Source organism: Myotis nattereri, assembly GCF_964212035.1.
Source record: "Myotis nattereri genome assembly, chromosome: 16".
NCBI classification, from domain to species: Eukaryota; Metazoa; Chordata; class Mammalia; order Chiroptera; family Vespertilionidae; genus Myotis; species Myotis nattereri.
Genome location: NC_138091.1, coordinates 14,283,471 through 14,354,145, shown reverse-complemented (window position 1 = coordinate 14,354,145; position 70,675 = coordinate 14,283,471). Strand labels below are relative to the sequence as shown.

General features: G+C 51.9%; 2 protein-coding genes across 2 annotated transcripts; both read right to left on the bottom strand.

Moving 5' to 3' along the window:
- Positions 1 to 27,884: 27,884 nt before the first annotated feature.
- On the bottom strand, positions 27,885 to 28,124 carry TMEM238L (transmembrane protein 238 like; the record flags this gene model as incomplete). The annotated part of the gene is made up of 1 exon (XM_081110242.1): positions 27,885 to 28,124. The coding sequence occupies one exon, from the start codon at positions 28,122 to 28,124 to the stop codon at positions 27,885 to 27,887; it is 240 nt and encodes a 79-aa protein (XP_080966368.1).
- A 14,741-nt stretch (positions 28,125 to 42,865) lies between these two features.
- Positions 42,866 to 43,273, bottom strand: PIRT (phosphoinositide interacting regulator of transient receptor potential channels; the record flags this gene model as incomplete). Its single annotated transcript, XM_081110059.1, has 1 exon — positions 42,866 to 43,273. The coding sequence occupies one exon, from the start codon at positions 43,271 to 43,273 to the stop codon at positions 42,866 to 42,868; it is 408 nt and encodes a 135-aa protein (XP_080966185.1).
- Between the last annotated feature and the right edge of the window lie 27,402 nt (positions 43,274 to 70,675).

The window sequence follows — 70,675 nt, the reverse complement described above, 5'->3', positions numbered from 1 at the left end:
GTACCTAGAGCCTGGCACGTAACTGCTGGATGAGTATTTGCTGAGTGAGTGAGTGACTGCTCTGCATTCATGCCCAGGGGACCTGAAGTGTTGATGACAGTGCTGTCTCCTAGCCTGGGTGTGGAGTTGAGACGAGGCTTGAACACACACTGGCCAGCCCCAGCACCACTGGCTTCTATGCGGGGTGGGCCATAGCCGCTCCAGCTTGGCCGGGCAGGTCTGAGGGGGTGGGGCAGGTGTCTGACTGTAGTCTTGACTTTAACCCAGTCTTCACCAAGTACAGAAAACATTTCGTGACTCGACCAGATGAAACTGGAAGTTCAGGAAATGCCGTCACCCGGTTTCCATGTGGCCAGTTCTGGGGGCCACCGCCTCTGGCGGCATCAACTGCTTGACCTGAGACCATTCTGGATGCTTCCTCCTCTGAGAGGGAGGGCAGGGAATGGGCTGGGGTTTGGGAGGTTTTCCGAGTTCTTATATCTGATGTGAGTGATAAAGAGCTTCTGATAAACGTGAAGGGGTCTTGTAACCCTGGAGGGGACTTTAGGACCCCGGGACTCCCTTTAATGTTAGTAACTCCCTTAATTATTTAGAAAAGAGGGCCAGTCCTAATCTGGATAAACATGTGTTCCTAGGTATTGTGAAGTTGTCAAATACGTGTGTGCGCCTGTGCCTGTGCCTGTGTGTCTGTTTATCTCTGTGTGCATGTGTCCATGTGTGTCTCTGCGTGTGTCTGTGCGTCGCTGCATGTGTTTGTATGTAAGTATGTCTGGGCGTGTCTCTTCATGTGTTTGTATGTACGCATATCTGATATGTTCTTGCATGTGTTTGTATATATATGCATGTCTGGATGTATCTCTGTGTCCCTTCATGTGTTTGTATGTATGCATGTCTGGGTATATCTGGGTATCCTGAATGTGTTTTTATGTAAGCACATATCTGTGTTTCTATATGTATTTGTATGTAATCATATATGCATGTCTCTGTATGTAATCATGTCTTTGTATGTAAGCATGCATGTGTGTCACTGCATGTGTTTGTATGTAAGCATGTCTCTGTGTCTGTGTGTTTGTATGTAAGCATGTCTCTGTGTGTCTGTGTGTCTGTGAGTGGTCTGGATGTGCCTGCATAATCGGGGAGATGGGCATCAGAAGGACAGTTCTGGATTCTCTGACATTCGAGCCAGTGTCTGGTGTGAGTGGTGTTTTAGTGGCAATACAGCTCCCTGGGACTCAAGCTTAATTACTTTATCCCCTTCTGTTTTATTTCTCTAAACAGCGGTTTTCATCCCTGTCTGCACATTAGCCTCCTCTGGAGAGCTTTATAAAATGCCGGTGCCGGGGAGCACCCCGCTGGTTAAACCAGAGTCTCTGGGCGTGGGATCTGGGCACTGGTCTGAAGCCTGCAGGCGACTCAGCTGCAGCCAGGCCTGTGCGCCACCTTCACCTCCTGGAGGTGTGCACAGGAGGGGGCAGTGGGGACCTGCGGCAACTGCACTGAGCTTGGAGCAGGTGTTAAACCATCTTTGACCTTGAGCAAATTACTCTGTCTTTCTGCTCCTCAGTTCTCTGTCTTGGTAAGATGGGGATAAGTACACCTTTCTGCCTGCCTCCTGTCCCTGGTTTGAGGTCTTTCATGTGGAAGGGCTTTGTAAATTTTGAAAGGCTGCATGAGTTATTAGCATTATTACCATTACTTGTGTTAGCCCTGTGTAGAGACCAAAAGCCGCTAGAGGTGGGTGCATAATTACAGCAAGGTCGCAGGGAAAGAAAAGCTGCGACGCATGCTCTGTTGTTGTGTGTCCGCTCTGACTCCTGGCGACTTTGAATGAGTGATGTGGCAGTGTTACCTGATGATTGATTTAGCCTTGCAAAAGCAGCCAAACGCACTAATGCCTGTGCTTGTAGTTCAAGTATCGGACACTAGGTGGCGTCTAATCCACGACATGGCCAGGTAAGGCAGCGATTTTCAACCTGGTGCTGCAAGAATTTTTAAAACCTGCAATACCTGACTATTTAGGCTAGAGCACTGGCCTCTTTTCCCTTAGATTGTTAACTTTTGAAAAAAATGACAACAGCCAACACAATAATAGCCGTCTGGTATGAATGATTCAAAATTATGCCTTTTTTTTGTGTGTGTGTGGTCAGATTGGCAAAGCATATATTTTTTGGTGTGCCGCAGATGAAAAAGGTTGGAAATCGCTGGGCTAAGGTATTGTTTGGGGGCATGTTTGGGCCCCTTGATTAAAATATTATTTACTGACATAATCGTTTATATAACAAGGTAAGATTTAAATGCCCTCTCACGCTGCACAATGGGTGATGGTTTCCATTCTTATGTTCCTCCTCTGCTGCCACTTCTGGCTGCTGTAACATCAACCCTCCTTCTGGGGCCTGGAGTGGGCTCTGCGCTGGGACTTCAGGGCAACATCAAATGCTCTGTGCGGCTGGCGGGGAGCCAGGGAGAGGCCTGCTCAGCTCCTGGGAGGCTTCATTAGCTTTGAGCTGCTCTTCTGTGAGTCTGGCCTTCTCTGTCCCGCCCTTCCCCTGGCTTTAAAGGAGAGAATCTCGTTCTCTGCTCCCAGGGGCCCATTCTTTGCAAGTCACTTCAGCCTCCTTTCCTTTCTGTGACCAGGAGGGAGAGTGAGAAGGAGATGGCATGGCGGTCCCTGGAAAAGCCGACGGACACTTTTTCTTTCTGCAATGAAGGAAGGGTGACTTTGGTGACGAAGTTAAAGGATTCATTCCCGCTGTCTTTGAGACTCACCCTGTTCGCATAAACACCCTGTTCTCAACCTGTGGGTCGCGACCCCTTTGGCGATTGAACGACCCTTTCATGGGGGTCGCCTAAGACCATCCTGCATATCAGATATTTACATGACGATTCATAACAGTAGCAACATTACAGTGATGAAGTAGCAACGAAACTAATTTTACGGTTGGGTCACAACATGAGGAACTGTATTTAAAGGGCCAGAAGGTTGAGAACCACTGGCATAAAATAACTCAGTACTTTCACAGAACCAACCCAGCAATTTTTGTGAGGTTTTCCTCCAAGAACCCAGGGTGTTTGGCTTTCCCCCTCTTCCTCTGTTTGAAAACACATCTGAAACGCACACCATTGTGGATGCTACGGCTCAAGGTGGGTAGGCACACACACAACTTTTACAGCAACACACAAGATCCAACAGAGAGTGCCTCTGGGGAGGGGATTAGGAGTCTGAGCTGGTCCGTGTTCTCACGCAGACTCTTCAACGCAGGGCCGCTCGGGGATCCGTCAGCTGATTCACTGCAGGCTCATTCCACTCCACCTGACCCTAAAGAGCAGGTGTAGAGGGAAGGGGTCGCCGCTCACCTCACTGTCCCACTGACAGCCCAGGCCCCCGCGGGATTTTTCTTAGGCTTGGGGGAGCTGGGGGGATAGAGTGTGTGTTTTCCTGATGAGGCACTTAGATAGGGACCAAGGAAAGAGGTCCCTGAGAACTGTGGGATGCTGACCAGGTGACGTCCTCACTGGCCCAGGGGGAGGACCAGCTTGAGTGGGGACTGGGTGGGGACTGGGGACTGGGCGGGAGAGCTGCTTGGTTTGAGTGGAGGAGGGGCTCCATCGTGTCTCTGCTGTGGACCTCTTATAGGCTTCTGGACTCTCGAACAAAGGTCTTCACTGCTGTCTTTTATCAGGTTCCCCACCCCAGCTCTTCCCACCGCATGTCCTTCCCCGCCCTGGGCATGTCCTGGGATTATCACCCCACTCCCTGCCAACCCCCTTTTATGACCCCATCCTCTCTTCCCTTCTTCCCAGTACCTCCCGTTAAATCTCGGAGAAACCCTTCCTTTCCCGAGGCAAGTCCTTCCTTCTCTCTCCTCCTGTCCTTTCACGATAGACGACGATGGCCCATTAGACTGATCCTCAGTCACCCACAGGCCAGGTCTCCCTCCTCCCAGGGCAGGTGGGTCCTGACCTCCCAACCTTTTCAGTGGGCAAAGACAAGAGGCAGAAGCAAAAACAGTTAAAGTTTCATTTTACAATGGTCCGGCCATTGGTAGCCCACCTCCTCGTGTTTAAATAAGAGCACATCTGAATAAAACAGGAATTTAAATCAAGGTATGCTGGCTTTGCCTTTGGTTCCAGCCACTGTGGGTGGCTTTCTAGAGCAAGATTTTCTGTCTCATTTGACTTCGCACATGCTGTTCCCTCTGCCTGGGTCACAGTTCCCTTCCTTGTCCCTTCACTTCTATGACCCCTTCCTTTTATAGGGTTCCCTGTGGGCATCTCTTCATCCTGTAAAAGCATAATCTCAGACACAGTTATTTGTTTGCATGTGCCAAACATTTATTCAACTCATGAATGAGGTGTGGTAAGTTATTGCAGCAATGGTCCTCCATTTATCCATACCTCACTGTATCTGCTACACCGCACCACCAGGCTAGGCCATGGCATGCGTTAGTCCATCAGATGATAACAAATGAGATATACGCAGAGGTTCCAAAAGCATTTGCATATTGGTGCTTGCTGCCCTTGGAGTCCAGCATCTACTGCAAGCATGTCAACCTCAAAGGCTAACACGGGCCAAATAAATGAGGCATGCGGCCCGTGGGCCGCGAGTTTGACATGCTTGACCTACTGTATAAGAAGTCTGGGCTAGCCTGTTGGATGATGAGACACAAATGGTCCAGTGGTCCCTCTTGCTCTGCTTGCTGGTCAGCTGGTCAACTACTGAGCTTGCAAATGAGGCCATTGTAGATTATTCAGGTACCAAGTGTTCTGCCACTAACTACTGATGTGCAAGCAAACCTGTGGTGCTTAGTCATGCCATCCCAGACCACTAGCATGTCGCAGCCAAAACAGAAACAGAAGCTAAATAAATGGTTCTTGTTTTAAGCCACTGCATGTGGAGTTTTGTTACACAGCTGAAGTGAACTGATACATAAGGGGATCAGCAGAAAGAAACATAGCTGCTTCGCTGGAGACATGAGAAACTGGGGTTCATACAGTAAACGGAAAATGAATGCTGAGATGAAACTGCCAATTCAGTGTGAAACTGGTTAATATCCAACAGGGCAATAAAAAGTAACCCAAGTCGCCTCTGTCAAAGACGCAGAGATGGTTGGGTTTAGGAAACGAAAGTGCAAGTTTACCTTCAGTGAATGTCATGGAGTAGGTTTCAGAAGGGCTGGTTTGCCGAATATAAAACAACTAGAGGCCCAGTGCATGAAATTCGTGCATTGGCAGGGTCCCTAGTGGCTGCTGACTGCCAGCTGTCAGCCGGGTATTCCCTCCCGTCTGCTGACACCGTTGGCCAGAGCCTCCCTCTCTTCCCCCAGCCACCCGCCAGCGCCAGGGCCTCCCTGCCCCCTGGTTAAACTCCCAGAAGAACTCCAGTTGAGGGGATAATTTGCATACTATGCTTTTATTATATAGGATGAGCACTTAAAGGAAAAGATTGCAGAATCACCAATGTTGTCAAGGTTAGCCTTTTCATGGTGAAAAACATCCATTTTCTCAGACTGTATTAGTCATACCTCAAAGGTCACGGCCTACCCTCAGGCACCAGCACAGCAGAAGTCAAGGATAAATGGACTTTGTTAGGGGGTCCAGGGTACAGCAAAGAGTCAGGGCTACGATGTGGGACCAGGCCAGGGAAGGCGAATCTGTCGTTCCTGCTGTGGCGCATAAAGAACTCCATCATGCTGGGATCAGAAAGTGACTGTCAGTTCTTGTGTGTTTTGTTTTGTTTTGTTTTTCATATATTTTTATTGATTTCAGAGAAGAAAGGAGAGGGAGAGAGATAGAAACATCAATGATGAGAGAGATGCCCGTCTGTGAAGTCCCTCCTCCAGGCTGTGGCCTCCACCAGGGGCCTTGGGTGAACATGTATTGAATGAATGGACTATTTCCTTATGGAAATAGGCCAGGGCTCCCCATATGGGGCAGCACCAGCCCCTCCAGCAGCTGGTAAGCAGCTTCCCAGGTGATTCCCACAGAGCGCTGCACTGGAGCTGCCTGGGCCGCTGCTCTGGCGTCTCCTCCCAGTTCTGGCTCAGTGACGTCACACGGGTGATTAGAGATCGGGCTGGGTGGGCGAGAGTATTTACACCATGGGATTCAGCAAACACTGCAGGTGAGGGTTTGGGTTTACGGGAGCCAGTTTTCCCCACACCACCGAGCCCACTCATCTCGGGCTCAGGAACTAGTGTTTGAGTTGTTGGCTTAGGATGGATCCGCAAACCGAGCCTGCGGCCTGCTCTTGTACCACCCATGGGCTGGGGATAGTTCTTACATTTTTAAAGGTTTGCAGAAGAAGGAGGAGGAGGAGGAGGAGGAAAATGAGGAAAAGCTTAAGAGGATATGAGGAGAGAAAGAGGAAGGTGGAGGAGAAGGAGAACTGGCAGAAGCCACAGGTGCCTGCAAAGCCAAAAATGTTTCACATCCGGCCTTTTATGGAAAAAGCTTGCTGACTTCAGATCTAGGGGAGCTTCTTATCCCCGATTGCACATTAAAACCACTGGGGAGAACTTCTAATTTATTGGAAAATTTTGGCCCCAGGATGCCCGAGGTGGGGTCTACAGATATGAAAGCTCCCAGGACTCACCCTTCTCTGTCTGGGTTCTAGGGCTCCTCGCCCTCACACCTTCCCTTCTCACCTCCATCCCAATTTCCAACTGGTCCCAGCATGCTGAATGTTCCACGTCCCAGTGTGAGGGTCTCTGAAAAGCATAGTTTTACCTGGAAACGAGTGAGGGGAGTGGGCAGGGCCTCGAGGTGAGCACAACTTGGGGCTGGGAGGGATGCTGGTAGCTGAGCTATGTTTTGTTTGCCCCTCACTCCCACCCCCAAACCTGGAGCCCACCGAAGACATTGCGCAGGAATATTATCACTAGTTGTGGGCCAGCTGGGTGGAGTAGAAGTTGTTCATCACCCATGTCTGAGGCAGGAGGGGTCTTTAACATTCTGTTTACCACCTTCCTGAGGACGCTGGTTGAGGGACGGGGGCACCGGGTCTTGGGAGAGGCCCCCCTCACCTGCCATATATGTGCCTGCTTGCTTCGAGGTGTGACCACCTCAGAATGTGGCGGGTGGTTGACCAGCAAGCCTGACCCAGCTGCACAGCTGCAAGGCCTTGGGTAGAATTCGTGACCCCGGAGGCTGCCACTATCCAGCAGCTGTGGAACCCCTGGGGGCCTGCAGCAAATTCCTTTGAGTTGAGTGTGTGTTGGTAATTTTCCTTGGATAATAGGTTACTTTTTAGAAATAACTAAAATTCAAATAGATTGATACAGCTCGGGGAAAATCCAACAATTTAATGCAAAATAAAAAAATGCAATGTACAGATGGAAGGCACAGCTTAGTGGTGAAGAGCATGGATTCTTGAGGCTCGACCACTTCCTAGCCCCGCAAACTCGGCCAAGTTACTTGCACTTGTGCCTTGTTTTCTGATCCGTGAAATGGGATCATACAGTTACTTACCACCACAGAGCTGTTGCGAGGATTAAATGCATTAACTACACACAAGGGCCTCGAATCTGCGTCGTTATTATTGGAGTCCAAGCACAGCACGGGGCTGGCTCCGGCCGCGCAGCAGCAGGGGTCTGTCAGGCTTGCACCCTCCCAGCTTGGCTACTTTGAAGGACTCAGTTGGATGCGAGTGTGGCAGCGTTAAGGTGGTTTCCAGACTCTGCCTTCTCCTTGTCATTTGAAGAGGATGCTGGCTTAGCTCAGTTTGCCTCCCCACTGTCATTGCAGGCCCTGCCTTTCAGAGGGATTGATTTGAGCTTTGTAATGCAGACTGGGGAGCAAAGCAGAGAGGGGAGTGTGAGGGCTGTAACCTGCCCCAGGACCTCCACATGGGGAAAGCCGAGGGCTGCTGAAATGGTTGGTCGTGGGGAACTTGAAAATAAAGTACTTGACATTGGGCATGTCTATGCCAATATTAAAGGATGAGGACAAGGATGAAGGCTGTGGAAGGCTCACATTCCCCTCGTGTCCCTTAGCATGGAGAGGGAGGTTTGGGAGTGGAGGGTGAGAGGGGCGTGGACACAGTTGGGATGTGTGAACAGATGGGAGAGAAAGGAAGTTTCAAAGAAGTTTTGCTGTGGCCCACCTGTCTAGCCCAGTGGTCGGCAAACTCATTAGTCAACAGAGCCAAATATCAACAGTACAATGATTGAAATTTCTTTTGAGAGCCAGATTTTTTAAACTGAAACTGTATAGGTAGGTACATTGTTATTAACTTAACTAGGGTACTCCTAAGGCTTAGGAAGAGCCACACTCAAGGGGCCAAAGAGCTGCATGTGGCTCGCGAGCCGCAGTTTGCCGACCACAACCCTTTTGCAGTTTTAGGAAAGAGAAAATGTAAAGAACTTGAAATTTTAATTTAATTTATTAATTTTTTAAAATATATTTTTATTATTGATTTCAGAGAGGAAAGGAGAGGGAGAGAGATAGTAACATCAATGATGAGAGAGAATCATTGATCGGCTGCCGCAGATAAACTCCACTTGGTCATGGTGTATTGTTCTTTTTACATATATTGCTGGGTTCAGTGAGCTAATATTTAATTGAGAATTTTTCCACCTATGCTCCTGAGGGTATTGGTTTGTAGTTTTATTATAGATTTATTATAATTTTTGTCTGGCTTTGATATAAGGGTAGTCCTGGCCTCATGAAAAGAATTGGGGAATGTTTTCTCCTCTGGTATTTTTTGAAAGAGGTAGTCTGGAATTGGTATTATTCTTTAACTGTTTGGTAGAATTTGCCTGTGAAAATATCTAGATTTCTCTTACAAATGGTTTTCAACTACAAATTAAATTTTAAAAAATTTTACAGGACTCTTGTTTTATCTCTGGTGACCTGTGGTCATTTCTGGCTTTTGTGGAATTGGTCCATTTGGTCTAAGTTGTCAAATCTATGTCCATGGAGTTAGTTGTTTGTAGTATCACCTTGGTAAGGGTTGCAGGGTCTGGGAGGGAATACTGCTTTCATTCTTGATACCGCATATTGTTTTCTTTCCCAGGCTTGCTACAGGTTCATCAATCTTATTCTTCTCAAAGATCCAGTGTTTGGTTTCTTTGATTTTCTCTATTGTTTTCCTGCTTTCAATTTTATTGATTTCTGCTCTTATCTTTATAATTTCCTTCCTTCTGCTTAACTTGGGTTTATTTGGCACTCCTTTTGCTGGTCTTTAAAAGACTATGGTATATCCATGCTTATATTGTTGAGCCAAGGACTTTCTTTTCTAACATAAGCATTTGAAGCTTGTCAGTTTCCCTCTAAGCACTGCATTATCACACAAATAGGCTGTATTTTCTATTTTGTTCAGAGTATTTTCTCTCTCCCTTAAGACTTCCTGTTTGGTCCATGTGTTATCTAGAAGTCTGTTGTTTCATTTCCAAGTGTTTAGACACCTTTCTGTTATCTTTCCGTTATTGATTTTAAATTAATATGATCAGAGAACATATATTGTATGATTTCAATTCATTTAAATTTTGTTAAGACTTGTTTTATGATCCAGCCTATGGTCTATCTTTGTAAATGTTCCACCTGTGCTTGAAAAGGATGTATATTTCGCTGTTGTTGGGTGGACTGTTCTGTAAATGTCAATTAGATTTCCTCGGTTTGCAGTTCTTTAGTCCTAGGCTGACAGAACTGAAGGACATGAGCCAACCTTATACTTGAAATTTTGTTGATTTTTCTCTTTACTAGTCCTGTCAATTACTGAGAGAGGAGTTCAAGTCTTCTAGCATATTGTGAATTCGCCTATTTCCATTTCTCTTTTCAGTTTTATCGGTTTTAACTTATTGAAGTTCTGTTTTTAGGTACATACACATTTATCACTGGTCTGCCTTCTGGTGAGCTGACCCTTTTATAATTATGTAATGCTCCTCTTTTACACTGGCTGTTGTTTGCTCTAGTCTGCTTCGTCTGTTACTGAGGCAGACACTCCAACTTCCTTTTGGTTATGTTTGAATAGTATATCTTTATCTGTTCATTTACTTTTAACATACCAAATATCACATATATATATCATATATATATATATATATATATATATTTAAAATATATTTTTATAGACTTCAGAGAGGAAGAGAGAGGGAGAGATAGGAATATCAATGATGAGAGAAAATCATTGATTGGCTGCCTCTCTCATGCTCCCTATTGAGGATCGAGCCTGCAACCCAGGTATGTGCCCGACTGGGAATCAAACCCTGACCTCCTGGTTCATAGGTTGGTGCTCAACCACTGAGCCACACCACCTGGGCCCAATAATATTTGAAGTGAGTTTTTTGTAGACAACATATAATTGGATAATTTTAAAAAATCCATTGACACATCTCTTTTACATTTGTGTATTGGATTTAGGTTTATCATTTTGTTATTTGTTTTCTTTTTGCTCTCTCTCTCTCATTACTTGTTGAAGAACTTGCATCGTACTCTCTAATTTTCTCTGATGATTTATTCCTCCCCCCCCATCACCCCCCAACCTTGGGATTGTTTTTTCACACACACGCAGACCAATCAGTGCTCTGCTGGTCTCTCTGTGCAGCTCTCTTCTCTCTGAGATTTTGTTCTTTGAACTCTAGCTGTTTTGTTGTGCTTGGATTCTTACCTTCACAGCCTCAGCTCTGGGGGTCTGACAGCCTTCCCTGAATTCCTCCTCCCTGCACCCTGGCCTATACGTTGTGTATTACTGCTTTCCGTTGCCAGATGCCCACTGTCTTATAAACTGTCGTTTCATATGTTTTGTGTTGTTTCAGACAGAAGGATAAATCCAGTCTCTGCCACTTCATCTTGGCCAGAGTGAAACTTTATGGTTTCCTCTTAATTAAGAGAGTCTCGAACTTTGGACTATGAAAGCCTCGCTTGGCAGAGCGAATATTAAAATGCAGATGCTCCTGCCAGTGGGTTCCTCACTGGGATCTGAGGAGGGAGCGAAGAACCTGTTTTAGTGCAGTGCACTGACCACGCTTTCAGAAGCACCGGCTTTAAACTTCCTCCCACCTTCGGACTGCGCTGTCGTGTGCTCCACAGGTCTCAAAGTTCAAGTGCTCTGGACTCAGGGGGCTGGGTTCCAGTCTGACAACCACTTGTCACTAACTGTAATCTTGAACTAGTGTCTCCACCTCTGTGGGTCCTGGGCCATGACAGCCTCGCAGGGTTATAGTACGTTCTAAAGAGGACAAACCATGGAAAGTGCTAGCACCTAGCGAACACTCCGTCCACGCTACATATCACTGCATGTGTGCTCTCCTCGATGGTTGTAAGAACCTATTTTACAGATGAAACTGTGGTCTCCAAAGGAGGGCTAGTGACCAAGCCAGCTAGCCAGCAGGCTGCAACGTCAAAACAGGAGCTCATGTCCAGCTTCTAGTGCAATGCCCTCTTGGCCTCACTGAGTCTGAAATACAGGAGGAGAGAGGGACCACATGAGAGTATGAATATGTGGTGTGTGTGTGTGTGTGTGTGTGTGTGTGTGCGTGTGTTTGAGGGTATGTATGTGTGAATGTGAGTGTGTATGCATGTGTGTGCTTGCAATAATGAGGGGAAACTTTGCATTACATTTTGTATGAGGGTCAAATCAGCTCTTATCATCCAGCTTTGTGGGGGTTACTATCAAACCGGGGTGTTTCATATCACGCTAAGTCCTAGACTACACTCCGAATTAGGACCCCATTACGGAGTTCTGTCGTGGCGTCTCTTCTGTGCCTCTCATCACCCTGCCCATGTTCAGGGGCTTGGAAGTGAGTTGCGTGGGGGAGGGAGGTCTCTGGATTTGTGATCTGGTTCCTTGCGACCTCCCTCAGTCCCAGCCTCCCGTCTACTCTAGTACAGCACATTCAGAAACTCTTCAAGGGTAAAGCTATTTATAACAGTGTCGGACCTATTTGTGGATAAGGCGAGTAACAAAACATAACCTCAGGCAACTCAACCGGCTTCCTGGGGTCAGGTTTGAAGTGCTGAACTGCTCATTTCACCCACCCTTTCCATGACCCTTTCTTGCTTTTATGCTTTAATTCCACCTTCAGACCTTGTCTGAGTTCTCTTCGTAAGCGTCTTTGCTTTATGGGAAGCAAAGTATTTCCCCCCTCCCCCTTTTCTGTTTAATTCCATGTCTACCAAACCCATTTTAAAGTTATGCATAAAAAGCATGAAGATTTTCACCATGTCAAGGAGGGCTTTGGAATAAAGGACAGTGGCAGTACAAGTGTTCGGGATTTAATGTAGAACGGCATTGATGAGTACGTTTGTAACTCATCAGGGCTCTTGCTGCTTGAGTCACTTGTGGTACGGGGCACGGGGCCGTGACTTTTAGGTGGAGGTAAGTGATGGGAACAACAGGTGGGTTTCACCCCAGGAGCCACCTCCCTGGGCCGGTGGTGGCTCTGGCCGAGCCTGGTGGAGGCCAGGGCACACCCAGCAGCTCGGTGACGTGAGGCTTGATATCTGACTCCCCCCGGCTCCGGAGGAATGTGCCGGGGGATGTGGGTCATGGGCCAGGTTTGCCGTCACTGTTAGGTGTCAGCTTCCAGGGGTGCCCACCCTCTCCCACCCCTGTGTGCTGGGATGCTGCAAACGGGGTGAGAGAGGGGAGCCTGGGGACGAACTAAGCTGCACCCAAGTCTGCCCCAGAGCCACCCCCATGTGGTTGCCCCTTCGTGTATGATGCCCAGCATGTGCCTTAAACAACGCTGGGAGCGTGTAGTGGGGGCACTCATATTCCCATGTGACAGAAGAGGCACAGAATGGTGCCCGGACGTAATCCCACCCACCAGGCTTCCTGACCGGGCGCTTCGGCTCCGTCGGAGCAGGTCCGTGGGCATTGCCAGCCCTTTGCCTTCACCCAGAGCAGCAGAGTGAGGCAGCAGGTGGCAGTAGGCTGGGAGTCAGAAAAGGTGGGCTCCAGCCCAGGCCTCACCCGTGACAGACCCTGTGGCCCCGGGTGAGCTGTTGAACATGCCAGGGCCTCCCAGCTCCTCCTGTGGAAGCAGAGCCTGGACAGGGGTGCCCTCTGCCTGGGAGTGGGGGTGTTCAGCGGGGCTGGGCTTGCCGGGCCATGGCCGGGGGCGGGGGGCTGGCTGACGGCCACAGCTGGTGGGCTGAGCAGTCCCCGCGAGAGCCACTCCAGCCTGAGAACTTCTCAGCTGTGCTGCGGGGCCCGCGTGGGGCTCTGCCAGCCATCGTGCGGGGGACGGGACGGGGCGGGGCGGGGGGGGGGGCAAACCCACAGGGAATGATGCCCATTTTACTTGGAGATTTGGAGACATTTTAACAGTAGTGAACAAACACCTGGAGCACAAGGTGACATTCATACAGATTTTAAAAATAAAGGGGGAACAATGGGGGCATATGCCACACTTTGGACAATAAAGATAAATAAAAATAAAGAGGTCTTCACGAAATTCCTTGTTTGTGGCAGGTCTGCCCCAGCTTCACCCCCTCCCCCGCCCCCTCTCCTTCGCTCCTCGGCCTTGAGATGCCTTGGTGACAAGTATCCTAAGCAACCGAGGCCCATCCGCCTAGAGCAGTGCAAAGCCTTGGGCACTGGAGGGGCAGAGGGACCCATCACCGATCCGCCTCAGCTCCACTCTCCCGCGGGCCTGTCTGACGGCTTTGCAGGGTGAACGGGGAGTGGGGGGGATGGGGGGGGGAGGCCTTCTTCAGCCCTGCACCCCGAGGTGGCAGAGCAGCGCCTTCCAGGGTGCTCTGGGGGAAGCGGGGCTCACTGCCCACTCGGCCGCAGATCCCCGTTAGCCAGGCCTCCCAGGGGCTCTGGCACATTCAGGGGTGAGGACGGAAGACAGACTCTAGTGTTTGCGAGAGGAGGAGGGGGGTCTGCAGGGACAGGCACGCTGGGAGAGCAGCCGCTGGAGGAGCAGCAGTGGCCCCGGCCCTCAGGCCTCGCCTGCTCCAGTCCGGGCCTATGGGAGGCCTCTGGGTCCCAGGAGCAGAGGGAGGGAGGCGCGTGTGGAAGGGGCGACGTCCTGAGTGGGCTGGGGTGGGGCAGCGTGGCAAGAGCCTGCGAGCTTGTTGGCCATTGTTTGACTGTGTCCCTCCCCTCTGTTCACACAGGGGCTGAGAGCTGGACTCTCCTTCCACGTGGTCCTCCCAGGTCCCTGGGGTTGTGGCCGTTGTAATGGATTGTTTTCAACGTTTTGAAACTCTAATGGAAGTCACACTCCATCTGTGTCTGCTTTTCGCCTACCCAGTTATGGATGTGTTTGATGAATAAATCATGGGGAAATGAATGAATTATTCCTTAGTGATTAGTCTTATATTCCAAGATAAGCGACATTTGGTAGAAAAATAATAAAGGAGCATCTTGATGTTGAATCAGTTGGGAAGCAACATAGGTCAGAGGCTCCTTAGGGTTTTCCCCAGCCCCCTCGCCTTCCCGGCAAAAGGTGCCCGGCCCAGAGCTGCCAGCAGCCACAGTGCCCATGGCCCAGGGGGGCCACGGGAGAGAGCAGAGGTGACAGCCATTTCCTCCTGTCTCTGCGGGGAAGATTCGGGGACTCCACGGGGCAAGAGCAAGCGGCGTCTGTGTGTGACTCACACTAGAGATCCCTGTCGCTCTCCCCTGGGTCCCCATGCCCAAGGCAGAATTTCAAAAACATTGGAAAAACCCAGGATGGAGGGCCGCATGCCTGCTTAAAATAACAGCTGTTCAGCCCAGCGGGTCTCAAGCGATGTGCACCCCAGAACCCCTGGGGGAGCTTTTAAACACACAAATGGGCTCAACTTTCCGAGTCCCTGGTTCCGAACGTCAGGGCTGAGACCACGGATGTTCATGTCAAACGCGGCCCCACGTGTCTGCTGCTGCCGCTGGTGCAGGGGCCACACATTTCCCCATCCTCCCACCTCCGTTTCTCACTTCCGTGGCGTTCCTGTCACCCTCACCGTGTCCCCCCACCATCTCACCCCTCAATGCCCCTGCCCAGGGCTCCCCTGGCTCTCCTGGCTCCTTCCCCCTTTTCCCTACACCAGCTCCGACAGCCTCCTGACTGTCTCCCTAAACAATGGCAACCTTGGTTCTCCTGACAATAAAGTGCAGGTGAGACAGGAGGAAAAGCCAGTGTGCTCCCCCTCCACCACCATTCCCCCCCCCCCCCGCCCGCCGCTGCCACCTCCCAGGTTGGCAGGGTCACAGGTGACGGGGACCATGCGGGCTGGCAGCACTCAAGGTTCCTCACAGCTGGCAGAGCCGCCTGGGGCTGGGCAGTGCAGCCAGACTCCCTGCGCCCTGGGAGACAGTGGGAGAGAGGGGTCACTCAGAGGGCAGCGTCCAAGCACAGGGTCAGCTGAAAAGGTCCTTCTGGTAGTTTCAGACTCCGGAGCGGTGCCTCGGAGTCCCCTGAGCGCCGCTAAATTAATTCCTCTGCTGCCCTCACCCCCCACCCGGAGCCTCTCATTGGGTATGTCTAGGATAGAGCCCCAGACTTTCCTCATAGTTACCAGCTGCAAGCACTAAAGGACCTCCAGCAGGGGCAGTGGACAGTGTCTGGGATCAGGGTGACTGAGGCCAGAGACGAGTATTTGTTGAAGAAAGAAATGAAGGGAGGAAGGGGACTGTGGGGCTGCTGTGAAGATCTTGGCCACGGACAACACTCTGACCCAGGAGCCTGGCCTTCCCAGGCGGGTACAGGTCCCCGCAACAGGAAACGGAGCAGTGTTCCTGTAAAACCTCTCGTCAACCGAATGTCATTAAGTGAAGGCGTGATTACCAGGAACTTATATGGACAAAGGTGTCAGTGTCCCAGACCCAACATGCCTCGCGTGCACAATCGAAACCCCTAATTACGTTCCGTTTTATGCTAAGCATAACCCTCTCAGGCGCCCTCCCGGCTTTTCTGGTACCTCAGGGCGCATCTTGCTAACCAGGCACAGATAATTGAGATAATGCTCAGCTGCTCACAGACACGGTTCAAAGCCACACGGCCGGATGCTGAGATGCCCAGGGCGCTCCCAGGGCGGGGCCGCTCCCGCCGGTGCTCAGGGTGGCTGCCAGCTCACTGCACACCAAACTCCGAGCGGTATTTTTGCTTTCCCGCCCCCCGCCCCCTAAAACTCAGGGTATAACTGCATTTAGTTTCTAACAGTCTGAACCTTTCATCCAAATATCCCTGACAAGGAGTGATTTACTCTTTCATTCTCTCTTCTGCCAGGTATCATTCTGTCTACCAGGAACTAGTACAACCCAACTTTACGCTGGATGCTTCCAAGCGTTGAGACAAGGACCCCCAGCACCACATACAGATTTTTTTTTTTTCTCCAAAAAGCCGCCTAATCCTTCCTATAGCCCTTCTTCCCTGAGAACAGATGGGGTTGTTGTAAGATGAAGGAAGCTGAACATACGGTGTTGTCCCGGTTACCAGGACAAACTTGTCTGTCTGACTCCCTTTTCCCTTCGTGTTGGTTTTTACCCAGAAGGCTCTTTGGTCTCTCATGCAAATGAGTTTCTGGGCCGACCTCAGCAGTGATAGACTCAGCTTGTGGTCAGCCAGGATGGGCCCCCTCTTTCCCACCGCGCCCCCCCCCCCACACACACACTTTAATTTCACAGAGAAATGAGTTGAATTCTAGAGGCTTTACGGCTCTACTGATTGGGAGTGGGCTGCAGGGCCTGGCTGGACTCCCCCCCCCCCCCCCCCGGATCCCCGTATGCCCATCTTCCCCCGGGTTTGTGGGCCCCTCCCAGTCACCTCTGTGGTAAACCGTGGGAATGGGGTAGTGTGAGGTGTGGACTTCGTTAGTGGCAGGACTTGACTTTAAATAGCCGTAGATGACAGGTCCTACAGTCCTGGGTCATTAGAGTCTGAAGGGATGACCTAAGTGTAGCTCTATGTTTTAAGAACAGAGACACGGTGAGGGATGTGCCCATGTCGGAGGCTGTGGGGTCTGAGACGGCCATGCCGAATCCACTGGGCCCTGGCGATGGGGAGGACTTTACTACGATCCTCTAATGCAAGGACCGCCTAGGACAGTGGTTCTCAACCTTCCTAATGCCTCGACCCTTTAATACAGTTCCTCACGTTGTGGTGACCCCCAATTTCAATTGTTACAAATTGAACATAATGAAAGCATAGTGATTAGTCACAAAAACAACATGTAATTATATATGTGTTTTCCGATGGTCTTAGGCGACCCCTGTGAAAGCGTCGTGCGATCCCCAAAGGGGTCGCAACCCACAGGTTGAGAACCGCTGGCCTAGGAGGTCACTTTGCCTGTAAGTGGCAGAGTTGACTGAGGTCGGGCACTGAAAAAACCCCGATGCCTTCCAAGGACCAGAGAGGATGAGGGGCCCCAGAGGTGGCCCTGGAGAGGGGTCGGAGGCTCCCTCGGCCGAGCCCCTGGGAGAACTGTCTGGGAGGGCAAGTCCAGATCTGCTCTGGCTCAGCTGCCTGTGGCCTGCCCAGCGGAGACGTGCCCTCCTCCCTCTGCACCCCGCCTTGCCTGTGTGACGGGCACTCATGCCCTCATGGCTCTGGCATCCACAGTGACGCAGAGGAGCGTGGAGGCCGGTCAGGAGCGCGTTCCCAGGCACCCGGCACAGCCAGGCTGAGGCCTGGGGCACGATGGCTCATGACTCACCTGCCGCATGAGCGTGCCTCACCTCCCTCTGGCACACCCCCGCCTGCCACTACCCTGCTCGCTCTGCCCGAGGCTCAGAAGGCTCTGGGGAGGCCAGTCAGCAGCTCATGGATGGGAAAGTGGACTTGCCTGGCGGCCTGGAGGCCTGGAGGCCTGGAGACCTGGGCCCCTGCCCTGGACCTGCTACTTTTCAGCTGCTTGGACTTGGAAAGGTCACTTCATCTCTGGCCTCAGTTTCCCCATCTCTGAAATAGCAGGTTGCTCATGATCCTTGGTCTTCTGAATGTCCTGGGGCTAGGAGCAGCGGTACCATCTAGGGCAGCGGTTCTCAACCTTCCTAACGCCGCGACCCTTTAATAGCTCCTCATGTAGTGGTGACCCCCAACCATAAAATTATTTTCGTTGCTACTTCATAACTGTAATGTTGCTACTGTTATGAATCGTAATGTAAATATCTGATATGCAGGATGTATTTAAGCGACCCCTGTGAAAGGGTAGTTCGATCCCCAAAGGGGCCGCGACCCACAGGTTGAGAACCGCTGATCTAGGTGCTCATCAGAAATGCAGTCTCAGGCCCTCCCCAGACTTGCTGAGTCAGAAGCAGCATGTAGCAGGACCCCAGGTGATCTGCACACCTTGTGAGTGGCGCCGCTCTCATGGCCTCTAAGGTTGAGTCCAGTACTTGAGGTCTCAGTTTGTGCCACAGGGGTCCCTGGGCATGGTTCCAGCAGCCAGTGAGCTGCAGACCACGCCAGGTCCAAGAGGGGTTGCCCCAATTTCCAATGCCTAAGTGTGCCTTCCCAGTGCTAGCCCTGAATCAGGGTGCCCAGGAGGCTGAAGGTAAATTGCAGGAAGCCCTCTCTGGTTTTCTAGGGGCATTGCCTCCAGTTCACCTCCTACTTCCCTGATCACAGCTTCACTCGGCAGGCACCCATTCTCGGCAGCAGCGGGAGGTGCCCGGGAGGTGCCCACCCTACAGAAGCGTGCCCTGTGATTTGGGAGGTAGTTCAGGAGCTGAACAAGCGCACTAGGTGGAGAACCGCCACACGTGCACTTAGATTGCACGCTGACAGCCAGGCGGAAGGAGGAGAGGGAGATGTGAGTAACGTGAGACACTCCCTGGAGGGGAGTGTGATGTCGGGGTTCGGAATCTGCAGCTGCTGCTCAGCTCAGCTCAGCTCAGCTCCCCAGCCTCGCAGACGCAACAGACTCTCTGGGCTGAGCGCAAGCCGAGTTTTTCAGGATTTGCATATTTTGAACAATGTGGCTGCTGCGAAATGAAAGCCAACTATTGCTTTTGTTCTCAGCAAAGAAACAAACGCATTCCATTTCTAGAATGAACAAACAACTGGGTGGGTCTCGTGAAAAGAAGTTATGTGGCCTCCGACACAGTGTCTTGCTAAGGAACCGCTGAGAGTGACTTTGGTTATAGGCGACTTTTCCCTCTGTGTGGTGACAGAGCTGAGAGAAGAATTGCTTCCTCCCTGCGTGTGGGCAGGCAGGACACACGGAGAAATAGTTAACAGGGGAACTCAGCAAGTAAAGAGCGTCAAGGCAGGTTCTAATCTTTCTTTTCCTTAATGTCGTATCTAGAATGTTCTTTCATGGTATCTCTTCGGGTGTTGAGACAGCCTAATCCCCATTTTTTTAAAATTACTCACTCACTTAACAAATATTTATTGAGGTTCAAATATGGGCCAGGCACTGTGCTTTGAGACTAGTTGGATTCTGAGAAGCCAGGCGGTGGCTGAGTATAGAACTTCCAGAAGATTCCAGGGGGTCAGGCTAACCCAGCCGTGGGCTAACTACGGCCCGCGGGCCAGATCCGGCCTGTTTGAAATGAATAAAACTAAAAAAAAAAAAAAAAAGACTGTACCCTTTTATGTAATGATGTTTACTTTGAATTTATATTAGTTCACACAACACTCCATGCATGCTTTTGTTCCGGCCCTCCAGTCCAGTTTAAGAACCCATTGTGGCCCTCGAGTCAAAAAGTTTGCCCACCCCTGGAACCTGTCTCCATCATGCTGGGCTCTCTGCATGCCTTCCAGGAGGTGCTGCGCCGAGTGCAGCATCCAAGGCCTGCACGGAGGCAGTGAAGCTACTGGGGAGAGGGTGACAGGGCTGGGAGTTTGAGCCTCGTCAGAAGACCACGCAGATGGGAACCTGTCATTGCATGTTTTACCAAAGGCCATGTCAACTTCTTTATTCAGATCATACCATACAAGGGCTGAGGCAGCGTATATGAGACACATACACTTTTAGGGTGAAATATAAATAAAAGGTACAAAAGTAGGCCGGGACACATAAATTATGGAGCACAGTGGTGAGCAGAGCACAGTGGCAAGCAGAGCACAGCCGATCAGCCTCCAGAGGGTGGCCCCCAAGTCGCTGTGGTTGGGCTGCATCTGACTAGATGAAATTGAATGAAGGTAAAAATAAAGTCCTGCTCTTGGGATCGAGAAATAAATAATACCCGGGCAGCCTAGCGGAGGCCTAGCTTGCTTATTAGAAAACGCCCCGAGGGTTTCAGTTGCTGAGCTCCACGTGGGCCGACCGTGTGGCCGGGCTGTGCATGCGGGTGGGGCTGTGTAACAGCACCCAGCGTCCAGCACTGTGGAGCATGGCCTCTTGCCCAACATTGGCTATGCATCTGCTTCTGCAAGCAACATGCTGACATCTGCTGCCCTGTGCCAAGGGGATGGGGCCAAGAGATGGATGAGGGGAGCCCGCTGGGCTCAGCAGTCAGAGCTGAGGAGGAGGGGGTGCCGGGGTGCGGTGTGAGCGATGCTCGGGGGATCCCATGTGGACATCGGTGCTTGGTTCCAATCGCTAGTCTGTAAAAGGACATTGGCCGGAGGAGCAGCGGGGACGGGACTTCTCTGCTGGTGTCTAAGCCCTCAGCAGGGTTGCTGCCATGGGAGCTCCAGTGGGAGAACTTGGAGGCTGCCCAGGCCCTTCTGGGGCAGGTGGGCACGGCAGGGGCGTCAGTAGACTGGCACAGGGCGCCGGAGTCTGGACGGAGCCTGGCATCACGGCCGTTTATGGGCATCCCGGTGGCTGCTGGAAAGCTTCTCTGTGCAGCCTCTGGCTCCCCCCGCACCCTGGCACACGACGGGCCTCATGCTCTGGGGCGTCTCCATCAGAGGGGACCTGTGAAGAGTAATGAAGACAAAATGATCAGCCTGAGACCCGAGTGCGTCCTTTCAGGCCTGTGTGCGTGACACGAGCCTGGTGCTCGGCGTCAGCTGGCCTGGGGCCCACTCTGCAGCTGCATGAAAATGGAGAAGGTGTTTGGCCCAATAAATATTGAGGAGCTCATCAAATCTCAGCTCCCTCTCCCACCCTTTCCTTTCAGGCAAAGCTGATCTCGCTCTCTGGGATCTGAATCCCGCCCCCCACCTCCACCTTGGACATGGCCAGGCACCCCCCCGTTTTTCTTTGTGACTTTAATGTCCTCTTTTCCTCTCCAGTGGCCCCTCTCCTCCATTGAACATCCTGCTCAATTTTCTGTATCCCTTCCTTGGAAAAACTCATGCTTCAAACAGGCTATGCCACCACAGCCTTGCTCCGGCCACTTCGTCACCCAATACTTTGAAGACTAATCTGCACTCAGTCCTTAGACACCTGAGCAGCTGCTCTCATATTTGTTCCCACCATCTACTGATAAAGTCTCATTGCCAAGTCCAACCCCCTTTCCTCAGGACACGACCTTCCTGACAGCTCTGGGGTGTTGGGTGATCAGCCCCCCGATCTTGGTCTCATGTCCTCCTTCATCCTCTTTGCCACACCCCTCCCCCCGTATTGCCCATTATTACTCCTAGGAATTCTCTCTGGGCTCCCCACCCGCCTTCCTTCTCCCAGTCCCCAAAAGCAAACCTGACTCAGGGTTCTGACCTCGGCTCCTGTGGGAAGTAGCCATGGCTAGTTCAGGGCAGCAAACTACATCTGTAAAAGGCCGCGTCGTCAGTGTAGCAGGCAAACAGTCTCCTCGACTCTGTCGTTTCAGCATGAAGCAGCCACGCAGGAGCCGAGGATCCCAACTGTGTCCCAACAAAACCCACCTACTCACAGACACAGAGGCCAGCTTGCCCAGCCCGAGTGCGGACAGAGTGGGAACAAGGGCCAGATGCACCGGTTTCACCATCTGGCTCTGTCGCCCACTCGTTCCATTATGTTGGGCACACGATTTAGTCTCTGTGCTCCTCGATAGCTTATCTGGAAAAGGGGAGCGATAATAACTTTCCTCTCAGTGTTGTTGATAGGGTGAGCTGGGATAGTGTGCCTCTTCGGGGGACTCTCAGGGTTCCTGCCCGGCCCCCCAACCCCCCACTCCCCACAACACGTTTTCTTCCTGTTTCTCTCTACTTCTCACCCTCTACCATCTCCTCCACATCCATGCCGGCAGCCCCGACGTCCATCTCCAGGCCTGTTCGCCCTCCTGAGTTTAAAATCTGTGCATTCGGTTCCAATTAGGTAGTTCTGTTCATAAATACCACTTCCATCTCCAATTCCGCATGTGCGAAGGAAAATGCGTCATTTTAACCAAACCCGTGCCTTCTCCTGACCCCCCTCGTCTGTGGGCGGCAATGCTGTCTGCAGCTTTGAGGACACCTGTGGGTCCTGTCTGCCCTCTGCTCACGCTGTCCCTGTGCCTGCTCTCCTTCCCATGCCATCATTTCAGGCCACTCTCTCACCTGCCACCTGAGCTTCCCATGGTCTCCCTCTCTCCTCCCTCTCCTCTCCAGCCCATCCCCCACTAGACACCTAGCTACTCTCCCCGCTCCCCCTCCCCCGGCAAAGCCTAGCCCCGTCCCTCTCCAGCCCCTCAAGTTAGCGAAGGCCCTTTCTTGCTTTCCCAGCGTCAGGATCCGCATCTCGTCCTCCAGGGAGCCCCCCAACCCCAGCCACTCCTGCTCACTCTCCCAGGACACCCTAAGTCTTCCCCTTCTGCATCGGCCCAGATGCCACCTCTGCCTGTCACCTCAGGACCAGGCCAGGCTTCTGACACCACAGGCGGCCCCTCCCCACCTGGCGGGAGGCTCTCTTCCCGGGCTTGGCTCTCAGAGCCTGTGCAAGACTGTGCTTATCGCGTGGCACGCACTTTCCATTTTCTGTGTACTTTGTGAGGCGCTGCATACCTGCTTTATCTCTCCCTCGAGAGTGCAAATGCCTCCAGGGAGAAATGTGGGCCCTCGCAGCCCCAGCACGAGGCCTCTCACCCCACTCTCCTCTGGGCAGACTTGGCAGCTGCCCCGGCCCCTCCCCTCGGAGGGCAGAGAGGCGTGTGTGTGTGTGTGTGTGTGTGTGTGTGTGTGTGTGTGTGTGTGAAGAGTCGCGTGGGGCCAGGAGCAAGCCTCCCTCACAGCTCGGGGCTCTGAGCCCACCGCTCAGCTTTGGTTGCTGGGATGGTGCGTTTGTGTGGGTTTGTGTTTGGCATGTGTGTGGCAGGGGAGAGGGGCTGTGTGTGTGTGTGTGAATAGGGTGGATATGGTGTGAGGTTTTTATGTGGGGGTGCGTTGGTGTGTATGTGTGGGCAGTGGGGAGGATCGTGTGCAGTGTGGGGGGTGTTGACGTGTGTGTAGGGGTAGGTGAGACTATGGGTGTGTGGGGAGAGTGGATTTGTGCACAGAGTGGATGTGTGTGGGCAATGGGAGAGGTAGGTGTGCATGAGGGTGTGTGTTTGTGGGAGTGTGCATGTGTTTCTGAGGTGTATATGGGGAATATGGGTGTGTCACATGAGGGTGTGTGTTTGTGGGAGTGTGCACGTGTTTCTGAGGTGTATATGGGGAATATGGGTGTGTCACATGAGGGTGTGTGTGTGGAGGAAGTGCTGACATATGAGTATGGTGTGAGTGTGTGTATTTGTGGGGAGTTTAACCTTACCCCCTCTTATAAAAGGACTAGGGGCCCGGTGCACGAAATTCGTGCACTGGGTGTGTGTGTGGGGGGGGGGGGCGGGGGAGTGTCCCTCAGCCCAGCCTGCCCCCTCTCACATACTGGGAGCCCTCAGGCGTTGACCCCCATCACCCTCCAATCGCAGGATCGGCCCCTTGTCCAGGCCTGACGCCTCCGCCAGAGGTGTCAGGCTTGGACAGGGGACCCCCATCTCCCCCCGATCACTGGCTCTGGCCCCCGCCCAGGCCTGAGGCCTCTGGCCCAGGAATCATGCCTGGGCAGGGGACCCCCATCTCCCTCTAATTGCTTGCTCCACCCCCCGCCCAAGCCTGACGCCTCTGACCCAGGCTTCAGGCCTGGGCAAGGGGACCATCATATCCCCCCAATCCCCGGCTCCGCCCCCCACCCAGGCCTGATGCCTCGGCCAGAGGAGTTGACCCTCATCACCCTCCGATCACCAATCACCGGATCGGCCCCTTGACCAGGCCTGAGGCCTCTGGCTGAAGCGTCCGGCCCAGGCAGCGGGGACCCGCAGCTGCAGCGGCCCCGCGATCGTGGGCTCCGCTTTAGGCCCAGGCAAGGGACCCCCTAGCTCCTGGGACTGCCAGCTTCGACCGTGCCCAGCTCCCATCGCTGGCTCCACCCCTACTTCCTGCTATCACTGGCCAGGGCGGCAAAGGCACCTGATTCTCCGATCATGGCTGGGGGGCAGCTCTTAGCTCCCCCCTGGGTTTCTGATCACTGTCAGTGGCAGGGGGCTTCTTCCTGCTTTCCCTTTCGCCTCCCTGCATTGTGCCTACATATGCAAATTAACCGCCATCTTGTTGGCAGTTAACTGCCAATCTTAGTTGGCGGTTAATTTGCATATAGCCCTGATTAGCCAATGAAAAGGGTAGCGTCGTACGCCAATTACCATTTTTCTCTTTTATTAGTGTAGAAGAGTCCTGCCCTGGCTGGGTGGCTCCGTTGGTTGAAGCATTGCCCCATGCACCCAAAGGTTTGGGGTTCAATCCCCGGTCAAGGTCCATGCAGGAGGAGGCCGATGGATGTTTCTCTCTCACATTGATGTTTCTCTCCCTCTCCCTTTCTCTCCCTAAAATCAATGAAAGCATGTCTTTGGGTGAGGATTAAAAAATATAATAATTAAAAACAATAACAAATAGGCCAAGAGTACTCCCCTGGGAATCTACAGGAAGTGCCCAGCAGGTGGAACACGGCGCACACATAGCTTGAGGGATGCCCTGACCACTGATGACGTCTCGCTTGGTTACAGTTGGGCTGTAACAATGAGCCGCTCACCCCTGAAGCTCCCGGGGCCTTGGAGCGACAGCAGCCAGGTCTCCAGCCCCTGCAAGCTGCAGGCGAGGGCTGTGGGGCCCCCTGCCCTGCCCTGTCCTCCCTTACATTTGAGTAAAGGACCCTGCCCCCCCCTCCCCCATGTTCTTCTCCACCGAGGACAGCAGAACTGGCAGAGCCAGTCACAAACTGTCTAAACCAGGACTGTGGGCACAGGTGACACCCTGGCCAAAGGTCACAGTGTGAGGGGATTGAGAGGTGCCGTGATCAGGAATATCTTTTAGCCTCAGCACTTGGGTTCCCAGGAAGCCTCCCGGGAAATTTCAGTAGATAAGAGCCAGCATGGGGGTGGGTGCTGCCCTTCCCCCGCTCACTCTCCAGCCCCCTGGACGCCTCTGCAGAGCACAGTTTGAAACCTCTTCTCAGACCATCTCCTGCTCTAAAGGGAAGTAAGAGGACCTGCCCAGGGTCATCCAGTGGGTGGTGGGCAAGTCCCATAAGTGAGCAGGCTCCTGAATGGCAGGGCCCGGCCCACACTAACCTGTCACACGAAGCCAGCCCCAGACGTCGCAAGGGATGGAGGGCCTGAGGGAGGCGAGACCAAAGGGCCACTGGCTTTGAGGGTCCCGTGGAACACAGAGTTTGGGGACTGAAAAGGTGAAAGTGATGTTTGCATGATTGTGTTCCATGGAGAGTGCAGTGCATCTCACAACTTTGGAGGGCCCTCTGCTCCTAGACAAAGCCCGGTGGTCCGGGGTGGCTCTCACTCTTGTATCTACTGCAAATCTTAAAGCCATCCACTCTCCTAAGAATGACCATGTGCCTCAGAGAGGTTTCCCTGTGTAAGAACACCCTGACCACCGGCATCGTGACGGAGGTTTACTTAACCAGCACGGGTACGGTGCTGTGGGCAGCATCCCTGTGAGCTGCATGCTGCTACTAACGTCACCTCTGACCCAGGGGTGATTATCAGCACCATCTCCATTTCGCTGATTCGGAAACCAGGGCACAGAGAGGTGGAGTAACTTGCTCCAGGTCACACAGCTAGTAAGGACTAAAACTGGATGCACACCAGACAGCGGGGTCTTGGCCCATGCTCTTCACTGTGGGCTGTTGAGCGTGTCTTTTTAATGAGAAGGACGTGCTGGGCAAGGAGCCCCACACTGTGGTCCCTGGATGTGGGGGCAAGTGACTTAGCTGCCCAAATGGCCTTGAACTGCTCATCATCATTGTCATCGTCACCCTGCTCACATCTCTAATATTTATCTTCTAATGGTTCTTAAGATAAAGGCCACGCAGGCGCTGACTTCTGGTGCACTCGCCCTCTGCCCTGCGCTCCCCACTTCCTCCTCACCAGGACCTTTGCTCCAGCCAGCGCCTCTCCCTGAACGCTCCCCCTCCTGTGCCTGTTTCTGTGCACGTTCCCATGTGAGGTGCTGCCCCTCTTCCCGGCCCTTGCCTGACCCTGCTGATGTATCCGTTAGTGAGAACACGAGGTTACTGTCTGCCTCTCACCCGACCGGAGCTCCCCGAGGGTAGAGACCTCGCGTGTCTGACTCTGCAGCAGCCCGGTGCCTGGCACGGTGCCTGACGCGCCGGTGAAGGAGCGAACTCGTTAGGGAGCCCTCCTGTTTCATCATGCTCACCCGGAAGGGACCCCGCCACCGCCAGTTTGAGGTGCGCCAAAAGTCCCCCCAGTTGGGACTCTGGGTGAGCTTATTCACCCCGCATTACATGTTCACTAACAACCTTTGACATGGTTGCAAGGAGCCTTGTCCTGCCTCCCCTATTCCCCATCTTTGCAAAAACAAGGCAGGGACTGTCCTCATTTTGCAGATGAGAATACGAGGCTCAGAGCATCATGCAGCCTGCTCAGCGTCACCTGGGAACCAGTGCTGCTCTGAGCGGGACGCAGGCATCCAGGCAGGGTGACTTCTCTTTTCCTTTCATCTGGCAGGGCGGGACCACCCCACCCTCTGAAACCTCTTCAAACCGCTGCTCTTGTCCCTCAGTTCTGAGGGTCAGATGGAATTCCCAGAAAAGACACCAGAAAAATAAAAAGATTATTTCCTCCTTCCAACCAGCAATGACCTTTGCTCTTACACCTGGAACGCAGAAGGGAGTGCCCAGCTGCTCCTGAGTGCAGGTCCCTGTCCCCCTGGGGGTGGGGGTGGGGGGTGGATAACAATCTCCAACCAACGGGGGCTTTGACTGCGGTCCCCTGGGAACAGCTGCCCGTCTCTCATTCAGGGTTTGGGGGCCAGATCAGCTGCACCTGTGGGGTTCCATGTCCATGTGAGAAATCTTACAAGTATCTGCCTCTGGTGACATGTGGTCACCGGAGCCGCTGGCCTGGCTGGAAAGTGCAGCTCCAACAATGAAATGGCCAGCCCTGGTCTCTTGATTTGGGGGTCTTCCCAGCCGGCTTGGGGTGCTGACTGCATGGGAGGGTACGTGAGGAGGCGGGGGCACTGAGAGTGGACGTGCAGGCAGGCCCTGGCCCTCCTGCATGTCCACTTGGGCAGGTGCAGGGCAGAAGCAGGTGAGAAGGGCCATTCTGGGGGGTCCTGCTCTGTCTCCTCCCCCTGCACCCAGGCAAGGGCACAGGCAGCCTGTGGGGAACTCTCCCTGCTTTCCCTGTGCCAAAGGCTTTTCTCCGCAGAGGGTTTGGGGCCAGACCAGCAGACGCTCAAGATGGGCCCCTTTCTTCCACATTCTAAGCTGAGGGACAACCTCCTGTTCAGGTGGCAGAACCCTCCATGGAGTGGAGAGGGCCACGGGGACCCTCCTCTGGCTTCCTCAAGGACGAGAGTGCTCAGGTGATAAATACCTGCCCCGTGTCCTCCTGGTCCAGGGCCCAGGTGGGCAGAACCCTGTCATTGTCATCCTCCAGCTGCTTGCCCATTCGGCCTCCAAAGACCCAAACCTGTCCCAGCTCATCGGAGCCCCGCCACTCCAGGCAGGTCTCCTGTGCACTCACCTGCTCCCTGGAGGGGGGTGGGAGGGGGATTCTGGGTGGGAGCAGCATGTCCCCGCTCCTCCGATTGCCAGCAGCCCCAGGTTCACAGGAAGCCTGTGTTCCCTCTCCTCTGACTACAGGCGCACTACAAGTCCAGCTTCTCAAGAGGCAGCCTGATGTTGAGGGAGTACCAGATGATCCAGAAAAGGAGGCTGAAAGCCATGATCAGGGACCCAGAGTAGACCAAGAAGTCCCAGTAATCGAGCAAAGCAAAGATGCCCAGGAGCAGGAGCACCAGGCCCAGGGCGTCGAGCAGGAGGGCCAAGATGAGGAGGATTGCACAGCGGCCGGGGCTGCATCTTCCCCAGGGCCCCCCCAGGAGCATGGCCCCGGAGCCCAGCGGCACTCCCAGGCCTGATTTGCATGGGAGGGTGGCGGTCCTGCCTGCTGCTGCCTCTCTCTCCACTGGGTGTGGGCAAATGAGCGAGCCTCTGTCTGGAGCCACCAGGAAGTACACGTAGATCTACCTTTATGAGCGCGGCAGCCAGTGGGGCAGGATGTTTCTTAACTGTTTCACGGCTCAGCAATGATCCTGACATCACGGTTTATGGACCGAGGCCAAGCCAGTTATGGGCACGGGAGGAGTCAGGGTGCCCGGGGCCGGCTTTGCCATGTCTGGGGACCAGGAGCACGGGGCCTGGGGCCAGCAGAGGCCTGCCTGGGTCATATCCTCTGGCTCTCGTGTCCCAGCCAAGTCCTGCTAGGTTTCAGGACACGGTTTCTCCAGCTCGTGTGGTCGGGTGGGGTGCCCGTCGCCTCCCCACTCTGCCTGGTTCGTTCAGGTGGGCCCGGAGGGTGTGTGTGAAAGGCGTGGGAGATAGGTTACTGATATAAAGAGACTTTGGAATGTGCTGTGAGAGGGTCAGTATTAGCCAGAGAAGTGGGATGTGTCTTGTAGATTCTCTGCTCTGCAGACCCAAGGACCCATGCCTCCTCCAATGAGGCTCATCGGAGAGCACAGAAGCCAGGATGGCAGAGGGGGCAGAGGGCGAGAGGAGACTGCTGGCTCTGTTTGTGCTGCACGGGGTGTGGACCGAAAGGCAACTCCAGGCAAAAGCCAGGCGTGTTTGCCTGGCTCTCTGTGTTTTCTGGAAGGACCAAGTGCACATTTGCTGTCTGTCCCAGGAACCCTGCACGCGCCCCCGAGGGGGTAGGTATAAAACGGGGGTCGCATCACCGTGGGCACTCATTGGGTGTTCAGAGTGAACGTCAACTGAGGAAGAGGCAGCCACAGCCTTCAGCCACCTCCGCAGGCCCACAGACGGCTGCCCCGCCCCCGCCCCGGCTCACTGCCTTGAACTGGGCACCAAACCTTTCCGGGGCTCAGTTTCCCCACAACCGGAAGAAAGAATTTCCACTCTTTCTTTGCCTTCCCCCGTGGATGAGAATAATAAGCAGGTGGTTGAAATTCCTACATATAAGATAAGAAGCTGGGATGAAGGGGAAGCTTGCAGTAAAAGCAGTGGGGAGCGGGAAGGCTTGCCCAGGCCACAGGCCGGCCACTAGTAAGAACCGTTCAGTGGGCTTTGGCATTCCGTGGCTTGCAGGGGCACGGCCTTCGTAATCAAGGACCAGTCTCCTGGTGCCCATCCCTGTGCCCTGATTTCCCCTCTGCATGAGGACACCAGTGATGGTGCACATAATGGCAGCCACTCCAGCACAACCTCAGCTCACTAGTGACATCTGCAATGATCCTGTTTCCGAATAAGGTCACCTCCTGAGGTACTAGGGGTCAGGATTTCAATAAATGAATTTGGGGACACAATGAGACACATACCAATAGCTAAAAGGGTTGTTTGCTTGTTGTTGGAGATCCTTCCCCTTCAGCTGTAGTGCAGATAGAAGATTTAGACTCAAATCAATCTTTCAGAAACAACGTAATGACAAACTCAGCGCCCCATGAAAGGTGGCCCGGCGTGCCCCTGGGCACCAGGAGTGCTTCGGGCCCAGGAGCACTGAGGTCCCCTTGGCTCTCTCTGTGCCACAGGAGACAAGCCCAGGAGCCAGGGCCTTCCTCCCCTGGGCTGGGCCGGTGCTCACCGCTCATCCCGGCCGAGGGCTTCCCATCTGCACGTGGGTCACCCTGAGGGACGCCCACACACATTTAGAAAGTGGGATTTATTAGTAAATTAGACTAACTGAGCACCTGCTACATGCCAGGCAGCAGGGAATCGCATCAAGTACAGAACCTGACATCATAGAGCTAACCCTCGAAGAGGGAGACAAATAATTAATGCATGACTGATATATTTTCTGATCACATTATACTAGAGGCCAGATGCATGAAATTCATGCAAGGGGCTCGGACCCCGCAGCTGCAGCCCTCGTAGCCCTGTCTCATCTGGAAGGTGAGCTGGAAGGACGTCTGGTCTAATTAGCATATTATGCTTTTATTATTATAGATGATTTCAGGTTATGTATTTCCCTAAATGCAATGGAAAATACTACATGTGGGAAGATAAATGGTGGTGGAAAAAATGAAGTTAAAGTTTTTTAAAAATGAAGATACTACAGAAACGAGGAAATGTGAGACAGGAGGCATCGGTTATGCCTTTTGAACATGTACACGGTGTCTGGGGCACAGCTGGACGCCCAGCCCCGGCCTGTGACGTCCAGGTTTGGTCCCTTAGCGCCCCTCTGGCCCTCTGCCTCGGAGACTCCTCGGGGCTGCCGGGGCTGCGTCCACAGAGGCTCAGAGAGGTGTGCCCTGCTGCTGCTGCCTCAGAGCTCTGCCTCCTGGCAGCGGAGACCTTGTCACTCCCTTGGCAAAAGCACCCTGAGCTGTCATCTCCCTGTGACGTCTCAAGGATGCCAGCCTCTCCATGACCCAGATCCTGAGGGCAGGTGCTCAGCTGACCCAGAGTCACAGCTCCAAGCCCGGCTGCATGGATGACAAGGCCCAGTCACCTCCCGAGGGCCAGGTTCTGATGCTGGGTGAGTCTAGCCACACCAGCCTGTGCCACTCACTCGCTGTGTGACCTCGGGCAAGTCACTTGCCCTCCCGGTGCCTCAATTTCCTCATTGTTAAACAGTCCCTTACTCCACAGTGTTCCTGTGAAGGTTAACTGAGTTCACAGGTGTAAAGTGCTTAGAAGCTGCACTTTGTCACATGGACAGTGTTTACTACTGTGGTCGTCACCGGCACCTTCATGTCCTTCCTGCCACGGTGCCGCTGGGGGGGAAACCAGGCTGGGAGCGATCAGCCGCTGCTTCTCCTGCACCATCATTTTCTCCCCTTTATCAAGCTTGGTTTCACCTGGTTACAGCTCCCTGTCTCTTTGCCTCCCCTGACTGCCCTAGGTCCAATTAGGACATGCCAAGCCCGCTCTCCCCTTCCCCGCCCATGGGTATGGACCACCCCTTCATACATACACATCCCTTTTTCACAGGGATTTGCTTTTCCAGTCCCCATCAGGCAGGTGTGGAGGGCTCCTGGCAGCTGGGACTGTCTCCTGGGGGCCACAGTCAGCCATACCGGAGCATGGCCGTGCACGGTGAGAGGGCAGAGCAGGTGGTAGATGGAGGGCACACGGCGGCCAGTTCCGTAAGGCAGAAAGGGGGCATTTATGGTCCTGGAGGACGGACCCCAAGGAGTGGCTGCTGACCAGCTCTGGAGGCCGAATGGTCTTCGGGTTTTCTGACAACAACCATCTTAATGGGTGAGAAGCAGATTCCTGTTTAAGTTGATAGTGACCTTTACACTGGTGCCCAGCATATCTACGGAGGGACTTGGTTGAATTCTCCGTCTCCCTCGTTAGGCTGGGTGTCCGTCTCAGACAGCGAGTGGCTCTGCCTTCTCCTGGTGACCCAACACCCAGTGTTCGCTCACTGGACTCATTGATAACTCCTGGCACCCCCAGCCTCATGGAGAGCCCAGGCTGTCTCGCCAGAGTCCCCCACCTCCACCCAGATACCTGCAAAGCCCCTCTGCATCTTTCCTTTCTTCTTGGCCCAGTTCTGAGGAAGCAGCGCCCTCCCAACTCTGTCTCCAAGGCAAACCTTGAAGTCCTGTCCCTCAGGGAAGTGGTTCCTGCACGCCTAGATTGTGCTGCCACACCCATTTGGCTTTGTCATCTGTGTCTGCTGGCTCTCGGCTCTAAACTCACTGCGGGGCACACAGTGGAGGTTCCAGGTCTACCACTCCTGGGCATCGCCACCAGGATTCCTGCTGGGCTTGGTGCTCGAATCTGTCTCTTGCCATTTTTCTTGCCACCACCCACTTGTCTCAGCAGCAATCAGCTGCAAGCCTGTTTGCCAGGTCCCGGGGTTGAGTTGCTCAAGGCTCCGTGTCAGTGTCTGTGATCCTGTTCCTGTCCCAGCCCCAGGGCCTCTGCTGGGTGCCTCAGTGCACTGGCTCCAGGGCCAGAGCTGCAGGACTAACCCTGGGGGCTCCGCTCTCTAGAGATGCCCAGAAAGTCAGCTATAAATGAGCAAGATAAATACAGCCCCTGCCTTCAGGGAGCTCACAGTGGTGAGAGGGGGGAGGGGAACGGGGCAGTTAACCCCGTGAATGCATGTAAACATATGACAGACATGAGTGGTCTGTGGTGAAGGGCGTCCTTCTGATGAGATCATCAAAAGGAAGACGTGGGCCAGGCTTCCCTGAGGAGCTGATGGTTGAGTTGAGATCCAAAGGGGAGGCTGGGTGAGGAATGGTGAAGAGGAGGAGGCAGCTTTTCAGGCAGAGGCAGGAACATATGCCAAAGCTGCGTGGTGGCGGGTGGCACTGTTGCTGTGGCTGGGACAAGAGGAAGAAGAGTTTATTATAAAGAGTAGCCTGGCTGCTGTGTAAGAGCAGACTGGAGGGGCGAGAATTGGCATGTGACAGGCAATACGCCTGGTTGCAGTAGACCAGGGAAGAGGCGGAGCTGGTGACAGTGGACAGAAGTGGATCTACCTGAGAGATAACCAGAGGGTGAAACTGACAGGACCTGGTGACAAGTTCAATATGAAGATGAGGGGAAGTGAGGGTTCATTGCTGAATGCCAGGTTTGTGTTTTGCAAAGCTGGGTGCTAACAGTGCCTGCTGAGACAGAACATACTAGAAGAGAGCCTGGCCTTGCCTGTGTGGCTCAGTGGTTGAATGTTGACCCAGGAACCAAGAGGTCATGGTTCTATTCCTGGTCAGGGCACATGCCCAAGTTGTGGGCTAAATCTCCAGAGGGGTGTGCAGGAGGCAGCCGATCAATGTTGATCTCTCTCTCTCTGATCAATGTTTCTATCTCTCTATCCATCTCCCTTCCTCTCTCTCTAAAAATCAATAAAAACATGTTTTTAAAAAAGAAAAAAAAATAGAAGAGAACCTAGTGTGGCCATAAAACCACGAGTTCAGTTTTGCCCGTAATGCTGTGGATCCATCGGTTGGAAGCTCTAGCGCTGAGCTAGGGACATGAACTTGTGAGTCAGCAACAAACTGGTGGTAAGGATGGGATTGCTCAAGTGTCCTTGAGACGGAGCACAAGAAGAGAAGAGGACCTGGGGCGGGTCCCCGAGGATCTCCCGTAACCGCTGGGTCGAGTAGCATGAGCCAGCAAGAGACAGAAAAAGAACATCTACAGAGAGGAGGAACCCGCAAGCTGGTGGTATCTTGAACCCTAAGGAAGAGAGAGGCCGTTTCAGAGAGAATTGAGCTGTCAGTTGTGTTCAATGGTATTGAAAGGTCAAGTCTGCTAACTTATCTTCCCAGGGCTAGCGCAAAAGTGGGGGGGCAGGGTTCTCAGCAAGTGGCCCTTGGCTTCCCCTCCCTTCTGCAATCTACCTGCCCATTGCTCCTCCCAGCCCATGGCTGTTGGGGCTGCAAGCAGTTGGGCCCAAAGGTTTGAGCAAAGTAGACTGGAGTCTTCTGAGACTGGCCAGGGAAACCGGCTGGGAAGTGTTACCGTAGGATGAGGAGAGCTGGGGAGTCAATGATGGACACTCCAGATCAGGAATAAAAAGCCCAGAGACCCTGAGAAGAGCCTGGTTCACAGAGACCTGGGTGCTGGCCCTGCGGGAGGGCTGACCCTTGAAGGGGGAAAGCCAACAAGGCTGTGTAGGCCGGGCAGCCTGTGTCCCCACACGGCCCCCTTCAGTCAGGCTGGTGTGGAAGTCACTCCCGTGTGGGGAGAAGGGAGAACAGGGGAGAGGAAAGGGGGCATTTCCCACACACCAGCCTCTTCCCTCCTCTGCCCTTGCTCTGCCCTCTCTCTGCTGGAATGTCCGCCCCAGAGGGCCCTCCTGCAACTACATGCTCAAGTGCCACTGTCCCTCCCCTTTTTCCATGCCCTCACCTTGTTTCGTGACTCTCTGACACCATCGTTTCCATGGGATGATGTCCTTGTTTATGGCCTGCCTGCCCCTCCCATAGGAAAACTCCAGAGAGCAGGACGGCATGTCCGTTTTGTTATTCCCGCCTCCCCAGCGCCCGGTGCAGCTTTTGGGAGGTGCTCAGTAGCTGTTTGTTGAATAAATGGATGGAACAATGTTGTCTTTCAAAGCCCAACTGAGAACGGGGCTGTGCGACCACCCCAGGCCTGTCCAGTCCACCTGGGAACCGGCTGTGCGACCACCCCAGGCCTGTCCAGTCACCTGGGAACCGGCTGTGCGACCACCCCAGGCCTGTCCAGTCCACCTGGGAACCGGCTGTGCGACCATCCCAGACCTGTCCAGTCCACCTGGGAACCGGCTGTGCGACCATCCCAGGCCTGTCCAGTCCACCTGGGAACCGGCTGTGCGACCATCCCAGGCCTGTCCAGTCACCTGGGAACCGGCTGTGCGACCATCCCAGGCCTGTCCAGTCTGGCCTCAGCTTCTGGACCTCCCTTCCACTCCCACTCAGGCTCGCCTCACTGTGCAGCAGCCTGTGTGGCCACGCGGCGGCCACACCCACCCCAGCCTGTCTCTTCTCACCAGCACCCGCTTTCCCAGGAGCCAGCACCCGCTCTCCTCACTGCCTTTCATCTTTTTGTTGGAGTGACCCTGCCAGCGGCTGCTCGGGCACACACATTTGGAGCCGCTCATTAGTCTGCTTGCTGGGCACAGCCCTGAAAGCAGCCACGCCCTCTCCCCGAGGATGGGCAGCCCCCACAGGCGTATGACGTGGGGCTGTTCGCTCTCCCAGTGCATGGGCGCCAGTGGGTGTGTGGCAGGTGTTCCCAGAGGTATTCACTGGGGATTCTGGCCTGAATTTTATGAGGTTCTGACCTGGATTCTAAGTGAAAATGTGAACTAGTCTGGGGAGAGGCTCCCTCATAATGACAGCACTGCTACAGGGAGAGCCTGCACTCTGTTGCAAAAACACTTCATTTCTTTGTTCAGAATCAGGTCTGTAGGTCCTACCTGAAGAGTCTGTTCATGGCTTTACTCGCTGAAGCATGGATCTATTTTAACAGAGGATTGGGGATTCCTGTTAAAGGTGGGAGGCTGAACTCACTCTTCACTGTGGAGGGAAATAGAAATCTTGCCGAGCAGGGAGCTGCTTCCAGCAGGAATTGCCACCCTTGGGAGATATTAAAGTGGTAGGACTACAGGCCTTGGTGATCGATTAAGGGTGACAGAGAAGCAAAGCGAGAGGGAGGGTCACACACATCAGAATAAAGTCATTGGCCAGTGTCAGGCTCCTATTCGCCAGGCTGCACAGTATATAGTACCCCTCCCGCGTTCTCCTTTCCCCCCTAATCATCTTACACTCAGTTGTACAGATTTGCATTCTTCTTTGTATGAACTCATTTAGGAGGATATCCAGTCTTGCATAGACTGCCTTGCATAGTCTGTTGCATTAATAATAACTATTATCAGGGCTTCATAGAGAGACGCCTTGTGTGAATTATCCCAGTTAGTGCTCAGAGGAGGCGGGCACTTTCATGGACCCCATTTGCAGTTGTGAAGATGGGACTATGGGCAAGTGAAGTAAGTCCTTTAGGCCCAGCGGGGAGTGAGCAGGTGCTGTCTCCAGCTCCCACACACTCAACCTGCACAGAACGCCGTGTGGTCGGGAAGTCTGTGTCCCCTTGGTGTTGACAGCCAAGGAGACTGAGGCCTGGGAGAGGCAGCTGATCAGCCAGGGGTCTCCTCCCATTAATGGTGGCTAGTTTCATACGATCAGTCCTTCCTACCACCCTCTCCCACCCTCCCCTGCCTCAGCCCTCAGAGCAGGTGGACAGCCCGAGAGGTCGCAGAGAGCCAGGGGTGCCCTGTGTGAGCACACTCTTTCCCTGCCCATCACTTCCGAGGCCCAGGCCGCGGAAGGTCCCTGCTCCATCAGAGACAGGAGGGCACAGTCTGAGCCCCTCGAGGTGGCACTGCTTGTAGCTCCTTCTCCCTATTCCTCTCTCCTTAGGACTCAGAGGATGCTCTGAGGTGGAGAACACGTAATGGCCCTGAATTGGAACTTATGTATGATAGTCTTTGTCATAGGTATAACGGTTCCAGATGTAACCAAATAGCTTAGAGGAAGAAAATAGCTCTTTCCCCAGACTTTCCTTCAGAGAGAGAGAGAGAGAGAGAGAGAGAGAGAGAGAGAGAGAAGGATCTTGTGGTCCTTCCTCTTCTTATCAGAATATTAATCCCATCACAGGGGCTCCACCCTCAGGAAAGGCCATGGGAGCCCACAGTCACCTATATAAATAGGGATTGTATTGGCTGCAAGGGACAGACCTGAACCACTGGTGACTTACTGTAAGGGCTTATTTCTGCCTCCTGTGGGAGATGGGGCCAGGCAGTCCAGTGGCTCCCCAGATGCCCCCGGAACGCAGGAGTCTCCCCCCCCCCGCCACCCCCCCCCCCACTCTGCTCTCCTGGGCAATGGCTGCTATTCTCAAGATCTGTTCATGATCCCAACATGGTCCACCCATGGTGTCTGCACTCAGAGAAAGCGGGTGAGGGAAAGAGCTCTGGCAGATGAGGAGTTTCCTTGTGCCCCCGCCCCCCCCGCCCGACCAATGAGTTTCATATGCATCTCATGGGTCAATTCTTGTCATAGGGGGGCTGAGGAATATCGTAATTTAGCTGAGCATATTACTGCCCCCAATACAATGGAGGTGTTATTCCCAGGGAAGATGCTGGGAGGACATTGGACAGGGAAGCAGTAGTCTCTGATACTTTCCCCAGAACATCAGATTTTGGCGGGGACAGCATGCTGAAGGCTGGTGAACGGCGGCAGTGTCCTTCTCTGAGACAGGTGATGGGAAGAGGAGGGGGATGAGTTCCATTGGGGCAGGTTGCGTTTAAGCTGCTGGAAGTCTGAAGCTGAAGGTTTTTGTGGCAAGCAGAATAATGCCCCCCCACCCCGCCCCAAAGATGTCTCTGTCCTCATCCCTGAAACGTGTGAATAAGTTGCCTCACATGGCAAAAAGGAATTTGCAGGTGTGATTAAGTTAAGGGGTGAATTGTGTCCCCCGCCAAATTCACACTGAAGTGCTAAGCCCAAGGACTTCAGAATGTGACTGTATTTGGAGACAGGGCCTAGAAAGAGGTAATTCAGTTAAAATGAGGTCACTGGTGGGCACTAATTTACATATTGGTGTCCTTATAAGAAGAGGGAATTAGGACACAGGCGTGTACAGAGCGAAGGCCATGTGAAGGCGCAGGGAGAAGGTGGCCGTCTGCACGCCCTGCCGACACCTTGATCTTGGACTTCTAGCCTCCAGAACCGTGAGAAAACCAGTATCGGTTGTTGAAGCCCCCACCCAGTCTGTGACACACCTGGTGGCAGCCCTGGCGATCTAACACCAGGCTCTGAAAGCGGGGAGGTGGGCGAGGGCTATTGAGGTGGCCCAGCAGGACCACCAGGTCCTTCTAAGGGAAGCAGGAGAGTCAGAGAAGGAGACATAGTGAGGAAGCAAAGGTCGGACTGATGTGGTTGCTGGCTCGGAAGGTGGAGGAGGGGGCCGCCCGCCCAGCAGTGTGGCAGCCTAGAAGCTGGAAAAGCAAGGGGCCGATTTTCCCAGGAGCCCCGCCCGCATCTTGATTTGAGTGCCTCCTGTGAGATCCGTTTTGGACTTCTGACTTTCAGAATGATGAGGTCATAAAATGGACACTAAATTTTAAATAAACTTTTAATTTATTTTTTAATCTGAACGACTACGTTGATGATGATTTTCCTTACAGCAGCCACAGGAAGCTGACACATCTTCTAACAGGCATTTAGACACTGAGGATCGATGGGGAGTCACCAGCACGCAGAACAACTGGAGCCCTGGTCCTGGAAGGAACCGTTTGGAGCAGGAGAGCAGGGAGGAGAGAGGGGTCTAGAGAAGGACCCACAGGGAGACACGTCCAGGAAAGGACAGACCACACTGCTGCTTCTTGATGGCAGCGTCTCCGGACAGACGTGTGCCAGGGGCTGGGTGGGCCGGTGTGGTCCCCGGTGTTATGTGCAGTCTGCGTAGATGAAAACCTCAGACAGGAGCTGGCCACAGGCTCAGGGTCCCGATGGGGCAGGAGGTAGGACCTGGATATACGATGGCCTGGTTTAGCAGGGTCTAGGAGGCCAGGTCCAAGGCTCATCAGTGACTCCTCTCTTGTCTTGAACGGGGCAGGGACGGTCTTTTGGAAAATGGGGAATAGGACCAATGTCCCACAGCACCTCTCCCTGCGGGAAGACTTGGAGTCCAGCAGCTCCAAGCCCTTGAGAAATGACACTCGATCTTGACTGCTGTCCGGTTCCGGGTACTCCCGCGAGAGGTGACCTTGAACTGTTGAGGGGTTATGAACTTGGCCTACAATGTGATGGAAAGGCACCGTAGCCAGGGCCAGGCAGTTCCAAAACCTCCTGCTGGTCAGCAGGAGAGTCTGGCCTGTGGGACAAAGGCCGGACCAAGGCCCCCGCCTCTGACGGTGTCACTCGTGCTGGTGGTTGGAGACCCCCATTCCTGCCTCTGACCATTCACATGGCAGAAAACCAGGAGTTCAGGGGATGAGAACATCGGACCTCAGAGGCAGCTTTGGGCCTCAATCTCTGATCGGTTGCTTATGGGCTGTGAGACCTGGGACAAGCTCCTTACTTTTCTGAGCTGTGGTTGTTTCTCTGTAAAATGCGCTAAAAAGGACTGGATGTGGGGGGGAGCGAAACCTATGTGAATGCCCCCAGCTGGGTGCTGGCCCCTCAGAATGCTGGGTCTGCCTGGCTGCTGCCTCCTTGTGTCCCCCTGGCTCCTGGCCACTTTCCCGGGTGGTGTCCCTGATTGCTTCATCCTCCCAGCCTGTCCCCCAACCCCAGGTCCATTCTTACTTGTCCTGCCCTGTCATGACCCAAGTGCTTCTGCCCTCTCTTGGAGGCCTTTGGAGGGCTGACTGGGTGGGGTAAGGGGTGTGGCCTGTGGAGCCAGGCTGCCTGGATTCGGTCCTGGCTGGGTGTTGTCCTAGCTCGGTGTCTCTGCACCTCACTCACTCACCTGTCAAGGGGAATGATGGTGGTGGTACCCCAGGCCCTGGCATTTGGAAAGGATTAAGTGAGTTCATGCATAGAGTGCTTAGAGCAGCCCCTCGTACGTGTTAAACACCCACGGAATGTTTATTCTTTCCAGCCGGGCCCCTCCTCTGTTTTTCCAACTCCACTGCAGAAGGTCTCTGCCAGGTGCCTCTTACCCCTCTCCTCCTGCCCCTTCTCACAACACCCCACCCCGCCTTCCCCACTACCCAAGCCCCCTGGCACTCAGAGGCGTTGCCCAGAGGCCTCACCATGCTCAGGCAGCTCCCTGGCCCACAATTAATACAGACACGCTTGGGGCTCTGGGTTAGCTTTCCAGGGGCCTCCGATCTTTGCGGGCGGAGATAGTGACGATGGGTGGGTGTGGAGGGCAGCCGGGTGGGGCGTCAAGACTGATGGTGCTGCAGGAGTGGAAGCAGGAATAAACACACTGCTCGCCGTGCAGACCTAGCCCCACCCTCTTGTTTTCCCTCAGAGGACAGGGCAAGCTGGGACAAGCAGAAAGTCAAGGACACGCGGAATCTGGTTGTAGCCCAGTGAAGAGAGTCAGGATGCAGACCAAGAGGGGCAGAGAGGCTGGGCTGGGAGAAAGGGGGGCTTAGGAGGAAGGAGGAGGCCATGAGGAGCCCGGGAGCTGAACTGCCACCCTTGTGCTTATTCCCAGGGACAGTGACAGGCTGGCCCGGGTGCTGCCTGCCCCACCCTGGACCACTGACTCATTCGGAAGCTGCCTCTCTGCCTCTATTGTGGCCTCCCTACTGGACGGATGGGATGGAGAGTAGGGTCATCAGCTCCTGTGAGGCCCTGAGGAACCATGCATGAAACCCACCCTGCCCCCTTTCTCCTGGGCAGCTCCCGGGTGGGGGGAGCGGACATGTGGTGGTGAGAGGGGCAGCTTAGAGGAATGAATGAGTGGACCCAGTCCCAGGAATTCTGGTGGAGCAGAATGAAACAGCAGGCTCTGTTAAATAGAAGAAGTAGAATTCACTGGTAAGGAGCATGCTGAATACAATTCAACATGACATCAATTCCTTTAGGCCTCAGATTCAATTGCACTCTCCGGGGAGAAGAGCGATGGGGGTTAATGCAATCCAGCTGGCTGAGCGTGGGGATGCTGGCCCTTCTCCGACCCGCGGGCATGAACGTGGTCATGTGGTGGAGCTTTGGGCAGAGACGTGGTGTCTGACCTGGGCTGCGTTCACAGGCCAGGCACACCCATACCTCAGGCTTCCACGGGCGAGGCTTTGGCAAAACCCTTTAGTGTGATGCTGGCGTGCTCCTAGGCCCACATCCGTATAGGGGACCTCAAGGGGGTTGCAGAACGCTTGGGGAGCTGTCCTCAGAGCTTTCCTATCTGAAAAACTAGCTTGAGGAGCAAGGAATGTGGGCAAGTATCGCTGCAGACTGCAGGGGAGTCCAGAGCTTGGACACTTTCTAGAGTCCTGGCTGTCCCCAGACTTCCTTCCACTAAGACATGGTGGTAGTGACATCCACCTGGGGCCTCCTCCCACAGCTCTGCCCAGACGACCAGCTTTCTGGCAGATGAGTCAAGACACAGGGAGTGTGGATTTCCATTGAGCTATCTGGGAGACCACCACCGCATTTGCTCCCCTGCCATAGAACATTCAAGGAATGTAGGAATGACATGACAGGGCCGCTACTGAACCTGACTTCACGTCAGAGAAAGGAAATGATCTGCAAGCCGGTCACTGGGGGCACCGGAACTACAGTTAGTGGCATAGCACTTGCAACACCCCAGGGTTGATCCTGACCCCCTGTTTGCAGGGGCAGGTGGGCTAAAGGAATTGGCCACTCTGAATGAACGACATGACCATTCTGGGTGAAGCTCAAAGGCCACCAGCTTCCTGAACTCTGGCTCACAGGTACCTGCCTTCATGGAATTTCCCATGATGCAGAGGGAACCAGGTAGAGATGCCTGGAGGGCTGTTGAGAGAAAGGTTGCCATGGTGACCAGGAGGCCAGAAGACTAAGGAGTGAAGGGAGTCAGCTCAAGCCCAGGCTGAGTGCAGGGCAGGACACGTTTCCCTCCCAGCTCCTTATCAGTGCTCTCTACTGGCCTGGGCCTGACCTAGGGCGGCGTGGTGGCAACCTGTCTCAGGTACCCCTCCTCGTCTGTCACCTGAGGGTCTCTGGCCTTGGGAGCACCGTCCACGTGGGTGCTGTCTGTTTGGCAGGCCCTCAGGAGACCCCCTTCCAGTCTCCCACACACCCTTGAGGCCCTCGGTGTGTCCCAGGAGAAGCTGTCCTGAGGCACTTGGGGGAGAAGCAGCCACAGGGAAGGGCGAAGTGCAACATTTGGGAGGTTAGAAGAGTTTCTAAGCAGTTTCCTAAGTGTTATCATGCTCCCTCCCTGATCCACCTTACAAAGACAGTTCCTGCTGCCCTACATGCTGCTGCTTCCTCCTCATTGCTAGCTCTCGTTTTCCTTTTGTTCCCATATTGAATGATGGGGACTCCAGCAACCTCTATGTCCTCTCTCAAGTCTGGGCTAGATGCCCCCTCCTGCTGCCACACCGATCCACCTTTCTCCATCAAGTACGCAGCCCAGGGTATTGCAGTGCCTGCTCGCCGGGCTGTATCTCACATTTTGGGAAGAAGACTAGAGCAGGAACGTGTCTGTCTGCTCCAAGCCCAGGGCCTGGCCCATAATATATGTTTGCTTGTTTGGTGGGTGGGGGCAGGGAGACAGATTTTGAAACGGAATTCCGTCTCTGGAAACCTACAGACTATTCAAATGTGGAATTCTATCCTCTTAGTTTTGATTCTAAATGGCGGTGAAGGAGAGAGCAATCTTATAGAATCCCTCCGAAGCTCATCGTTGCTGTTCTAGAATCAAGGGTAGGGACAAAGAGGATGTTAGGGCCACATGCACTTGTCCTTGGCTAGTTGGCAAGCTCAGAGGGGAAAGTCGTCAAGGAGAAGGAGTTAGAAGGTCAAGGAGAAACTGTGACACCCCTAGCACACCCCACCGACTCTGTGAATACTGTGTAACTGAGACTTAACTTCCTCGGCTGGCTGACCCAGCTTGTCCAGGGGGATCGTGGCTTCCCCAGCTCCTTCACTGTTCACTCTTTGGAATGTTTGATACTTGTGACTTGTCTGGTCTCTTGAAATACAAGTCAATATCTCACCCATGAGCCGGGCTGGCAAACCCAGGGGTCAGAAGTCAGCCCCCTCTCCCCTCTCTGAAGGACCACTGTTGGTCAGTTTGGTTCTAGAAGGATGCAAATGTGAATCTAGCTCAGGCACTCAGCTCTGTAAACATGAGGCTCTCCTTGGGGCATAGCCCACCTCAAGGAATTTCCCAACATGCATAGCACTTGGCAGAGGGAGTTAGCTGAGTGACTCCTGAATGCACGACAGGGAATGGGAGACATGAAAGGGGATGGCTGCGGGCAGGATCTAGGGGAGCATCGATGATAAGACACTAAATGGATGCATCCAGCAATGCACCCTCACTACGTGGAGGGTGAAGTCCCGAGCTCTCTCTTTCCCTCGGATCCTGGAAGTGGGCTTGCCTGGATCACTTTTATGGCAAACCCCACCACCAAGTTGATGGGCTGTTGGATGTTGGTCATCAGATCTCCTCCTCCTGGTTGAGGTGCAGGACGAGGGGAGGCCAGCAGGGGAGGCCACCATCAGCGATTTAAGAAGAAGGACCGGATGCTCTGGAAGAACATGGACTTCTGCCTCTGCTTCTGTTTCTTCTTGATGATGGGCACCCACACCAGCCCGCACACCATCATCATGAGTCCCAGGGACAGGAACGCAGGCCCTATCATCTTAAGGACCTTACGGCTCATATCACCCAGAGTCAGGGTGTAGGCCAAGCAGGTGATGGCCACGCCGAAGAGGAGGATGGCACCACCCACGGACATGATGACGATGGGCTTGCGGTAGATCTCCCAGTTACTCCTGGGGGCTTCGGTCCAGACAGACTCACTTCTGGAGCTGATGCACAGCGAGCTGGCAGTCTGGCTGGGCAGCAGGTCCTTGGATTCAGGAGACTTCTCGTCGACCTCCAGGGCTTTGGGGAGAGCCTCCATCGTCACAGCTCCTCAGTACCCGGCATGTGGGACCTGCAGCAGTTGGAAGCAAGGGCAAAGCCAAAGGGTTCCTCACACACCTTCCTGCTCTCAGCATCCGCCTCCAGCCCGGCCTCAGTGGAGGGTCAGACAGGGCTTTTGTGCTGAAGCCAAAGGAAAAGCAGATGAGAGCCACATAAAATAGAAACCACTCAAGCTGGTATGCGTTCTTCTTGCCAGAGATAAATATTATATCATCTAATCAAGTTTTTAGTATTTAAAACTGGGAACAGCCGTGCCCATTAAGCCAACAAAATCAACAGTGTACTGATTGGCATCTTACTTTCAGACTCAATAGCTTTCTAGCTCTGTGATCTTGAGTGAGTTACCTAATGTCTCTGTGCCTCAATTTTCTTATCTATAAAATGGGATAATAGTACCACTTGTAGGGCTTTCAAAAGGGTTCAATGAATTAAGACATGTCATGCATCGGAACAATGTCTAGCATATTGCAAGCCCTCCACAAAGGGTATCATTTGTCCATTAGAGTAGTGATCCTTAATACATAATCGTGTGTGTGCGCACGCACAGGTGTAGTGTCTGCCAGTGCTAGGTGCTGCACTAAACACTCTTTCATCAAACTGGAACCTCACAATACCCCTGGGAGGTAAGCATCCTATTTTACAGATGAGAAAGCCAAGGCTCAGAGAGGTGAAGCAAGTGACCACAACGTCGGATTAAACCCAGTCTGCTCTTCTCTGACAACACGGGCTACGTACGGGTTGGAGCCCATCTTTTAGTGCAGCCTGGGATTTTACGTGCTTTGTCAGCACAGGAAGTGATGCCTCTGGTTCAGTGCGACCTTTAACATCTAAATGACCCCTTTTCCCACCGCCCGTGTGAATCACATCAGATTCCCACCTTCCTGTTCTTAGGCCAGTAAGGGTATAGAGCAGCGGTTCTCAACCTGTGGGTTGTGACCCCTTTGGGGGTCGAATGACCCTTTCACAGGGGTCTCCTAAGACCATCGGAAAACACATATATAATTACATATTGTTTTTGTGATTAATCTCTATGCTTTAATTATGTTCAATTCGTAACAATGAAATTGGGGGTCACCACAACATGAGGAACTGTATTAAAGGGTGGCAGCATTAGGAAGGTTGAGAACCACTGGTATAGAGCGAGCCCAACTGCCTATTCCAATTTCTCACCTAGAGCCCATCAGTGTACCTCACAGCCACCAGAGCTCTCGTCCCCCAGTCCCATGGGGAGGCAGGTGGTCACCTGTGCAGAGCAATGCCAGCTGCTGAGAGGCAACACTCACCTGCCAAATACTCCCCCAGAGCCATGCTGGCTCAACCGCCGTTTAGGTGGGATTAAACCCTTTCATTCCATGATCAGAAAGGATGGGTTCAAGTGCAAATGCCTATAGGTTTGCAAGTCAATAAGAGATGAATGCTTTTAGACACTCTCCTGGTATTAGACACTCTCTGTGTGGGGGAGGGAGGGGAAGCCAGCAGAGTCCAGACACCCTTCCCGAGGTCATCGCCACGTGATCGCCCTGACTCTTCTTTGCATGATCTCCAGAGGGTCCGGGGCAGTGCTGTGCCCTAGACTGAGATTCCGTACAGCTTTAGTCAAATGAGGGAGAGAACGAAGAACTTCCTTTCTGTCCCCCCTCCCACTGCACCCTTCCCTCTCTCCTTTTTCTCCCTCCCTTCTTCCCGTCCACTGGTCACCAACAACAAGTCCAGCTTTCCTTACAACACTGCTATACCCACTCCCTTCTTCCCGGAAGAGCCTGGTGCCTCCCTGCGCACGCCTAGGTGCGCTGCACTGGGGGACCAGGCTGGCCACTCTCTCCTCTGTATCCTGGATCCACAGCCTCTCTTGCTGCTTCCTGCAGGGCCCCCACCTGCCTGGGAGAAGCTCCCCAAGCAGCACTCTCCCCAGCCTCTGCTCCTCTCCCTCCTCCGATCAGCTGCCTTTGGGCCTTGGTGTCTTTTCCCCTCCCCCGCCAGGTTCCCCGGGGCCTCTGACCCCATCAGCCCCACTCAAACCAGCAGTTACTAATATCCCTCCTGTGAGTGGGATGGGAGAGATTTCTCATCACAGCAAAAAGTTTATTGGGAGAGAAAGTAGGCTATTCTTCCCAGTCACAATGGGTCCCCCTGACCCCCCCCCCAAACAGAGTGAGAGCCAGACCCAAATAGGGAGGGGGGTACATTTTTGGAGACTGTGGCACCAGCCCTGGTGAAAGACAGCTTGGGGTCAAGGAGATGGTGCCTGCAGCGGTGGGTCCCAAGCCCCAGCCCTCTGCACCTGCAGTTGTGGGTTGTCCTTCAACACTTCCTACAACGTTAAATTCAGGCAAATCCCCTCAACACCCACCCCCGGAACCACCTCAGGGTAGTGCTCCCCCCTCCCCAAAGCACATGCTCCCCCTGTCCAGAGCAGCAGGTGCAGGCGCCTCCCCTGAGGCAGGGAGGCAGGGGGAAGGATGAAATTGTGCCTTCAGCCTGTGGTGGTCATTCATAGACACTCGTCGGGAGGAGGGGCTTGGGTTGCTGCCTCCAAAGGCTGAGAAGGAGGATGACCTGCTTTGGAAGTGCAGACAGGTGTTCGCCTCCCTTCAACCCCGCAGAGTATTTGCAAAGCTAAGCAGCCATTTTAAAGTGACCTCTTCCCCGGTGGGCTGGGGGCAGGAGAGGGGTCACAAGCGTATTAGGAAATCTTAGCCAGGAACCTTGCCTTGGTCATTGCCACCTGATTCCTTAGGTGGGCAGTCTGACACCTTCAGGAGGGTTTCTGCTGGGTCGCCATTTCCACCACTTTGCGGGGAAGGCCTAAGGCAGAAGGGCTCGCTGCTCAGACGCTGCAGAGGTTATAATGGGGAATCTGGCCGTTCTCCACGGTGCGGGAGGAGAGCTGGGCTGAAGGAGGAAGGGCTGCGCCCCTGAGCTACCCTCGGGGGGGTGTGAGGTGGCCACTGCATCATGAACAGGAAGTGGGCAACTGGGGATGGGACCCCTGCCAGGGATAGCAGATTCCCGGACGCTGAGGGAGGCGGAGGGACTCCCTGGCCTTGCTGGACTGCCTGGTGGAGGGATGCTCTTTATGCCTGTGAGGAGGTCATTAATGTATTCCCAGTTTATAACAGCAGGAACTGAGGCCCAGAGAGGTTCAGGGGCGAGGCCGCAGCCCCCCACTTCCCATGCGGTTGTGCTGGGACTCAGGCCATGGTCTTTGGACTCAAAGCTCCTTGCCCAGAGCACACTGGTCTGGATGACTCCAGAGGGTCCTTCAATTCTGACAACGTCTGAATTTTTTTCACTTTGGGGCTTCATTCTGCAGTAAACTATGTGGGTAAACTAGCCTCTTCCTGAAATGAGTGCTGTGGATAAGTAATTGAAGAGTGACTCAGCATACAGCAGGGAAATAAGGTCACTGTTGTTTTCCATAGTGTTACATTTATTTAATTTAAAGGACTATTTTTACTCTGAGATTATGTTCTTCCTTCCTTGTTTGGCATTGCTTCATTTTATGAAATGGCCCTGAGGGAAGATGATCATTGGTTTTGTTAGTATCTGTATTTGCCAAGGTAAAAGGTTGACTAGCCTGTGCAGATGTCTGCCAGTCTATTATCCCTATCTATCTATCTAGCTATCATTACCTATCATCTATGTTTATTTAGCTATCATCTATCATCTAAATTCTAATGACCCATGAAACTCCCCAAATGGGAACCTTTAACTTAGTTTACTTACTGCCCTGGCTGGGTGGCTCAGTTGGTCGGAATGTCTTCTCGTATACCAAAGGTTGTGGGTTCAATTCCCAGTCAGGGTACAAACGTAGGTTGTGGATTTGATCCCAGGTTGGGGCATGTATGGGAGGTAGCCCAGTGATGTTTCTCTCTCTCTCTCTCTCTCTCTCTCTCTCTCTCTCTCTCTCCCTCTCCCTCTCCCTCTCTACCTCCCCTTCCTCTCACTCTTAAAAAAAAAATCAATGAAAAACATGCCCTCGGGTGTCAGGTGAGGATTGAAAATAAACCTAGGGGACTCACTCAGGAAGAGGTGTGTCCGTGGGATAGTGAATGGCAGGCAGGGTGTGACCATGGAATGAACACTGTACTGGGAAGAATCACTCCTTCACAGGCCGGGCAAGCACTTAACTTACTTGCAGTGTCTGCATGCTACAGAAAGATCTGGAAAGATTGTGTTTGAACCCAGTTTGCCTTTCTGAGCTCTAGGACTTTGGGCAGGTTACTTACCACCCTGAGGCTTGCTAGCACCACGCAGGAGATACGGATAACAGAGTATCTGTCTCCCAGGGGTGGAGTGACTATCATCTCTCACACAACCCTGCTGAGTGTGTGACACATCCCAGGCGTCTAAGAGAAGGCCCTGTTGTTAATAAAATTATTGTCTTTCTTGGTCCCTGTTTCCTCATTGGTCTCGAGAAGAGGTTGGGCTGAGAGACTTCTAAAGCTGCTTTAGATAGGCCCACGGGTGGTGAATCACAGGTGAGTTCTGAGAATGCAGGCTCCCTGGAAATCAGCCCCTGGGGGCAGTATGTGTCTTATAACTTTTTATTAAAACCCTAAAAGATTCTATATTTTTCTGATGCAAGGGATTCTCAACAGGGCACTACTGATGTTTGGGCTAATAACTCTGTGGTGGGGACTGTCCTGTCATTGTAGCGTAGTTAGTAACATTCTAGGTTCTACCCACCTTTCAGTAGTGGCTCCCCCCTTCAGTCAAGATAATTAAAAACATCTCCAGGCATTGCCGAGTGCCTCTGGTGAAGAACCAGTGCCCTAGGTAGGTTGGCCTTCTCTCCCTCCCATCTTCCCTCCCTCCCTCGCTCCATCCTCACTTGCAAACTGCCTCAGGGCCAAGGCTGAGTTTATTCACCCTCCACCCAGCAGTGACCCACGGTGCACAGCCTGGCCCTGCTGGAGGATTTGGCCTTGACGCTGCCGCTCTATGAGGGACCTGGCAACACCTGGGAGCCAGTCCCCTGGGAAGAACCACGCTTTTGGGTTTGGATTAAGTTTTGGGGCCTTGGGTTGAATGGATTCCTAACCTCCTGCAGTGGGCTCAGCTGTCCACCCAGAGCCTCAGCATGTGACCCTAACTTGGAAGAAGGGTCTCTGCAGGTGTAATTAAGGTAAGGATCTCCAGGTGAGAGACAGTGGAAGGCTGGAGATGCGGGGCCCCCTGGACTACCCACAAATTTGAATGTTGGCTCAGCCCTTTGGGCATCAATTTCCAAAGGGAGAATAGGTCCTACTCCCCTGGAGGCCATATTTGGAGAGTCAGGAGGCAGATCAGTGGGTGGAACTTATTTGTCGCACACAGCTAGGAATGGGCACCTGCAGCTGGTGGGCTGGTCTGGAACTATGCAGCCATAGGTAGGAAAGAATGACAATTTCTTCACAGAAAACCATGCAGGGATCTCCAAACAGGAGGCTGACCAAGACAAGCCAGGCACATTTTCATTTACATAAAATGAGATTTCATTTAAATAAACTTCAAAACCTATAAGATGATTGATGCTATTGGAGGTTAGGATCGTAGTTACCCTTGGCGGGTGGGGCAGTGTCTGAAAACAGGGGTCCATAGAGACTTTTGGGGTGCAGGTTCTGAGTATTGATTTGTTAGTAGCTGGTGACATGGGTGTGTCCTATTTGAGCTGCAGAGTTTTAATTGACTGCTTTCCTGTCTGTATGTTAAACATCAATACAATGTTTAAACAAAGATAATTAAAGGATATGACTTCATGCAATATGTCCCTTTCTTTAGATCCTGACTAGAACAAACCAATGGTACAAAGACATTTTGGGATATATTTTGGGAATTTTGAATATGGATTGGGTATTGGATGACATTAAGGATTTAAAATTTGTATTCAGTATGATAATAATATTGCAGACACATAAGAAAACATCTTTATAAATATTGAGAGGCATCTTGAAACAACATATAAGGATGACATATTGTGATGCTAGGATCCACATGAAAATATGAAACTTTAAATCATATATGACAAAATAAAATTATTAAATATAGATGATGAATGTATGGAAGTTCACTATATTGCTACCTCTACCATTATGCATGTTTGCAAACGTTTATAATAAATTAGAGGCTGAATATACAAATAGATGATGGCCAAACTATATATAAAAATAGGACTCTGACCCACAATTTGCAGCAACCAGCCCAGGAAACCAACTCCTACTCTATAGACACCAGAGCAGGAAGCCAGCCTCTGTCTATAGTCAGATGTGTAGGAAGCCAAGCTGCTGTCCATAGTCAGGCCGGTAGGAAGCCAGGCTACTGTCTGTAGTCAGACCTGTAGGAAGCCAGGCTGCTGTCTGTAGGTCAGACCTGTAGGAAGCCAGGTTGCTGTCTGTAGTCAGACCTGTAGGAAGCCAGGCTCTGTCTATAGTCAGACCTGTAGGAAGCCAGGCTGCTGTCTGTAGTCAGACCTGTGGGAAGCCAGGCTGCTATCTGTAGGTCAGACCTGTAGGAAGCCAGGCTCTGTCTGTAGTCAGACCTGTAGGAAGCCAGGCTGCTATCTGTAGTCAGGCCTGTAGGAAGCCAGGCTCTGTCTGTAGTCAGACCTGTAGGAAGCCAGGCTGCTATCTGTAGTCAGGCCTGTAGGAAGCCAGGCTCTGTCTGTAGTCAGACCTATAGGAAGCCAGGCTGCTGTCCATAGTCAGACCTGTAGGAAGCCAGGCTGCTGTCCATAGTCAGACCTGTAGGAAGCCAGGCTCTGTCCGTAGTCAGACCTGTAGGAAGCCAGGCTGCTGTCCATAGTCAGACCTGTAGGAAGCCAGGCTGCTGCCTGTAGTCAGACCTGTAGGAAGCCAGGCTGCTGTCCGTAGTCAGACCTGTAGGAAGCCAGGCTCTGTCTGTAGTCAGACCTGTAGGAAGCCAGGCTGCTGTCTGTAGTCAGACCTGTAGGAAGCCAGGCTGCTGTCCATAGTCATTCCTGTAGGAAGCCAGGCTGCTGTCCATAGTCATTCCTGTAGGAAGCCAGGCTGCTGCCTGTAGTCAGACCTGTAGGAAGCCAGGCTGCTGTCCGTAGTCAGAGCTGTAGGAAGCCAGGCTCTGTCTGTAGTCAGACCTGTAGGAAGCCAGGCTGCTGTCCGTAGTCAGACCTGTAGGAAGCCAGGCTGCTGTCCGTAGTCAGACCTGTAGGAAGCCAGGCTGCTGTCCATAGTCAGACCTGTAGGAAGCCAGGCTGCTGCCTGTAGTCAGACCTGTAGGAAGCCAGGCTGCTATCCGTAGTCAGACCTGTAGGAAGCCAGGCTCTGTCTGTAGTCAGACCTGTAGGAAGCCAGGCTGCTGTCTGTAGATCAGACCTGTGGGAAGCCAGGCTGCTGCCTGTCGTCAGACATGTGAGAAGCCAGGCTGCTGCCTGTAGTCAGACCTGTAGGAAGCCAGGCTGCTGTCCGTAGTCAGAGCTGTAGGAAGCCAGGCTCTGTCTGTAGTCAGACCTGTAGGAAGCCAGGCTGCTGTCTGTAGTCAGACCTGTAGGAAGCCAGGCTCTGTCTATAGTCAGACCTGTAGGAAGCCAGGCTGCTGTCTGTAGTCAGACCTGTGGGAAGCCAGGCTGCTATCTGTAGGTCAGACCTGTAGGAAGCCAGGCTCTGTCTGTAGTCAGACCTGTAGGAAGCCAGGCTGCTATCTGTAGTCAGGCCTGTAGGAAGCCAGGCTCTGTCTGTAGTCAGACCTGTAGGAAGCCAGGCTGCTATCTGTAGTCAGGCCTGTAGGAAGCCAGGCTCTGTCTGTAGTCAGACCTATAGGAAGCCAGGCTGCTGTCCATAGTCAGACCTGTAGGAAGCCAGGCTGCTGTCCATAGTCAGACCTGTAGGAAGCCAGGCTCTGTCCGTAGTCAGACCTGTAGGAAGCCAGGCTGCTGTCCATAGTCAGACCTGTAGGAAGCCAGGCTGCTGCCTGTAGTCAGACCTGTAGGAAGCCAGGCTGCTGTCCGTAGTCAGACCTGTAGGAAGCCAGGCTCTGTCTGTAGTCAGACCTGTAGGAAGCCAGGCTGCTGTCTGTAGTCAGACCTGTAGGAAGCCAGGCTGCTGTCCATAGTCATTCCTGTAGGAAGCCAGGCTGCTGTCCATAGTCATTCCTGTAGGAAGCCAGGCTGCTGCCTGTAGTCAGACCTGTAGGAAGCCAGGCTGCTGTCCGTAGTCAGAGCTGTAGGAAGCCAGGCTCTGTCTGTAGTCAGACCTGTAGGAAGCCAGGCTGCTGTCCGTAGTCAGACCTGTAGGAAGCCAGGCTGCTGTCCGTAGTCAGACCTGTAGGAAGCCAGGCTGCTGTCCATAGTCAGACCTGTAGGAAGCCAGGCTGCTGCCTGTAGTCAGACCTGTAGGAAGCCAGGCTGCTATCCGTAGTCAGACCTGTAGGAAGCCAGGCTCTGTCTGTAGTCAGACCTGTAGGAAGCCAGGCTGCTGTCTGTAGATCAGACCTGTGGGAAGCCAGGCTGCTGCCTGTCGTCAGACATGTGAGAAGCCAGGCTGCTGCCTGTAGTCAGACCTGTAGGAAGCCAGGCTGCTGTCCGTAGTCAGAGCTGTAGGAAGCCAGGCTCTGTCTGTAGTCAGACCTGTAGGAAGCCAGGCTGCTGTCTGTAGTCAGACCTGTAGGAAGCCAGGCTGCTGTCCGTAGTCAGACCTGTAGGAAGCCAGGCTGCTGTCCATAGTCAGACCTGTAGGAAGCCAGGCTGCTGCCTGTAGTCAGACCTGTAGGAAGCCAGGCTGCTGTCCGTAGTCAGACCTGTAGGAAGCCAGGCTCTGTCTGTAGTCAGACCTGTAGGAAGCCAGGCTGCTGTCTGTAGATCAGACCTGTGGGAAGCCAGGCTGCTGCCTGTCGTCAGACATGTGAGAAGCCAGGCTGCTGCCTGTGGTCAGACCTGTGGGAAGCCAGGCTGCTGTCTCTGGCAACCAGCCCAGCAAGCTAAACGGTAACCCAGGACAACTAACTTTTGACAAATGCACCAAAGCAATTCAATGGGGAATGAAAAGTCATTTTAGCAAATGGTGCTAGAACGACGGGATGTTCACATGGGAAGAAATGGGACATGTCCACCTCACATGACCAGCAAATATTAATCAAGACGAATCACAGACATAGCTTGAACATAAATGTAAAACTACAAAAGCCTTAGAAGAAAATACAGGAAAATATCCTCGTGACCTGGTGGCAGGCGAAATTCCTTAGACAGGACAGAGAAGGCAGTAACCAAGAAAAAAAAATCAATAATTTAGATTTCAGCATTATTGAAAACTGCTCATTAAAAGTGACTAAGAAGAAAATGAATAGGCAAGCTATGGACTGGGAGGAAATTTTTGCAAAATATGTATTTGTTAAAGGATTTGTATCTGGAATGTATAAGAACTACTACATTTGATGAATAAGAACACTAACAGCCTAATTTAAGAAATGGGCTAAATGGACAAGCCCATTTCAAAGGAAGACAAAGAAATGAACAAGAAAAAGTGCTTGAAATCGATACTCAACAGAAAAAATGCAAATTAAAACTACAATGAGATATAGCCGCTCATTCACTGGAATAACTAAAATTTAAAATCTCATAATACCAAACAGTGAGCTGTGGTACGAGAGCTCTCGTGCACTGCTGGTGAGGATGTAAAATGGAAATGTTGGTAGTTTCTTATGAAGTTAAACACCCATCTACCCATTAATCCTGCAATTCCACTACTAGATATTTTTTATCCATGAGAAATGAAAACCCATGTCCACTAAAGACTAGTTTAAGTGTTCATAGCAGCTTTACCCATAATAACCCAAACCAGAAAACAACCCGCATGTCCATGCGCAAAAGAAAAGATAAACAGTGCAATTCGGATATTACTAGGCCACAAAAAGGAACTCATTTCGGACACATGGATGAGTCTCATGCTGGGTGAAAAAAGTCAGACATACAAGAGTACATATATTATACTAGATGCCTAATGCACGAAATTTGTGCAAGGGCTCGGCCCTGCAGCCACGGCAGCTTGCCTCAGCCCTCACAGCCCCGGCTTTGTCTGGAAAGGTTGTCCGGAAGGTTGTTTGACTGTCTGGTCTAATTAGCATATTATGCTTGTATTACTATAGATGTTTCCATTTATACAACATTCTAGAACCTTCTAAGAACTAATCTAAGATGACAAAACTCAAAACAGTGGTTGTAAATGTGGGGAAGAACTCACTGGGATTTTCTGAGGTGAGTGAAAATGTTCTATTTCCTGATATTGATGTGGGATACATGGAGGAGCTATTTGTCAGTGTGAAACACTAAAATTTGTGCGTTTCTATGGGTGTAAATTACAGAAAAAATAACTGTAAAAGTCTTAATAGTCGGGTGGGTCAGGGTGGGGAGCAGTTGGAAGTATAGCTACACCAAGATGGCAGAATATTGATAATGGTTGAAGCCATATGATGAAACATGGGGATCCAGGGTAGGGGTGTGGGCACGGAACATCTTACACCAGAAAAGGAAAATAAGGGTATGGGTAGGGGTGAAGTGACCTAAGAATAAGGTTGAGACATTAAAGGGAAATCTGTAGGGTGAGGAGTCACCTGGCTCTTATGGGAAAGACTGTGTAACTGATTCTGAGGAGATTCTGCAAGGAAGAGAGATGCATCTTGGAGAAATTGGGAATTGGGGACAGAGGATAAAAGATGGAGATGGAGATAGAGGTGGGGATGGGGATGGGGATGGGATAGAGATGGATGGAAGTGGGGATGAAGATAGAGATGGAGATGGAGGTGGGCTGGGGATGGGGCTGTGGCTGGGGATGGGATGGAGGTGGAGATGAAGATAGAGGTAGAGATTGAGATGGAGGTGGGGGTGGAGAAGGGAATAGGTTTGGGGATAAGGATGGGGATGGAGATAGAGATGGAGATGGAAATGGAGGTGGGAATGGAGATGGATGAAGATGGAAATGGACAGAGGAGAGAGGGAGGCAGAGAGGGAGAAAAGAGGGGCAAGAATGACAAGAATTTTACCTTTTCTATCTTGAATCTGGACAGATTCCATCCCTTGAAGGAAAACACAGACTTTCAGGGAGCCAGAGGGGCCTGGACAGAGCAAAGACTGGTAGGCAAAGAAACACATCCAAAGGGAGGAACCCATGGAACTGTCCCTTAATCCTGTTATCACTGATCTACTTATCTGCGTATTTGTAATTGTCAGCTTACTTGGAGAGCCTGCCTACTTATATGGGTTCAGTGTTTGTGTGTACCTGTGTCCCCAGGTCGCCATTCTGCTCCCAGCTAATAGCATTCACCAGCACAGCCACAGACACTTGTCAAGCAACGCTCGTGTGCCATCCTCTGCTGGGCACGGACTCACAGGCAACCCAGACAGTGTCCTTCTCCACGGGGGAGCTCAAGGCGTGCACACGTCCTCGCTCAGGCACATTCACTCACCCACCGGGTCTCTGAGAAATGAGGCGATGAGATGTCTCAAATGAGAAGGGAGAGAGCTGGCAGGGAAACTGGCTTTTGCTCACACACTCATGTATTCATCCTCCAACACAGGGTCTGGTAGTGTGTGGAGCATGCAAGCTGGTGAGCCACAGTGAGTGCCCGAGATAACGAGGAGGGAATACTTTTCCCTCTGGTAGACACTTGAGTGTCTGAAAGGCACCACTTTATGGAAATGGCAGTTGGAAGTGCAGTAAGTGAACTATTGCCCTGGAGGTGACCATATGTGCCTGGTGTCTGTCCTCACAGGACCAGAAGCCCTTGTTCCCTCCCAGACTCCTCGAGGGGCTGGGCTGGGCTGGGCTGGCCTCCCCGGCTTCCCACGCTCTCTAGTAGGCAGCTCCGTGCCTTTCTGAGGCCAGGACTCAGCAAACACTTGTTAAATGAGTCAATAACCAGGGGAGCTGTGGCAGGAGGGCTCACCATTGCCACGGTCAGCTCCTCCTCACCTGTTTCTTCTCACCCAGTTGTCCACGATGTCCTTTGTTCTTGAGTGAGGGTGGTAGGATGGGATGGGCTAACCATGGGGCATGAGAGGCAGCTGCAAAGAGCCAGGAGGGACCCGCTGGCCAGCCCCCTCCTCCTGCCCTCCTTGGCCTCTAATGGACTGACACCTCGCCAAGACTGGCTGCCTCTGGCTGACGTTCTCGAAGTCTCCAACTACCCGAGCAGCCCCTCGTGAGCAGAAGACGCAGTGTACTGGGGAGAGTTGACATGTCCGACAATAACAATAACTGCCACTTGTCAGACTCTCATTATGGGCTGGGAGCCATGCTGCCTGCTCTTTCCGCGTGGCCTCGTCTAATCTTTAGGCGCCGAGGAAGGGAGGGTTAGTCCCCCATTTTGCAGGCTTGGAAACTGAGGATCAGAGAGGTTAAGTGACTTGCCCAGAGTTACACAGCAGGTGAGCAGCAAGCCAGGATCTGAGGGGAGTTTTGGAGCCTGTCTGTTCCAGTTTATCCTGCTCCCCTGTGGGACGGTTTTGATTTTCTTTTCAAATCAAAGAAAATGGAGAACACACTTGGGCCAGGCCCTGGCCATGGACAGAACGGCAGGCGTGGCTGCCTTGGGTGGGGTCAGGCCTCGCGCTGCTGCGTGGAGCTGCTGAAGACGCGAGGGCTGACGCTGCAGCCTGGAGCTGACGCCAGAGGAGCAGCAGCAGGCCTGGGCCTGAGCGGCCCGAGTGCCTCCATCATCCAGCGGAATGCACAGTGCCCGACACAGCAGCCCCTTCACGTGGCGCATCTCTGTGACCCTCAGAGCTCTAAGAGGGCGGTCTTCTTACGATTGTTCCCATTTCCCAGATAAGGAAACTGAGGCTCAGAGCGGCCAGACCCCAAGTCCTGGGCTTTTACACACCGTGTCTACCATGCTCTCTCAATGGAGCTCCGCCTTCCCTCTCTTTTTACCCACTCCCTCCTTCCTAGCATCCCACCACCCCCTGTCTGCACGTCTGAGCTCATCCCCCCTTGAATCTGATGAAACGCCATCAGTATTAACAGGTTGCCGGATTTGGCCAATACAATAATAAAATGCCCAGTTAAATTTGCGTTTCAGATAAACAGCGAATGCTTTTCTCGTGTGAGAACATTCCAAACAGAGCCCGGGACACACGTATGTTAAAGCTTATTTGTTGTTTCTGAGAAATTCCCATTTAACTGGCATCTTGTCATGTCTCTGGCGGCCCGGTAGCGGAGTGTCCCTGCTGTGCTGGGGCCGGTGTTATCTGCCCCTTCCAAGCTTCCCGCCCCGATAGCGGCCGCTCTATTCTGGGAATTGCAAGGACTGGTACAGGGGGGTGGGGGGTACACCCTGCTTCCCGGGTCAGCTGCTGGAGAAGGCAGGGTGGCCACAGATGCAGGGGTGGAGGTCACATGACTTATTATTCCTGAGGGAGACCCAAGGTCCTTTGGTTTTAATTCCTGAGATGTCCCGGCGGAGTCCCTACAGCGCCCCGCAAGCTGTCACAGCTGGTGTCTGCCTCGCCCTCAGCAGGACGCGCAGTGACGGCCGCTCTCTGATAAAGGTGAGTGGGGCCCGGTGCCTGCGCTGATAAAACAGAGGCCAGGGCATTTCTGAATACACTGCCCGGCACCAGGGCACAGCCGCCATCTGCCACCTGCTCACAGGCCTTCTTGGAAGCGCCTTCTCCAAAGGCCGCGCCCAGGCCCTGCCTGGCAAGGAGGTGGGAAACCAGCTCAGGTGACGTCTGCTCCACCGGGGTCTGGTCCCAGCACGCTCACCCTGCACGTGTGTACATGCTCCCGCCCGTCTCCCTTTCTGCAATGGAGATGCCCCAGCCAGCCCTGCACTTTGTTCTCCTGGCGCCTCCCGGGCGCCTGGCACCTGCAGTGGGAGGGTGGGCAGATGCTGAGGCCGAGGTGGGATGCCCAGGAGGCTGTCCCGGTCTCAGGCCCGCCGTGCACTCTGGGGTCTGAGGGTGATCTTGCTCGTCAGCATCTGCCTGTTTTGCTCCTGCCTCTGACCAGGTTTGGGAATGTGTTCCCTGCCCAGCTCGGCCCCCAGTGCCGGCCAAGGGTGGAGGCTGGATGCCACACCACCCTGCTCCCCTCTGCCAGGTGCACAGCCGGGCAGCCCCTCCCCTGCCACCGCTCTGCCCGGACTCTCACTGGGCGGGCAGTCCCTTCTGCCCGCTGGCAGCCGCTCACCCCTCCCAGGGCCCCTCTCCTCAGCCTGTCATTCACTTTGCCTTCCGACTCCGGTTCAAAGACAACACATTCTAAAGCAAAGTGAACACCAGCTTCCTGTGGGGCGTGGGAGGAAGGGCAGAGGGCGAAGCTCTCCTTACTTACTGTCCTGCTGTCCCCGGGGAGGATGGGGGACCTGGGAGTCGCACGCGGCTCGCACGGGGAGGAAGCCAGCAATGAGTTTCTGTTCAAGTTCTTCATCCCAGGCGAGCAAGCCTCCCTGGGCCGGCCCAGGAGCCGGTGTGCAGCCAGTCCAGCCACTGAGCAGGCTCCAGCGGGGATGAGCTCACCAGGATATGGGCTAATGGCTTAACCCTTTGTGGGTGGCTGGCACGGGCACCGGGGATGTGGCTGCGCTCAGCTCTGCTCAGCCACTCTCAGATGAATCTTGTGAAAAATTAATGAAGCGTCTCTGCAGTGTGTCTTCGAGTTTTGGGGAGTGCGCATCAGGGCGATGCCTGCAGGCCTGCTTCTCTTGACTGGGATCAGAGGCCTGGAGACCCAGAGCCTCTGAGTCGGTGGAGTGTGTGGTGGGGATGGTGGGGATGGTGGGGCAGGGGTGGGTACCTCAGAGGCTCTGCAGCGCTGCCCAGATGGCCTTGACAATGGGGTCAGGAGCTCTGCTTGTTCTGGATGTTGGAGAGGACAGTGTAGATGTATTAAACATCCTTGGTTCCCAGGTGGCAACCCCGGGAACTTCCCAATGTGATAGGTGGGCACCACATGTGACAAATACCGGGGATCCACAGCAGAAGGTAAGGTGAGCGCACAGGGCCCCTCACACCCCACGCTCAGACAGCTCTGACCTGGGCACAGCGCATGCTCACCCTTGCTTCTCCCACCCATCCTGATTTCCCCCGTGGGGTTTCATATCAGGGTGATAGAGAATAAGGTGATCGCTGCACCGGTGGGGAAGGGACTCCCATCTCTATGAACAGTTCTCGAACTGTGCTTGTAGGGCTGCGTGCGAGGTGTTGGTTGCCCATTCTCAAGATGCTGATGGGTACCCTGAAGCCAACAAAATTGTCCAAGATCCTGCACCAGCTGGCCCTGCCCTTCTCCATGGTAACTGGGGACAGGGAGGAGCTGTGGCTGCTCACTGGCTGTGAGCCACGGGCGAGGGAGGTCCTGGCCGTGGGGACAGTCATTGGGGGCCTCCCTGTGGTCTGTAGGGGAGGCTCCCCCAGGAGTCATTAGGGAACCAGGAACTAAGGAGGGAGAGAGCTCCTTCCATCTCTGGCATCTTGATTTATGAAACAAACAGGAAATTTCCAGACTGGGAAGGCTCTGCAGAGGTTGATGTGTGATAAATGGCCAGAGAAGCAGACAGCTAACAGGGCCGGCCTGTCCACTGAGCTGCCGCGAGGGGTCAAGCTGAGTGGTTTTCCTGCGTCCTCCTCTGTGAAAGCGGAGCCTGAGCCGCCTCCGCTCAGGGGGCTTGAGTCCAGAGACTGTGGCCGGAAGCTTTGAAGATGCTGCTTGCTTTGCTGTCGGTGCCTCAGTCTTTATGCTCACTCAGTTTGTTGAACCGATGGGCTGGCTTGTGAAGGAGCCTGGGGTGAATTATTTTGCAATGCAAATAATCAAATCATTTCTTTTCTCCTCAGTTTAGACTTCTGTGCTTTCCCCACTCTGCAGGGTGTGGCAGGGTGGTCTAGAAGTAGCCATCAGTGAGACAAAGCCTTAGGCAGCACTTCCTTTAGGGCCTGCACTAGTCCAAGCACTTTATATGCATAACTGGAGGCCCAGTGCATGAAATTCATGTACAGGTAGGGTCCCTAGCAGCTGCCAGCTGGGGCCTCCCTTTGTACCCTCCTTAGCCTGGCGCTGCCGGCTCACCTGCTCCACCATCCCGCCACAGTCCCGCTCTCATCAGGGCCCATCGGGCCGGCAGCCCCTCCACTGCCACCCGCTGCCAGCGCCGCATTGCCAATGCCCACCATGTTCCGCACTGCCCCCTGGTGGTCAGTGCACGTTGAACTCCCAGTCGGTCGAACTCCTGCTCTTGGGGACAATTTGCATATTAGCCTTTTATTATATAGGATCCTTCATTCATTCCCCCGGAAACCCTATGAGATGGGTATGTGAGGTAGGTTGCTATCCTCATATTTGGTTTGAAACAAATTAACTTCTCTGAGCCTTATTAAAATGAAGGTTTTTTAAAATGAGGATAGTAAGTGCTTAATGAGTATACTTATACTGTATATATTATATATTGTATGTAAATCACTGCACTGGTGGGGAAGTGACCCTCCATATCCAGTTCCTGCATTTGTGAGTTCAGCCAACCACAGATGAAAAATATTTTGTAAAGGTGCACCGTTGCTGGCATGTGCTGTGCAGAGCTAGGCCCACGATGGTTGCATCTGTGCTGAACATGTACAGACATCTTTCTTGCCCTTATACCCTAAGCAATGTAGTATACCAACTATGTATGTAGCATTTGCATTGTGTTAAGTTTTCTAAGTAATCTAGAGATGGTTAAAGTATACAGGAGAGTGTGCATAGGTTACATGCAAATATTGCACCATTTTACATAAAGGACTCGAGCATCCGAGGGTCCTGGAACCAGTCTCCTGAGGGCACTGAGGCACAACTATATATATAGTGTATGTATGTATGTATGTATGTAGTATACATGTACATATGTACACATGTGTGTGTATATGTACACATATAAGTATATATACAAAGTAGGGGGGTTGGGGCCCAGGAGAAAGTGTCCAGGGTAGAAGCTTTCTGGCTTCTCCCCAGCAGGACAGAGCAGGGAGCATGAGGAGCCAGCTCGGTCCCTGGGCAGTGGACTCTGAATGTCCTGGGAAGACGGGCTGCTGCTGCAATGGGGTTATTGAAGTGAGCAAGCATGAGGACTGCCTGGGGGAGACTCCCGGCCTCTTATTCAGAGTGCCACAGCCTCTCCAGCTCACCTCTGCTCCCCTGACCCGCTAGCCCAACGTGTCACGCCCCGATGGAAGGACTGGGTGACCAGCCATCTGGGTGAGCCCACGACAGACCGGTTTCCTGGGGCATGACACAGGGCTTTTGGTGCTAAAACCAGGCCAGTTTCAAGTTAACCCAGGGGAACTGGTTACCTTCATAAAAACTGTGGAGCATCCACACCTCTGCACACCAGCTCTCTGCCTGGAGTGCCCTTTCTGCTCTCTTCATGCCTCGCTGACCCGCCCGATCATGCCTCCCGCCTTCTGCATCCTCCGCTGGGCTGGCTGGGTTCAATGCTCCTCCCTGGGCGGTCTGGTTGTTGTTCTGCTCTATTACACTTCCTGATGATTGTCTGCCCCGAAAAAAAATATTTAATCAACCTTCATGTAACCACAATCCAGCTTCAATAATTATCAGTGCTTATTCTTTTTCATTTGTCTCCCCCCTGCCCCCTGCACTACATTTTTATTTTTTAGCATTTTAAAGTGTCAACCAATGGTCATTGGTGCCAATTCAATGCCAAGAGAAAGCCCCAATTTGGGTTGTGATGAAGAAGGAGATTTTACTTGGTGCCCAGCTCAACAGTAATACAGCACAGCTGTGAAAACAGCTCTGGGCCAGGCCCCTCACTGGCTAGACAGCCTTGCTCTGCTCTTTGGTGATCTCCTTCCCTCTGCCCTGGGTAGATTCGGCTCAGCCAGGGAGATGCAGACTTCCTTCTTTGGTGAAAAGGGACAATGTGCTCTGCTAGCCAGAGGGGAGCTGGCTGATATGGACAGAAGTCTGGCCCTGATCGCTGATTGGTCTGTCCTCATGCATATGAGGGCTCCAAATCCTTGCAGTTTGATTGGCCCAAAAGACACTGGCCTGATTGGTTAGAATAGACCCCACTCTCATTGGCCAGAACTGCATAGCTCTGATTGCATGGGGAAAGCTTCAGTACCATTGGTTGAAATAGGATTCCAGGAAACCTTTATAAGGACTGGCTCAGATGGCAGAAACAGAGTTCAGGCAGGGAATATGACACAAAGGCCAGTGGTTCAGTGCAGAGGCAGGCAATTCAATGCAGGCTTCTCTGTGAAGTGCAGCTTTAAGGAGAGGTCCCTGTGCAAAAATGGCTGCTAGGCTCTGTTTTTAAAAGTTTGAGCCCAGTTAGCCACCAGGGGTCCTTCTTAGTAGGTGTCTTTTTTTTCTTCTTCTTCTCAGAGTTCACAAAAGCAAACCCCCAAACACGAGATGTTTAGCTCAACCATGCAAGTGAAGGTTGAGCTAACAGATAAGGACTCCCTTCTTCTCTTTTTGGAAAAAGCAACCACAGCCCCATATAATCATCATAATCGTCACACACGATTCACATGTTCCTGATTGTCTCAAGGTTTCCATAAAACAGGATCCTCACAAGTACTAGCCCTTCCTCCTAATAGCCACATTGAAGTTTCATTTCACCTGTGGTAGCCACTTCCTCCACTGCTCACACTATGTAGTCATGGATAATGCCTTAGAACATTCTGGACTTGGATGGCTGCTTCCCACATTATGAACTTGGTTGTCTGCTTCCTCGTGGATCATTTTACATTTTGCTCTCTTCAGCAAGGACCTTGTCGTGCCTGGATTTCCACTGTAGCCTGGGATTCTAGGTCAGGGCCTTGGTCCAGAAGAGGTGCCCCGTTGATGTGGAATGAGTGGCCAAGTGAATATTCACCAGCTACCTTACAATTATCTACCTTTTGACTGCATGCCATTTGGTCCTCAGGATAGCCCCATGACACAGGCAGGGCCACACTTTGTATATGCTTCTCAGTTGTACTGCTGGGACAGGTCACTAGGACTAAAGACTTACATGCAGGGATCATGCCTGTCTTCCCCTCTCTGCCTCCAACATCTAGTCATGGGGATTCTCACACAGGGACTCTCAGATGAACTGTAGATCTCCGAGTCCTCTTCAGAGGAGGTCTCCCTGAGCAGGAGTTTCCACAGGGTCCTGGGTATCTCTTCCCAAGGCCAGTCCTAACTGTGAAGAGGGGGTCTGTGCCTGGGTACCAGCAAGGGAGCGAGCAGAGGTGTTGCTTTTGGCTGTGGGGCTACACATCTAATGAAGGGGTGTTTATATTGACACACTTGTCTTTCACGCTGTTTGCTCCAATGCCTTTTTGTCATAGCCTTAAAAACGCCATGGCCAGCTTATTGTCTGAAAAAACAACAACACAAAAACAAAACAAAATACAAACACCATCAACAACCAAAACAAAACAAAAATCACAAAACCCCCAAAACACCACCACCCTTGGAGAATGTGTTCAGAGTGAGCATATTGCTTCCACCCCAATGACGCTTCTGTCCCAGGCTGTGCCCAAGGGCAGAGCTCGCCACAGAGACAGAAGTAAGGGAGGCAGGCTTGGAGGGAAGGGCTCTGCTCCTGTGGATCCGGTGGATGTGGGAGAGAGGAAGCCCTTTGGTCCACAAGCTCATAGGCTCCTTCTAAGGCGGATGAGAAGCGTTTGTTTCCATGGCCCAAGAGAGTCATGCAAAGCAATTACTCAAATCAGCAGCCCCAGGGAGGAGCCACCACCGGCCACCTGCTCTTCTCCCCTGTTAATCTTTGTCTCCTTCCTTTCCCATCAAGGAGGGGTGTCATGACCAAGGAGATGGGGCTCTCCCGCCCTAAGTGTCTCCTTGCGTGTTCATCTTGAGAAACTCAGTTAAGTAAAGGCTTCTCCCTAGCCAGCCCTTCTCTCTGGCTGGGTCAAGCATCTCTTCTCCAAGCCACATGGGGCCAAAGCTATGTCCTTAAGGCCATTTCCTCCAGCCGCCTCTATCTTTGTTTTCCCATTTCTTCTTGTCTCTCCTGATGAGCTTTTGTCTTGTCTCTGTCTATCTTCCTCCTTGTCTACTTGTGCCTCCCATACATGACAGCTCTCAAGATGTCCTAATTTCCCTGGGGGACATGCAAGGAGTACTGCCCTTTTCTGTCATCCTACATATTAATTGAGCAGATGGTGTGGAGATGGCAGCCGGGCTGGGTCCTGCGTGGGGAATGGGGAATTTTATAATGGGGTGGGGATGGGAGATGGGGGAGCTCAGGGCATGAAGGATGAAGGGACTGGTAGAGTTTACAAGGACAGGTCAGAGGGGAGGAAGGAACACCTCTTTGATATTCCCAGGGCGAGCAATACCTGCCAGCACCTGCCCTCCTTTTTGGGTGGTCTGTGTCCTTCAAAGGAGCTGGACAGGGGCTGGTAGGGGGATGGTCTTCAGTTCAGGACCCAACTGCTTGGGCAGGGGGTGTGGTCACAGGGCACAGGTGGCCTGCTCCTTGGATGCGGCTGCCACCTAGTGGTAAAATGTAGGTAGTGTTGCTATCTGAAGTTTACTTCAATTATTTCTCAGTGCTCCTTGCCCAATAATCAGGCTCAGGCCTGGTAATTAACACTGGACTTTAAGATGGAAAAGTCAACTTCACAATGTTTTCTGATAAGTAAAATCTCACGAAAATAGTCACCACAGTTTCAAAATTTCAAGGAAATAAGATTATATTTTGAATAATTTAAAAGATTCGTGACCTAGATTGGTAGCTGGGATGAAGGGAGAGGCTTCCTAAAGAAGGGATGGAAAAGATGAGCCTTGAAAGAAAAATAAGAGCCAGGAAAAAATATGATGGAGGGAATAGAGGTTTCGTTGTTGGTGGTGGTAGTGGAGATGGTGGAGATGGTGGTGGTAATGGTGGTGATGGTGGTGGTAGTGGTAGAGATGGTGGTGGTGGAGATGGTGGTGATGGTAGTAGTGGTGGAGATGGTGGTGGAGGTGGTGGTGGTGGTGGAGATGGTGGTGATGGTGGAGATGGTGGAGATGGTTGGGGGGTGGTAATGTTGGTTTAAGAGGCAAAGTTGGTGATGGTGCTGTTGATCAAGAGTCAGAGGAAAACAGACCATAGGAATGCAGAAACTTCAGTTTCTCCTTTAATGATTTCCAAAGCATTTATGTGTAAATATAAGGAATCCAACTTCATAGCACTAGCATTATAGACTTTAGAACTGAAAGAAATTGCAGAGATATTATGTCTAATGTGTTTAAGCAATTTTTCTGTTACTATGTATACTGAGTCCCAGTTTTTCTTAGTAAAAATGCAGAGCCTTCCTGTGCCTTGGGCAATTAGGATGGAGCCTGGGTGAAGTCTAGTGTGGAGCTGTAACAGCCTGCCCAAGGGACGCCCAGCCTCGGTTGGTTCCCTCATCTGACCTCATCCCACATGAAGAACCAGATTTCCTTCCTTTTTTCCTTCCTTCCTTCATCCCTCCCTCCCTCCCTCCCTCCCTCCCTCCCTGTTTTGCTTCTTCTTTCCTTTATTTTTATTTATTTATTTTTAAATTGACAAACTGCTGAATCTACCTGCTATCTGCCAGGCTGGGCACGCTGGTGATTCAAATGTGAATAAGTTTCTATTCCTGTCCTCAGGAGGCTGGCAGGTGAGTAGGTGTGAACAACTGTCAACAGAGGGTCAGGTACCAGGAGGATCTAGATACGGGCTGCAGCTACCCCCAAGGCTGGGTCTTCTCCTTGTCTGGTCAGCCTCCCTATCCCCCCGGGGGAGTCCGTGCAGGGGGATTGGAAGACCTCCCCATGGCCGCTTCCTCTTCCTTTTTTGCAGTCCAGGCTCCTGTCAAGCACTCTCCTCAGACCCCCGGGAACTTGGCTCTGGCCGCCCTGCCCCTCCATGGCTCCCTGCAGCTGCTGCCCGACTTGGCTCTCCCGGCCGCCCTCCTGTCAGGAGGCTGCCAGGATGCCCTGCTGTGGGGCCACTGGGGAGTATGTGCTAAGCCTTAGCTAAGCCCCCGGCCCTGCATACACAGGCCGGTGGGCCCCCCTCTTTGCTCTTCGCTCGCCATGCCGGCCCTTGCTAGCTGCTCCTGCCCGGGGCCAGTCAGCTTCGCTCCTTCGCTTGGCGCCTACATATGCAAATTAACTGCCATCTTTGTTGGCAGTTAATTTGCATATTGCCCTGGTTAACCAATGAGAAGCGTAGTGGAGGTACAGTTAATTACCCCTTTTCTCTTTTATTAGATAGGATGAGATGCTGTAGGAACTTAATTCTTATGTCAAGTAGCCATTGATAAAATTGGTTGTTATATGCCAGTTTGCTTAAAGTTGCAGGACCTATCAATTACATTAAGTGAGGACTTGCTGTATTTTAAAATTACTACACCCTAAAAGAAAGGGGTGGCCATGAGATATAGTCCAGGCTAATGAAATACAGAGAAGACCTGTATGGGACTTCCAGATCTTCCTTGAAGGGTGGGCACACGTGCTTGTTTGCCCTCCCACCTTCCTCTCTGTGACTAGCTGTGAATGGGACTGTTATTACTGCAGTGGCGGTCCAGGGGCAATGGAGAGGCGGGAGGATGGAACAGCAGTAAAGACTGGAACAGAAACAAAAGGAGCTTGGATATTGCTGATCCTGTGGAGACTACAATAGCCTGGACTTTCTATTTCTAGACTCAAGGATGGAAAAAAAATGAATCATTATCTGTTTTAAACCAGTGTATTTTGTGTGGGGGGATGGGGTGGAGCGGGATGTGTCTCTGTTATAGCAGAATTGCTAATTGATGCAACTTACATATGCCAGGTGCTGCTCTAGGTACTGGAGAAAAACATTGGGATGAGAAAGGGTTCCTATTCTCAAGTTCAACAGGGAGAAGTGCCGGGTAGCATGGGACAGAAAAGGGACAGTTCCTCAAGCAAACAAACACGCATCACTCAAACAGGTTACAGAAGAAACTCACCAAGTGGAATGGAGCCCATGGAGCCATGGTTTGGCCTATTATGGTTACTGCTTTATCTCTTGTACTTAGAACAGAACCAAGGGTATTCAAATAATAACATATTCAATGAATGAAATAGAGACAGAGCATGTTTTCACATGAAAAGAAACTTTCTGCAGAGAGAGGATGGTGATGGACTTCTTGGATTTCTAGGTGGGTTGAAAGACAAAGCAATGAGGCAGGGCACTTGGGAACCGGGCACACAGGGACCCAGGAGGTGGAGGCAGGGTGGCTAGCACATCCTGCACAGTCATCTTTGTAATCACTTTCAAATCACACAGGCCTTATTGTGGAACTGATGACTGAAGGCTCTGAGTGCTCAATTTGGCTTGAAAACACCTCTCCCCAAAGACAGAGCAGCAATTAAGGAAGGCAGGGGAGAACATAAACCCATTTAATTAATGAGGTCATTTGTTTTGTTGAGAATCTCACCAAGGCCTTTGAGGAGGGCCTTGCAGAGGATGATACCCCCAAAGGAGGGACGTTTCTGTGTAGCCCATAGAGGCCCCATCAAGCTCTGCAATGCTGATTGCTGGTTTTAATTGACACTCACTTGTCCCTTCACACTAATTTCTATGTAGGCCTGTTTGGCTCCAGCTGTCCTCTCTGTTGAGGTTCTCGAATGGATTGCACAATTTCAGCCAGTGTTTGTGACATCCTAGCCCCCTGTCCTAAGAATAGTGATGAGATAAAATAGCTGAGAGTAATTGGCCTGAGGCCGGCAGCTAGTGAGGGACACCTCTGGGATGTGAATATGGCTATCAGGGGCCCAAGTGTCTGCTGTACTAATGTGTCCCCACTTACCCCAACTCACCAAAATCACTGAAAGGCAAAGACTGCAGTTGGAATTGTCACGAAAGTACCAGTACTGCTAAAGGCCCAGGGCCAGGAGAGGTACCCCTGTGGTTGTCTTTTGTAACAAGTGCCCTGTGAGTTTTCAATAGAAAGTCAGCTAAGATAGAAAAGGAGGGATTTTAAAGTAGTTCAGGACATTCAGAAGCACATGGCCACCTTCTCTTCCTTCCAAAGCAAGCCTTTTGTTCAACCAATCGACAGTGTTCAGTGAAGCCTAGCATTGTACTAAGGACACTGTACTAAGCATAAATACACAAGTGTAAGACACAGTCCCAGCCAATTTAAACATAGAATCTAAACATTTCTCAGGAATTACTCCATGGTTAAACAAGCAAAACTGGACTTAGTTAACAAGATTGCAATGAACAGTCTTTAAAGCCAACATTTTAAAGAAAAACATTACACCTACACTTGTTGTGGTATGCAAGTTCTCCCAAGTAATATCAACTTCATTGTTATCAATAAACAAGGTTTACTTTCCTTAAAATTCACCCCTGTAATTTCAATAGATTTTTTCTTAAAGGAACTTTAAAAGGTAAAGTAGTGAAAACGTGTAAAAATTTGGCCAACAGATGTCTGAGCAAAAGAGCTCGAGACTACTGAGAGAACTAGCCCATCTCCAGGCCATTCTCATTAACATTTTGACAACATAAAGCATGTTTCCATATAAGGCACTACCACCATCCCGAAGAGGGAGTCAGTACCATGGACAGCGGTGTAGGCTAGACATTACCAGGAGGACGAAATTTTGCACTAAGAGGCAATAGATAACCAGGGGTTGGGGGAATTTTGTCCCCCAAATTAACCTCTTGATTCTCTCACAAACTCTCATAACTCACAGGTGTTAGCCCAAACCGGAAGTTGGATTGAGATACTGTACATGGTGATGATTCATTCCCAGGAATGAGCAAACCTCCTGCTTTGAGAGCGTCGAGCATTCAGCACAGAGCAGAGAAGTGAGAGCAGCAGCCTCAGGAGCCTGAAACTTGAGAGGGTGATGCCAGGACACAAACATGACTGTCACCTTGCTTTCTTTTCCAGACCCTTCACTCGACTGTGGCCCCAGCAACGAGCTTTAGCCTCATGCTGGGTTACTACCCAAAATGGTCTCCATTTTGGCCAAAAAAAAAAAAAAAAAAAAAGGCAAATCAAGGAAGGAACTAGCACAAGGGGAGGATTGGATAATTCCCTAGTGTTCATGTAGTCTGGATCCTCTAGTGAAAAAGACCACTGACTCCTTGAAATAAAGGATGTTACACCAGGAAGTCTGGGCTAGGCTGCAGCTGAAGGGAAAAGTTCCAATCTGAACTTCAAACCTGTGGTAAGCAAGCGCCTTTTGCTCGAAAGCACTGAATAGTGAGCATCTAGCTCTGGCAGGGATGGGAAAGAATGCCAGTTCCATCCTTTTCGTAGACTCTAAAGCAGGGGTGGGCAAACTTTTTGACTCGAGGGCCACAATGGGTTCTTAAACTGGACTGGAGGGCCGGAACAAAAGCATGGATGGAGTGTTTGTGTGAACTAATATAAATTCAAAGTAAACATCATTACATAAAAGGGTATGGTCTTTTTTTTTTTTTTTTTTTAGTTTTATTCATTTCAAACGGGCCGGATCCAGCCCGCGGGCTGTAGTTTGCCCACGGCTGCCCTAAATCATGAAAACAACTGAAGGGTCTCATATTCTAGGCTAACATAGAAACTAAATGCCAGGTGCAAAGTCTGGCACCCCTTAGCATTATTTCCAGCCCCAACTCCTTTCTTATAAACGGTGAGCAATCCATTGACTCATTTTCACCTCCAAAGCTTCCAACAGCTGCTCTCCTGTGGCAATGTTGGGCACGTGGATGGTGGTGCTGAAAGCGCTAAGCACTTCCATCTGCTGAAGGACATCTTTGCGGCTAGTGGTCCCAATAATAAGAAGCTTGCGGCCCTGACCACAGAGAGAAAATATGTTAAAATGCACAGCATAAGCTGATTCAAAAACTAGAGTAAGCCTGGACAATACCCATTTCTTTCATCGCAGAAATGCAAATGATTAGGCAATAAAAAAAATCAGAATTTTCCTCTTGAAATTAAAAAAGAATAATCAACACCATGATTCAGAAAGAGCAACACTTCCTTCAGGACAGGATTCAGAAAGAGGCAACAACTCTTTCTCCTCATTCACATCAATAAAATAGTGGCTTAGTAAATCAGGAGGACATACAAGCCAAGACACTTCAGTCCATGTTTGTAATTCATTTTTCATAGCCAACATGGTATAAATATAGTGGGAACTGGAAAAAAATGAATGAATGAAAAGTCTGTATCATCCACTTAGCAAAGCTTTATTATGATTTTTAGAAGGAGTAGGGTACAAATATTTTACATGTTATGTAGCTTAATTGTGAAAGGCATGGTGCTAAGTACTGTACATAGTTGTGTCATTTAATATTTTTAAATTTCATTTTTATTTCCAACCCCCCAAAAATGTTTAAAAACTGCACCAGGCTTATGCCACTATTCCTATTGCCTGTCTACAGAGGCAGCCACTTTCTTAGCTTTCTTCTGGTACTTACTTTCTTATCTTTAAATAACAAGGTCATACTACTATTTTAAGAATTTTGTTTTTAGCTTTAAATATTCTTTACTGACTTAATATTATGGGAGATGGCTATTTAATATTAATTTTGCATCCCCCCTCCTATATCCTTTCCCATCCTTCTAATACAGTTATTTCACAGTCTTTGATTAAATCTATATTCATAATAAATCTATATTTATTATAATTATATAAAAACGACTTACAGCTAAGCCATTAATTTCCTTTCTTGGACGACATTTTGTTTTTAGTGGAGTTAATAATTGCCATTTTCCTCCTTTGCTTAGTTTACCAAGTACTTATCACAAGTTCATCTCCAAACAAACACAACCATGAATATTCTTTTCAATATATTCAAACATGTTAGGGAATTCTAAAGTTGTTTTTTTAAAGACATCTCCCTCCTGAAGTCTCCTGTTCTCAGAGCTCAGTCTGAAATGACTGCTCTCTAGGCCTGCTCTGCAGCTGCAGTTCTAGAACTTTCCACTCCCCTCTGTTATAACCCGTCTCCTAGCCTTCCCTTTCCTTCATTTAGTCTCTCTTCCCTGTGGTGCATATACTCCAAAAGCTTCCTAAGAAGCTTTGGTATATGAGAGTAAAAACTTAAACATTTCTTCGAATGTCTGGAAATGCCTTTATTCTACCCTTAATATTGTGCACACTATTCATAATTGACAGTTTGGCTAGGTATAGAGAACAAGGTTGGAAATAATTTTCCCCTCAGAATTTTGAAGGCAATAAAAAAATCAGAATTTTCCCCTTGAAATTAAAAAAGAATAATCAACACCATGATTCAGAAAGAGCAACACTTCCTTCAGGACAGGATTCAGAAAGAGGCAACAACTCTTTCTCCTCATTCACATCAATAAAATAGTGGCTTAGTAAATCAGGAGGACATACAAGCCAAGACACTTCAGTCCATTGACTCATTTTCACCTCCAAAGCTTCCAACAGCTTTCCCCTCAGCTCCCTCAACTTCCACAAATCCCAACCTAAAGAAGAGCTCTGGCGAA